Below are 72,089 nucleotides of genomic sequence, written 5' to 3'. Positions count from 1 at the left end.
GAACATGGCCTGTGGGGCAACCGAGGGAGGAGAAGGGAACGGCGGGACAAAGGGGTAAAAATCATTGCGCGGTCCAGCCTCGAGGCTGATCGATGGTTGCTGCACTCACCCCTGCATCTCTACTGCCCTCGCCCCCTTTTGCCCGCGCTCGACAACTGCCCCCGCGCGCATTCACTGATCCCTGGGACTCACTGACTGGCCAGACAAAAAATGGCCGGTTCCAAGCCCATCCACCTCCGGCCAGGCTGACGTCGGGTGTTTGATGACCTCGGGGCGGCTAGAGAGGCCCGGGAGGTGAAGGGTGCAAACTATGAGGCAGGGCGCGCCGAGGGACGGCCGATGTACCGAGGGCCGACGGCCGGAAAACCAGCAACCCACCCCCCTCTTCGTTCACCACCCCCTTTACGACCTACACCCTCCTCCTCCCGGCCACCCTCCGCCCGCCGCCCCCTCGTGGTCCACCCGCAAAAGGGTGGACGACGGGAGGGAATCGATGACGGTGGATGATTTTACGTACACTCGCTCAACGGTCAGCTCTGCCCTCTTTTCGCGGATTCGGCAGCCTCGCGATTGGTAGACGCCAAACGTACGCGGCATTGCCGGCACTGCCGCCCGGTTTTCTTTCTTTTCTTTTTTTTTTAACCTTTTTTTTTTCGTCTTTTCGCCACGTGCCTTGAGAAGAATCGTGCCGACGTAAACGGTAGTTTGCAAATCGACGTTGGAAAACAGAGCCCCAATGTTGTAGGTAAAAGTTTTAGCCTTTGTCATTTTGCACCTTTTTTCCTTATTTTCTATATTTGTATTACACACTTTTTAAGGAGGAAATGTCGTTCGGTGTGAAATCTCTGACTTTCGGAACGTCCGTGATTCAGGGGCAATTAAAATAACGCGGCGATAATGTGTAAACATCGGGTAATGTGGTATCGCGTATAGACAAAACGTTTATAATGTCACGTGCGTTAAACCCGAAATAAATACAAATAATTGGTCAGTTTTAATACGCTACGAGAAGCGTGCGAAATAATTTTATTTAACAAAGCGCGTAATGTAGATTATGTAAATAATTTTGTTGACCAGTCATGTTTTGTTTCGTTTCGTATAAAACGTGTGCATGTAAATTGTTTATCGCGCGGAAATTCCGCTTTTATCTGTAATAAAACGCAATATGCACCGATGATGCATTACCATTAAATCCGCGATAATATCGCAACTCTTTAACTCTCAACTACTTTCATATCTCGTACTTACTACTTTAATCACTTGCCTAGATTATTATTATATAATTACAGTTGCAGACAGTTTCGTAATTAATATCTTCATAAAATTTTTATATTTTATATATATTTATATATTATTACAATTATCACTTTTTCAGTAATCAATATTCAGTAATGTTAATTCTTAAAGTAAAGATATTAAATCTTTTTAACAAAAACCATATACGCGTGCATGTATGTATATACTGGAACATTTTAATTAATAGCATTTTATCACTTCAATACGATTTTTTAAATCTTTTTGCGTGAGAGTCAATTATAAACGTTATCTTAGATTCGCTGATTCTACGAGTTAAGTCAGTTAAGATATTCTAAATCACGTTTAGAGATATGAAAGAGCTTGACTGATAGGCGCGAATCTCAAAGTCGACCCAAGCATACGAGGTTGGTCCCATCGGGATTCCTCTTCGCACCCTCCTTCCTCATCCGAAGTTTTCCTCATGCGAGCCGGAGAAGTTCAACGCCAATGACACGCCGTCACGGTCGTTAATGATGCCCCCGTTCGCGCTTTTCCTCGTGCGATCCTTAGCTTCTGCACCCCCCCGGGAGACAAAACGCTCTCCCCTGCACGGAGGCGTTCTAAACGGATGTGTGTACGATAGAATTTCTTCCGTCATTAAGAAAGCCTTACAATGTGTATATACGAGTATCTAAGCGCGGGCGGACAAGTGTCGTCGCGGTGTCGACGTCGACGACGTCGCCGAGTCGCGACAAAACTTCTGCCGCGTCGGTGGCACAGCGAAATTTCAGCCCTACGTCGAGTCGCGCCAAACCCCCTCGGCGGTGGTATATACTCGTCGTTGTCTATTGAAGTAACGGAAAGCGCGACTCGTGGAAACTCTTCGCGCTCCAGATACCCCGGGGTTTCTTGTGTTACCTATCTACTCGACTGCTCCGTCTTGTCCCTCGCGGCCGCCGTTCTACTTCTTCTTCCGGACCGAGCTTCTTCCACAAACATGTCTCTTTCCCACGTGATATACGACGATATGGGTCATATCGTCGAGAAAAATGGATGATCTAAGATCTTCTTATTACGTGCATTCTCTTGCTCGAATGAACACTTCTCCCGACGAAGGCTCCGCGAATCCATCTCTTAAATAACTTCCAGTTGAATAATCACACTTGACACCAAAATACTCAATCGCATTTATAACGCAATTTAACCCTAGACAGACTCACTGGGGTCTACGGGACCCCACGCGAAATTCAAATGGAGTCCCTGCTTTAGGAAGGTTAGTTTTCATACCGAGACCCTAACCATAATTCAGTTTAGTCATCCGGCAATCGACCTCTGTGATTCAGCGAGTGCGTTAGATCCGTGCAGCAGCTGTGACCGAAAAAGAAAATCGTTTGGGGTCTCGTAGACCCCAGTGAGTCATTTACGCTTGACATTTACCACAGTAAAGTATATTTCAGATTTTTTGTAAAAATCGATAACAAAAAATTATACACTTTATAGCACTCCCCGGAAAATTCTACCCCTGTTTCATATATAATTGTTTAAAATTCGGTCAATTATTTCATTTTTGCTGTTCTTGCACAGCAACTGATTAAAACTTTGTAAAGTTTTTGTGGAGTTAATTTTACTGTTTCCATATACTTTTATAACTTTTGACTACCTTTCAAATAAATAATAATCGACAGAATCTGTTTTACTTTCCATTTCTTGCGATTTTTCCCATCCGATAGTTTTTCGTCATTTCCTCTACTTCAGACGTTCAAAGAAATATGTTTTTTTTAAGAAACGAAAAAGTCGTTTACATGCCCTTGAAGGTTGTCTATTCGTCTTTCAAAATCCGTTGGAAATTTTAAAATCGGTGAATTTTATGAAAAATTACAGCATTTTTAATAAAAATAGTCATTTCAGCCCAATTTTTGGTTCTTTTTCTTGTTTTTCGAAATTTTTTTATTGTTCCTTTTTTACTACCACAAATTGATGACTACTATCGTCTTCCCTATTAAACAACAAACAAAATTATCTATTACAAAGTTTTCTAAGAACATTCTGGAAATATTATACACGCGGTACAAGTTTGGGGTTTTTAAGACCCCAGTGAGTCATTCACGTATGAGAAAAATAAGTGAGTCTGTCTAGGGTTAATACGATCATGATAACTAATGTAAAACTACGTACACAAATATGAAGAGAAAAAAAAGGATATCGGTTACGAGGATGGTTAAGGCGAAGAAAAAGGCCGATATAACAGGTGAGAGGAGGAGGTTGCGAGCGAGTGAGTTTTAACCCGGCCTAACCTACCCCAATCGAGGGTCTACGCTTGAAAGTTTGCACGGCAGCGTAGCAATGCACGTACTGGCCGGAGAAATCATCGAAAAGCTCCAGCGCTATGCCAATCCGTGCACGGTGAACAAGCTACTGATGCGCGCGGTCATTGAATGGGTCGAAAGGGGAGCAAAATCATTGTGGATGGACGTTAGCGGAGTGCATCATCGAATGATCAGAGTCACCCTTGGCTTCTGCCAGTTGCCCCTGGGCTTTCATGATTTCTACTGGAAATTAGCCAGCTGGCTAACGACCAAATAGCAGCATCTCCTCTTCTCCCTCAGCTCCCGCGTCCAATTCTTTCGTTTATCTCCCTCTCGTTAGCCATTCTCCGTTCTTAAACTTTTTTCCTTCATACATTTCAGAAAAAGAATTCTGACAATTGACTACTCGAAACGACGAGAAATAAAATAAGAACGTTCCTATTTTCGATTCTTTGCATTGGAAAATGATTGCATAAAATATTCGGACAGATATAACTGACAATGAATTATTTCGGTTGCGATTGTATACTTGTGTTTGTTACGTATAATGTATAACTATAGAAAACGGACACGTTGAAGATACGGACACACAGTGATATGCAATACGTCATTTACGAAAACAAAAGACTGAAAAGACACGAGATTTCGCACGGGTCGATCACGGCGAAACGCAGCTAATTATAGCTCGTGGTTTCTCGCACGGCAAGAATATATCTCGGTCGAAGGAAATATCGGATGATACGGGCCAATCCACGCAAGGTGGAAGGCGGTAGGTGGGACGAGACACGGGAACAAAAGTTTCGCGGTTCGTGATAGAATGATAGACGTTTGTTCGGGAAAGAAAAATGCAAGATTCGCTGCAGTCACGAAATGGCAAATTGGAGTTGAAACTTCCCTCGTACGGATTTGGGGTAGGTTGGGTTAAGGCGTGACGGCGGCGCAGGCAGGGAGGACGGTTCTCCCACGGAAAACACTATCTGAGGGCGAGAGAGAGAGAGAGAGAGAGAGAGAGGAGAGAATTATCATTAATCGGGTTCCATCTTTACGAGAATTACGAATCTATGCATGTATGCTTACAACCAATTGCCGAGATATCTTAAAATCTATGTCATACAATTTTTTTAATCAATCAAGTCACATTTTTAATGTCTTAATAAAATTCAAATAAAATTAATAAAGGGATTAATGTGAAGTAATAACATTCATTGCGAGAACGTACCATCGCTATAAGGTTCGAAAGTATTCACAAAAGGAAAAACGTTATTCCGGAAGTGTGACGAGTACGGTGGGTAACGTGCACGAAGCCTTTCGAGTAGATGTGCCAAATCACCGCGCGATATAGCTTCTCGTGTAACCTTAAAAAATCTTAATGCGGCTTTTGGCTTGGCAGGGGCAAAGTTTAAATTGAACCGAGGAGCAGGACGGACATAGCCAAGGGCGGAGGAGAAGGGGAGAGATAGAGAAGGAGAGAAGGCGAGGGCTTCGGAAGATATACCAACCGACGGGCTCACGTGGGTCGAAAGGGGTGAGCGCCGTGCGTGCGAATCCCCGAACAGAACACATGCAAGCTTTGATAAGCTTTCGGAACACATGTACATGGTGATGAGCCATTCGAACCTCGTGCTTCACAATTCGCACAATATTACATAATGTACCATTCACCGGTACGCTTGCAACTATTATTTACATTATCTATACATAGGGTCTAACAATCATTATAAAAATAAAAACTAATTTGTAATAATTAACGTAACGAACAGTTTTGGTCTTCGTAATGTCGCATAAAGTATCGATACTTGTTTAAACAAGGCGTATCTGCTTTCATACGACGAAAAGGAAGCACTAACAAATGCTGGGAATGAAGGCATGCGGTCAGAAACACACGTGACAGGGAACAGTCGGTGGAGTAGAATTTCAGAATTCGAAGAAACAAAAAAATTAATATTTCTAGAACTAATATCACGTATAATCTTCTCGCTTGTGCTCTTACAATTATACGTCGTACGTTGAATGCAGAAATAACTGGTACATGTAGAAAAAATATCTTATTTCGGTAGAATTTTTTAAAACATTAATAATGCAATATATTTTATATACTGGTTTTAGAAGAAAAATTTAAAGAAAAGTGCATGGCACAATTTAGATCCCTAAGAAGTAAAGCTATTTTCTCGAGCCTTTTTATTTGCCTCCCGTTAAAATCTTAGCGTCGCCGCGCTCCTCGGCGAAATATTATAGAGTTGGTTTCCGTCGAAACGAGGGTTGTTGCATCGAGCACGTAAGAGGGCAGAAAACCACCCCAACCGAGTCTAATGCCTACACCCTCCAGTGAAAGCTTGCTCCAAGGATTGTCCCCGCTGCTTATTTATTTCTTCATTTGAATTTTATTATCTTGTTCCGTCGTTACGGAGACTGGTCCGCTTCCTTGCGACATCACATGAAAGTACGAATTGCCTTTTGCAGAATGTAGCCTCCTCGGAGACAGAGAGGCGTATTAGCTGCTGATAAATTCTTTAACGCGTTCGTGTTACGTTTACTGTATCGCGAACGTCGAAAGAAATATATAAACTACCGTATAGGAATAAGTTTTAAAGGTCCTCGAAACCCCAATGTCGGTGCGCGGATCAGCTTTGCTAAATTGCTACGTAGGAAAAGTTCTGTTTCATGAACGGCTTGCCCATTTCCACCCACCAAAGGGTTGTTAGCAGCAACCTGTGCTCCCGCGAAACGCAGGAAATGTATGTGCTAACACAATACGTTTGGTCTACCGAATGTTAGCTTAAACGGGGGGTGCACGTGCACAACAGTTTTGTCGAATCCCCTGACCTTTCGTCGCTCATGGAGTTAACTTTATCGATCGGTGATGCGGTTTCACTTATCGCGGACGTGCTTCGATACTTGAGTCGACAGAATTCGAGAAATCGAAAAAGAATTTCCTACATGCCGAGAAAACCTGTGTAGATACCGTTATGGAAATCCAATTTTGTTTAATATGTGTCAACAGAATGTGTGTTAAATTATAATATTAATAAGACAATTAATCGGAGAAATATCACTAATAATAAAATACTTTCACAATAAATTTGCACGGATATTTAAGTGCGCGGAAACTCGATTGCTCTCTTCATGTTTCGAAATTGCTACAATCGCGCCAACGATTTATCCAGGTTCGTGACATTTACAAATAGCAGGTCAATGCCTTCGCGCTGGGTTTTACATCTCATTTATAAAGTTCGCCGGACGACGCTCTTAATTGTGACTTTTTCATTCGCCCGTACTTCGTTTCATCCTACTTACCTCCGTCGTTCGTTTCGCTCGGTTTCAAACAGAAGTTGAAGGTTTTTCGCTCCTTTTTCATCTCTTTCGACCGCATCCTTCCGACATCCTCTAGTGCCCTTCTTGCGAACACGACTTAAAACTCGCCGTCCTTCGGTCGAATGGGGTTTCGATGGGGTGTGTATTCGACGATTCGTTCACCGACAACTTGCACAGAGCCTCTAACTTCGTTCTCGAGGCTCCGCGCGTTTTCAGCTCGTTAAATTGCCGGATTTATCGAGCCGCTTGAATATTTTAAAATATTTATTGATCGCGCGCGATGGATATATCGGTTATTACAAACGTTTGCTGAAAGTCGTCGTTGTTTGTCATATGATTTAGCATTACAGGCTCCGGCATAATTATGACGCGATACAGATATAGACGATGTAGATATAAATATCTTTGTATTATACGTATGCAATAGTCGTATACACAAGTGGCATTATAAAAGGCTGATCTCATGTTGCATTAACCGATAAATATTAAAATTTTTCAAAACATCTTATTCGTAAAAAGCAGAAGAACTTGAGAACGTCGCCTATGTGTAGCATTACAGGTGCTTCCATCCGATAATCTAGCAAGGTATTAAACGGTTTTACGACGCGGAATCTTCTTAATAGCGAAAACGAGCTTTGATTCGAAGCAAGTCGAACCCCCAATGCGTGATAGACGAAGAGAGATAGCGACGAGAGAACAGGAAGGAGAAATGGGCCGAGTGGAGGAGCGGAGTAAGACAGAGAGCGAGAAAAAGAGAGAAAGAGAGAGGGAGAGAGAGAAATGAAAGGGTCTGAGGAGTCGGCCACCGACTTCGACGACCTCCACCGGCAATGAGAATTCACGTCAGGGGAAAAGAGAAGGAAAGAGTTAAGAGTCGACTTGATGACGAGCGCGGCGTAACGGAGGAGGTTGCGGGTGGCGATGCCGGGAGGAGGTAGAGTAGACTGGATGGAGGAGCCCACGTTGCAATGATATCGATTCCAATGCTTCTTACTAGACGCGGTTGCTTAGGGTGGGCAACCCCTTACTTTTTATCCCTTTTCGCCCGCCTCGCTTCCCTGCATGCTCCCCGACCCGCGATTCCCATCCTCCAGTTCTCTCCATCAGATCTCTCCGTCGCGTTTTTCTCTCGCGATATTTTATTCAGTTATTTTTGCCAGTACTCTCCTTTCGCATCTTGCATTCTCCATCGTTCCTTCCTACAGAAATATCTCTCAAGTGCCAGGTATGCAAAATTTTTCTCACCAATTGTTCGATGGTGATCAACATAGATTCTTTATTAACGAGCGTCATGTTTAATAGGGAAGATTGTTGAAAAATTAAAAAAATCGTACATGAAAAATGAGCATCTATACACTTTAGCGCGAATGTATTTTAAATTTATTCCGTAAATTTATAAGACCGTTCTTTCATTAGTAACTCGAAACATTTTTATTTCCAATATATATTTCTGTGCGTTATTTTTTTCTTTAACGTTCGTTTCTGCAGATATACGAGGAATATTGTACGATAACAATTTTGTATCTTGCTGTTCGCTTCGATATTTTTGTATTATTATTACTCTTCTTTGTTGCATTAGAGTTTTGTGTTTTTTTTCTGTCAAATGTATACTTGATGAATTTTTTTTATAAAAGAAGAATGTAAATGGTTATAGATGACGACGAAGGAAGAAGTAGGAGCGAAGTGGGCGACGAAATAGATGAGGAGAAAGAAAGGAAGGAGTTGGAAGGAAAATATATATATGTATATCTAGAGATCCCCTGATTACTGCAAGTTCCGTCTTTCGCCGTCTGTCTTTTCGTCTTTCCCCGCTTCATCCACTTGACAGAGTCTGCTCGGTGGTCCACCCCAACCCCATCTCGCTTTCTCTCTTTCTTTAACCCCTTCCGCCCTCTTTAGCCCGGCTATCTCCCTCCACACGACGAGCTTCTCTCCGTTTAATTGATTTCTTAAGGCCCGATGGCGTTCGCGGATGTGATTCGAACGCGGATGCAGTTTTTCCCTCCTCTCACCCCTCGCTCCTGTTCGACCCTAGATTCCGTCGTGATCTCTCACCACTACCATCTTTCCTATTACCGCGTCGACAGTCATCTCGAATTTTCTTCTTCTTCTTTCCTCTTTCGAGAACCGCAACGACAACGACGACGACGAGAACGAAGTAAACGGTGGCGATGGATGGAACGAGTGGCAGCGGAGAGCGGAGTACGGGAAGGGGGGGCGAGAAAACGGTGGTGGCAGAGGGGCCTAGGAGGACGGAGGGGGCGGATAGACCCCGAGGGAAGGGAATGCAAGATATTGCAGCCCCGCGAGACACACGGGGACGTAATCTCCACGACGGAGCCGGAGACGTATTACAATTCTCACAATCCTCCAACCACGAAGTCACTCGGTTTCCATGTATGAATGGCCCATTCTCCTTGGTTTGTCCCTAGGAAAGTCTATCTATTCCGATTACCGCACCTCCTCGCGCACCTCTCGCGTCCCCGCGGCTGACTCGCGACGGGCATCAGCCCGACTTTTGCCCACCCTCTTCCACCTACCGACCCACACGGATTCATGGAACAAAGATTTTCATTTTTCACTAGCGCTCGGAGAATCAAGATGGTAGGCTCCGAAGCTGAGCGGCGGAGGAAACGGAAAGAAATCTTCCTGCGTTGCAGATTTCTTTCATTATGACTTTAATCGTCCACTACGCTGATTCCACCGTTCCGAGCCTAGCTTTCCGACATAATGAAACGCGAAGGACATTGAGAAATCGGGGCTGCAGATAAATTTAAAAGATTTCTGTGAGTAATAAATATTCTTCTGAATGCTTTTCGTAATCAAAATAAACGACAGATAAACACATCGATGAAGATACAGTAATTAGAAATATAAATCTACAATATAATATAATAATGCAGTATGATAATAAATTATAGAAAAAGCGTTTGCCGGAAATGTATGATGATTTCAAAAGTATTCACCAATACAAGTTCGATACTTCGGCGCGGAGAAAATAATGATTCGCTTCTTGAGTCGACCTTCCTTAAAATATCCCCTAACTTCTGAGTGCAGACTGCAGTAGCCCCCTTCGTCCTCGAGATTTCGTACTGTCCTTGTCCCTCTCTCTAGCCCCTTCCTGTCTTACTCCTTTTCTTCCGCATTCTCTCCATATCTCCATCTCCTCCTTTTTCTCTCCATCAACAGTCGATCCTACGCGGCACTACGCGAATATACGGAGGGGTGCGAAATCGTACGAGCGTACACACGAAGCAGGAATTGAAGGAAGATGAGGGCTAGAACGAAGGGGTTTATGCAGAACAAAGAATGCAAGTATAAGGTGGACGGGGTTGACTCTCTGAGGAGGATGGCGATGGGTGGGTGATGCATATAAGATGGACGCCGTACAATGCACGCACCCTCGGCGCACTCGAGGCTCCTCAAGCAATATCCGTGAAGGGATAAAGGGTACGAAGGGAAGATTCCGAAAAACTCGCCTGTTCAATACGTGCGCACCCATGAGCTCGCCCTCGCTATATTTCCTTTCCTTTGGTTCCTTCGTTCATTTTATACGCTGTCTTTCTTTCCGCATTTCCCAATGTGGCCTCTCGTTGCCTCTCTCCCTCCTCCTCCATTCCTCCCTTTCCTTTTCCGGTTTACTCTGCTTCTGCACTAACGGTTGCGTCGCTGCCGGCAGGCCCGATCGAACATCGTTAGAGACGACACGTAATTACGTTTAATGGGACTAGAAAGGAGCAACGCGCTGCAGAGACGAAACTTGCTCGTGCACGTCGACGTTCCATTTTCCTTTGCCGGGCTAGCTTACTGGCCATCACGAAAAAAAAATTCCAGTAATTACGTTCACGTCGGAATGTTGCGTCTCACAAAATGTCCATCTTGGTACTGGCGAAAATAACGCGATATTCACAGAATCTCAATTTTTTATGCAATTTCAGTCGTCCATGCAACGACGTATCTTCGTTATATTAATTTACGTCCTTCTTCAATATTCTTCAATCTTCTCTCTGAAACGAATATTTCTTCCAACCTGAGCGCTCTCCGTAAGATGGATACCGCCGTCGACACTCCAACGTTTCTTTCTACGACGGGGGCAATTGAAGTTCAAGTGGAGTCATCATTTGCGAGTGTGCTTGCCGGCCTAACGCCATCCACATCGCAGCACTCTTTCTTCAGCTCTTCCTTCGTTCTCTTTTTCGAGAAGAGGAAGTCTTGGCGGCGACGCCAGCAGCGAAACGACGATGAAAACTTTATTCTTACGCCACTCTATCACATGATGTTAGTCACAGAAGGGTGTACTTTCGTCGACCTGCGTATGCAAGTCGAGATAATAATTCTCTTAGCCGCTAACGCTAACGAGCTTTCGAGAGCTTGATCCCACTCTTCTTCAGCCAACATTCCGTTCCCTTATGTCTCATCTTATGGCTTTCTCCCGTCTTCTCCCTCCCCATGTACCGACCTCTTCATACGTGTACGTCGCTCCTAAGCGACGTCTTCGATCGACCGCATTTCCTTCCTGCCGAGTGAATATCAAAACTTGACGATCTCTTTGATAGAAACTTACCGTATGATAAAATTTCACGTGTCTCCGACCTAGTTCGCCGCGATTATTTCCACTAAATTAGAGACGGTGCGAAGGCGAGAAACATTTTCAAACTATACCAGGTCATACGATTCGCGCAGACATTTCGTTTAATTAACGAAATACAATATTAACTTTACGGTAAAGTAACTGCAACATTAAATTAATTGCTTATTTATCAATTAAATAACTTGTGATGTAGAAAATACAATAAGTAAGGCGTTTGAAGCAGGATTTTTCGCGATAATTGGCGCGGGTGTTTGTAAATCGAGCCATCATCGATCTCTTTACCTTCGTGTAGTTTTATCTGTTATATGCTGCGTATCTTATAAATTAATTAATTCACACATTCCTTTCCTTTGTCACCGCACAACAAAAGCCCCTCGTTAATATCCATTCCATAATCGTAATCCGAGAAATCACGGAAGAATACACGCGCGCTCTCGATGGAGCCAAGCTCCGTTAAGTCCGCGCAAAGCACAAGATGTCGACGAAGTCAGGAAGTTGCGAACTCGTTTCCGACAACGAGCCTCGTCTTTTCCGCCTCTCGACGCGGAAAAGAAGCCTCCGCCGAATGGACGATACAAAGAAGTCAGTCTATTCTCCCGTGCCGCCTCTCCATCGGGCGGAGTGCTACTTACAGAAATCACAGTGCAGCGTGCTACTTACGTCATAAATGGAGAGGACGACGATACAAGAAGCGCGCACGGTGGGAGGAGGGGCGCAAGCCTGTTGGAAGCCCCCAACTCCCGCGGTAATGCCGAGAGCACGCTTGCTTGTCATCGGAAGAGCTTTTCTTGTTCTTGGTGCGCGCGTTGGACAATGGCGAGAAAACACTCTCGTACTAACCGTCCTGCCTTCTCCCCCCTTCAGCCCCCTCTCTCTCTCTCTCTCTCCTTTCGTTCCGCAACTTGTGCACTGCCTGGCGAATATTCTACGTGTACGAGCGTTGCTCTTCATGAAGCTGCGAGAAGCGCGACGAGAGTGAGAAGACAGTATCTTCTCAATCTTTTTCTCCTATCCGCTTTTCTTCCCGGATCGCGGCACTGCACCGTTCTCGTTCTTCGTTACCTGGGTAGAAAAGAGCGAGGAGGGACTCGAAGGTGCGGAGACAGGCGAATAAAAGTAGCGCTGGTGCAGCCGACGCGCTGTGCAGAGAACTTCTCACCCCCGCTCGCGCATTCACCGCGGATCGAGGAAAAACGTGGGCGGGGGGGGGGGGGTTGGAGATGGAATTCAAGAAAGAGCGGACGCCGCTGAATGCATCGAGGAGGCCATGCTTTTTACCACCTCTCTCTGATTCAGAGTCTTTTCTTCGCGCTTGGGGCCCGAGCGACGGCGCCCGCGAGCTGAAGGAAAAGGAAACGGGTGAGAGAACGCGAAGGAAAGCGTGAACGCGCTCGAGTAGCGCGAAGCGAGGATTGTCCCTTTTCTCGCGATGTCGTACCATCTGCAACGCCATTCCAATAGCTTTATTAGCCACCGCGCATTCTCTAAAAACTCTTTGCTATTCAGAAAACGAGATGCACGCACGTGCAGTTCTAAAACGACGATAATACCTTATTTCTGCAACAGCGCGAACCGTTCGCATTTGCTAATAACGCAATTAGCTCGTCTTTGATTCTCTTCAATTTCCAGCAGCGATAAATTGTGAAATGGATGGAAACGATTAATGAAATACGTTGTTGTCGTCAGCGAGCCATAATTAATTGCGTTTGAGAATTAAGAACGCCGAGAACAGTCGGATCGTTGTTGGTCATCTCCACACTCACAACCTCCAACACTTATATGTTTCTTGATACGTCATCTAGGTGTGTCACAATATAAATGTAAATGACCGAGCGACAATATAATTTTCTGCGGTGCGCGAGGTACTCGAAGCGCGACAAATAGGGACAGGAAGTGCGTGTCCACTGGACCAAGTATCCTTAGTGGAAGCTTCCACTTTCACGGAGGAAATGGGCTCTCGCTTCTTCCGTTCTCGAGAGGAAAACGCGATGACCGATGGCCGACCGATGATACACCTAACGATCCGTGCAACAAAACCCCGTTTATTAGCGTAATTTGGTTTTTTTTTATCATGCTTCATTATATCATATTTCTTCGACGTAGTGGATATAGCGACAGGTGATCGACTTTAAAATAACACACATGCCTATCGTGTTTCAAAAGTATACATTCCGAGTATTCGGCAGGAAAAAAAACAATGTAATGTTTATACTACCCTCTGTGCCGACATGGAAGTGACGAAAAGTGATATTGAAAATCGAAGAGAACGCGGAGGAAAATGTGCACGTAAAAATGTTTCGATATGGCTCCGGCGTGTAACTGTTCCGCAAAAGTACATGTGATGAAGTATAGATGATGTACTCGTATGAAAAATTACATATTATTCGTCGTATTGTTATCACTTCTCTGCGATCGAGTAATTCTAGAAAACTGATATACGTAAGATTGACGTATTTTTTGATAATGTTCAAATCAAACATTATTATAAATTACTATTTTAATTAATAATATATTCCCTTGAGCTTCTAAACATTGAGTTTGCTAAAAAATAGATGATTTTTACGCAAACTATGATATAGCAGGAAAATTTAGCCTTCAGAGTTAATTGAAACGACGAAATATCCCTTTCATTTTTATTCATTTATACCTAGTCTCGATAATGACATAAGATAAATCACATTTGAAAGACTCCCGCATAATTGTTTTGCGAAACGCAACCGGAAGCGCGTGTATGCTGGACCAGCCAGTCTCGCCTGGAAGCTTCCAATTTTTTTCAGAGAAAGTGGGGGCTCATTCCGTTCTCTCGCCGGGATAGAAGGAGAAAGAGTCGGAAGGAAAAAGAGAAGCGACGAGAGATCCGATCGGCGACTGGTAAAAGCACCGCGTGGCGTTGGTGGGAGAAATCGGGGAAGTGCCGGGAGTGCGAGAGAGATATGCGTAGAGGGAGAAAAAGAGCCAGGGGGAGAGAGAGAGAGAGAGAGAGAGAGTGTGTGTGTGAGAGAGGAGTGCCCGTGCTAAGGGGGACGGTGGAGCGATACCTGTGCGACTGTCTGTCGTCCGGACGTCCGCTGTTTTGTTACAATCACGTATCTGTGCGTTTACGCGGGCACGTATATCGGCACGTCGCGCGCTGTGACGGACCAACACCGGGAACACCGATCCAGGATGTGAACCTCGTAACCAGGGTTGGGCTCGAGTGGAGGCGCAGAAGCGCGGCGGCACCGAAAGGTGCGGACGCGTGTTCCGGCCTTGGCTAGCCGTATCATTGTACCCGCAACGGAAATGATGTCTTAATTGATCCGCCGCTCTTCTGCCAGCCTGGGAGATTGCCCGACGGAGCGAGGCTCGCGACGTCCGCGAGAGTTTCCGGCCCGCGTGCATACGATATTTCGCGATCAACGTGGCGAATACGGGCGAATTAGATAATCGAGTAGCATTTCGAGGGTTGCGACCTAAGGACAGGAAATTCGCGGTTGCTCTCCTTAATTTTCCACGTAAACCTCTCGCTTTCGTTCGCGAAGTACGGTTTTACGGCCCCCAGGAAGCGTCGCCGAATATTTTTACGAGTAAACGGAAGAGCAACTCAATAAGAGTGAGGGAATATACAATATCGACACCCGGTGCGTTTCGTCGTCGTCACCGGAGTCGCGGGCTGTAAACCAGCCAGAACGAACTTAAGGCAGTAAAGAGAGGTCGTAATACACGCGGGACGGCATAACGAGCCGCACGGCTACATAACAAAGTATTATAAAAGCATTTTATTGTTCGCGAGAAAGCGCGGAGGCATCGCGTGTTTATGCCTTTCTTTCCAACGTGACAGCCGCGTTCTATCGACGAGGAAGCACTTTGGACACTATTGCTGTTATATTTGATCCAATCGCACTTAAGTTTTAACACTTCCAGCGCAACGTACTTCCACGATATATCCGAGATGCAGAAATATTCTTGGCGACAATTAATTTTAGTTCGAAAATTTTACGTCTTCTGTTTCGCATTATGTAAAAATAACAACTTGCCACAAAATATATTAGATTAAACACGTTTAAAAGATGGATAGATATTATCTCTAAATAACATTTCTCGAATTTTATGTCAATTTAAATTAATTTTCTCTTCTTCTTCTCTCTCTCTCTTTAAAATAATTAATTAATTAATTAATATCGGCCTAGGAAAATTTTAAGTATTTGTAAGAAACCACATTGCTTGCATTTTATAAGAGCATAAATACATATGCAGTTTTGATATGCCGAAGACTCGGGTACTTAGCGCAGTTCTCTGTGTATACACACAGATACTCCCTAAAGGGTAAAAGGAGTCGTATCCGCCACGGAAACGCACAATGGGTCCAGACGCATACGTTTACGCATTGCCGTACCCGCGCAATTACGCCCCGTACACGGAGCTGCATCTCACACACACACACATCTACACATGTATGTGCGTTGACGACCGCGGCTCGTGTATATGTACGCACGTTCCACACGCGCGTCGAGTCTTTCTCTCGTCGCGAATTCGCAACAAGTTCGCGAGCGATGCGATAATGGCGCGTGCACGTCGTATATAGGAGTGCGCAAGTAGAAAACAATTATTTCTACAACGGCGTTGGTAATTAAAGCCACTTATTCATTTATCATAAATAAGCTGACTCGAGAGTGTGGAATCAAATGAATTTTGGCCACTAAAACAATTATAAAAAGATTATCAACATTGTCGATAAGATAATAATAAGATAATAATAAGATAATAATAAGATAATAATAAGATAATAATATGCGTTTATTAAGATTTTATTTTAATTTATAAATTTAATTTGGAAAACAAACGTTATTCTTCTCTTTCTTGGAATTTATTAAATCATTTCACATAATGAAGTAGAGATGAAAGGATCTTTATCATTGAGCAGAGCATTCGCAATTTATTAATACGAGTCATAAATTTTATTTTAACAATATATATGTAAATTTATATTTAGTAATTATGAGAGCGCATTGATTTAAATAATTGTAGGAATTACATTAATCTTAACAATATAATATTTAATCCTTGAAAAAACTCGTTGAAAGATTGTTAAGTAAAGTTTCAAGCTAACCGCAGGCGGAGCAAAAAATCGTTTACTCATAAGATCGACCTGTAAATAACACCGTGACGCTGCTCCCCGGAAAGGCAAGTGTTCTCGGGGCGAGTAAGGGAAGAAAAGCCGAAGGAGAAAAGAATCCGACAAGTAGATCCCCCTTCGAGAGAGAGAAAGCGAGATGGGGATGGGAGAGGGATTCGCGCGTCCCAGAACGAGAGAGCGAATCGGGGAGACGAAAAGGGAAGGAGGGATTATGGTCGTGAGTTTGTCGAGGAACGATGGCCAGGGACGAAGAGGGGTAACTCAAGACGGGTCTAAGTGAGTCTTCCGGCCGGCAGGCAATGATAGCCCTGAGAACTGACCCGACCCCCGGATATGTGTTGCGCATATATGTGGGGACACAGACACGAGCGAGTGTCCAATGTGTCATAACATCACGCGTCTCCGTTCGACCGGCCGGGATCTATGATGATGGCTTATTTCATAAATCGGAGATCCGCGCGACGAGCTGACGTACGGGCGTAACGTAACGTTGGCGAGGCGATTGTGCGCCTTGCTCGAACAATTACGCGTTCTGCACGACGATATTAGTTAGCCCTGTAATGTAATTACAGTTCGCTCTTAATTTATATTCAGAATTAAATAAAAAATATTTTCGTGCGTGACAGATTATTAATTACTTAATTATTTACGCGATCTTATGCCACGTCTTGTCCCGGAACAAACGAGTTCGTCAGAACAAATTACTCGTTATTAACTGATTAGCTCGAGTTTGCTGGAAGATTCGGGGAAAATCCCATCGGATGTATGATGCACGCCAACTGCGCAAGATCTGCGAAATGACAAAAGGATGACATAATGTCAATTACGCCCACTCCTGACCTTGCTGCTGTTAGATAATTGCCTTAGCATGCGAGCTGTCCGCGTAAGAGAATGTACGCAAATCGTGCACCACAATGGACGTTATACAATTCTATTTGTCGTAATCTGCAATATAAAATCAATTTGCATTTCGAATTGTTGAATGTCATATTTTTAAGATTATAATACGTATAATACATTAGCAATCTGATAAGAGGGCAATCGCATTGGTAGCGATAATAGAAAAAACAGTAATTCTGATAATTAGGTATGCATCGTTATATATGGAATTGACATTTGCCATAACCAAAAGAATATCAATATAATATTTCAGAGTAACAAGACATTTTCCGATGGTAACTTAGAATAAAACGAAATATCGTTTATTTTTATATTTGCACAATCATTTCAATCTTAACTACAAATAAAAACCAAACGTTAATTAAACTCAAATTGATATTGTTGTAAGTTATTTTAAAGTTCATTTTAAAGATAAAGATTAAGTAAAATAAGATAAAGATAAAATAATATGTAAAGATTCAACCTCTTTTTATTTTCGTGATATTTTTGTTTATTGGCACATTATTACCTGACGATAATTTATTACATCTTACGTACGATTTAAATGTTAATGAGTATTATACGGGAAGTTTTACTCATAATCAGAGAGAGAGAGAGAGAGAGAGAGAGAGAGAGAGAGAGAGAGAGAGGATGAGAGAAGCACCGGCTGAGCTTGTAGAACGATCGATGGTTTCGAACGCGACTAAAGCACTCATTTGTCTTCGTAACCACTTCGCTTGTCAAATCAGCCGCCCTATTATCGCGCGGGTGTCATTAGACTCCTGAGATTTAAACGACCGTTTTGAGCCAATATCCTGACGACAAAGATAACTTTCGAAAGATGGTTAAGTGGCTCGCGGATAATACTACCACACAACGTCGCTTCTTGAAAAGGCGATGAAACTTACATGCGCGTTAATAACAAGGCACCGCGTCCGTCGCAATTACTGCTAAACTGTCGTGTACTGTCTCACGTGCTTCTATAGACTTAAATGTAATGTTAATGAGCGTATGTGTGTACGCAATAACGTGCTGATCGTAGTTACATTCGTTGCAGACAACATAAATCTAAATCGATTATGCGTTTCTTATCCGCGCTAATTGCTTGAAAAAAAAAAGATGTCGGAAAGCATTTTATTTTATTCGGGGGCATTAAATGGAATAATTACTCATTTACGCATCGCCAGTTCGAATAATCGAACAATTCTGTTCTTTTCCATATTACGGTGAACTTCGCGTCGCACGAACTCCGGAAAGAGGATTTTTACGACGGCGGTCGCGCCTCTGCGGAAAGAGGCGGTTGCGACACGCTTCCGCGTCCGACATCGCGTCTCTTATTTACCAATTCGGAAGTAATGTAAATAATCGCGCCATCACGAACGCAATCGCGGCACGAATGGCCGGGGGAGGCCGGTCTCTTTCTTTCTCTCTCTCTCTCTTTCAGGAGACGAGGTCCACTGACCACGTGAGACGCGCGAGAAAGTTTAGTCATAGTCGCGCGCCGTCCGGTTATAGCTGGCGATGGGTCAATACTTGCACGCTCCTCGCGACCGTCCAGGTGTATCGCCTTCCGCACCATTGTCAACAAGTTCCGGATCTGAGACACCCACCCATCTATCGCGGCATTTTTGTTCGGTCTCCGCTGATCGCGACCGCGATCAAGTCTTTCTTCCCTTTTTTTTTTTATTTCATCGCGAGTACGACCGCGTGACTCATTCCGTCTCTTAATAAGATCTATTGTCTCTCTACCCCTCTCTAGCCCCTCTTAAGCTTGCCCGCTAGAGTTGTCGCGACCATTCTATTTCCCCCGCGTTTCTTTTTCAACACTTTTAGAACGCGGGATACGTGGGAAACAGCATGTTCTACGTACACATTATCCACATCTAGGCGCGCATTGTCGTCATGATACGCGTGCGAAAATTAATTGAGCACAAACATTAGAACTTTTTGTTTTATTTTAATACGTTCTCCACTTTAAAATCGTTAATTATTTTATTTAGATAATGATAACGTTTAACATTTTTCAAGATCGCGTATAGTAATAGATTTTATGCGACGCGCGTCTATTACTTCTCCAACGTGTTGCCTTGGTCTCCTTTCACGAGCCGTTACGAGGCTCCGATATACAACCACGTAAATCCTGTTTAATTAACGTGTAGATTGAAAGAGGAGGAATCTCCGATGTATCCGACGCGTCGCGCCGGTGCATAGGGCATCTCACAACGGTGATTATGCGTTCGTGATAGAGGTGGTCGAGACGATGACGTACGTGGAGGTCGATTTGTAGAGGCTGCAGCAGGCAGAGGCGAAACGTTGATAGCGATCGTGGCGGCGGTGGTAGTAGTGTTGGTGGGTACTTGAGGGAGCTCGCCGTTTCCCTTATTCCTTCAATCAACGTCAGCTGGGGAGGAGAGTCTAGTATGTACCCTGGGCAAATACTCGCATGCCCCGCACTAGAGCAGCATAGAGCTCAATGACTACATCATCGTCGAGACGGCGGGCGGTTAGGCTAGACGCGTCTTCGTTCTCTCTCGACAGACAATCATCGGCATCGATCCTTTTTCGATGACGTAAGCGACCGCTTGCTAAACAGCTATCGTAGAGAATCGCGATCTTAATTCCGTTCGATAATTTAATTTTAATTCGAACAACTGAGTTAGTATCTCAATAAATTATACTGAATTAATTGAACATATTTATAGAAGAAATACGCGAGAGCATCATTGAGTATTTTGTGAGCGAAAAGCGTGAAGATAAAAACATTTCCGTATAAATTCAGAACATACTCCGGTCGATACTCCGACGATATCGCTAGCAGAAATAACGCTAAATTGAGAGGAAATTTAGTTAAGGAAAATCTAAAATGAACTAACTCACTTGCGAGTCTTCATTATTTGTAGCAAACTAAATCGTGAGAGAATCGCATAGAAGTACATTTTTGTAAGAAAATGGCATTATTTTTACAGTGACAACCGTGTAATTGACAAAATTTTATATGTGAAGTACAATTTCTGATACGGTTTGTAAAAAATCAAAGTAAATACTATCAACGAAAATTGTGGCATGAGAATTGGAGTAATGAAAAATCAATATTGACCGATTAATGAGAACTAGAATAATACCCGCAAATCAGCTCAATTAATCAACGATCGCTAATCAATCTCCTTATCTCAATCTACTTATCTCAATCTACTTATCTCAATCTACTTATCGGAGACAAGCATAGAAAGATCTTATCGATCGATAAAAAGAAAGAGAGCCGGATACGTGCTTACGAACGCATTACGGGATATCTAAACAAGCTGTTTAGACGACTTTAAGTTAACCCAAATTGACTCAATTGGATTAACCGAGCCACAGCTCAGCGCACATATCCCATTCGGCATACTTGGGAACCGGCCCGTACCCGGTGTCATCGTATATCCGCGAGGCGAGCCAGTCTTTCGCTTCTCATGCAAATAACACATCGCGTTATTTCCAGCACTTTAGCCCGTCGCGTCGTCCCGCTTCTCCGGCGATCCCTTTTTCTCACACACGCCTCGGGGTTCCTCCCTCCTTCGCTTCGCGTTCGCGAATTTAGCTGGTTAGCTGAATTGACGGCGTTTGGGAAAATTGGCTCGTATCCTCCATCGGGCGCGCAGCGTCACCCGATGGCTCGCTCCGCAGGAGACCCTCCCCCGCCGCCCTGCCCCACGTCCCGTTCGCTCTTACGCGCATAATGTGCGCGTACACGACGACCGAGACACGCGCACGGCCAATCGTGCCGAGTGTCTTTCGAGCGGTGCACGACGAGCGAGAGCGCGCTATATCCTCCCCTACCGCGCCGTCGTAGTTCACGAAGAGCCTTCCGCTCCTCGAGCGAGGTTCGTAGCATATACGCGTGACCCGCTGACGCACGTCGTTTCCCCCTTCCTCGTGTCCTGTCTCTCATGTCAATTTACACCGGGGGCCGCGGAAGGAAGAGACGAGAGATAGGAACAAGCGGTATAGCGGAGGAGAGAGCCTGTACGAGGCTTTACGGTATATGAATGTAGAATCGGAAGGGATGTTGTGGATTGGAGTGTCCGCTTCTTGGCCGACCCTCTCGACCCTCGTCGCGGCGTCGGGAGTTCCTCCTCTATCAGCCTCGATGTGTACCCCTCTTTCGTCCCCCCTCGTCTCCCTTGCCCTCGTCTCTTCGACGGCTCTCCATCTTCGTCATCGGTGCATTCCGGCGCTTTTGCTCTGTCTTTCTCCCGCGGCCGCTCTCCGCGGTACATGGATCGTCGGAAGTCACCTTCCTCATTATCATACCAACAGGCCGCTCGCTCACTCGGACACAGCCTTCATCCTGTGCCCTAGTCACTTACGGCAACGCTGGTGACCAACCCAAGAGCGAGCTGCTGTCCACGGCCGGCCGTTCGAAAGGGCCGGCTGCAGATCGTACGAGTTGGCTCGAGAGCCACTGGCCTGGGGGACAAGACGCAAGTCCATTATACTCAATCACGGCGTGATTGGCTCAAACGATCAGACCACCACTCGCCGCACTCGCTTCGCTCCGCGGAGATTCGCGCGGACGTGCCACGTCGCATCTGTCTATGTCAAGAAGGGAAGACTCTGCTTTCCCGTCAATGCGTTTCCTCGCCTCCGAGGATTTTATTGGCAAATTATATCAATAGCCAAATTAATTTCAGCAAATTGCCTATAACAAATTTACTTGGCGGACGACTTGCTTTAAAAAAAAAGTCGAGACGCAATATTATCAGAATGGAAAACTGCCTGAGAAACACTAAATGTCAAATCGTTTAAGAAGGGACATTTGTACGATCCTTAATATCTCACGCGTTTGCCTTGTGCCCTGTTGATTACCAATAAACATCAGATCTGTCACTGAGGGGATATGCGATCGATAGTTGACGGGCAACCAGATGTTTCCAGCCTTAAGGGTGGTGATCAAAGGTGCGTCGATTCTGTTTGCGGGACCCCGAATGTAGATCAAGGTCCAGCTGCAGTAGAAACCACGATACCTCGTACGACGTGAGGCCCACATTCGTATCTATTTATTCTCGTATCTATTCTCTTAGATCTTGGGAGCGAGGATGACTTTCGATCTCCCGCTGAGTTCTATTTAGGACGCGTTCGTTTTATCTTACACTTTATAATCCCGGGTGTGTCGTTAGCAAGATAGACGAGTTAAATTTTTATAGACTTTCCGTAACGTTCGTATGGATTGCACTGTATTTTTACGTCGAATAGGTAAAAACACAATACGCTCGACAATACGCGATTTACTAGTTTCTCTAGAAAACGACGACGCGACCCCCGTTCGTTCCGGGATACTTTCAAAAATGGCAGCTCCCAGACGCTTCCGTGGAGATACTGCGGCCGTTATACGCCGCACAAACATACGAAACTTTGGCAATTGAATATAATTAAGTAATCCTCGGTACCCGATAATGTCCGCGGCATGATTGCCGTCGTCGCAAAAGCATAGAAAACACGTTGGCCGACTGCCATAAGAAGACCGCGCCTCGAAATGATGACGACAATAACGCCAGTAATCCTGGATGTTCTTGGTTGCCAATATGCCGCGAATGTATCTCCATAATTGCCTCGAGGAGTAGCCTAAATCCGCTTCTTCTCTTCGGCGATACGTCCATTCACTTGTACTCTTTATTATATCGCATCTCGCTAATAAACAAAAAATTCGAGGGGAGATATTCTCGTAAAGAATTTATATTGAGAGAAAGAAAAGAGAGAGAGAATAAGTTGAAGAAAGAATCAATATAGAACATTCAACTCTAAAAACGTGACAGTACAAATATTGTGGATTTTTCTTTTTTTTCTACGTTTTTATTTATTATTTATTTCATTCTATTTTTCACGTTTGAGAAATTACTGGCGTATGTAGAAGTGAATGGATAATTATGTAACGTCGGAGCAAGCGGAAACCGTTACTCCTCCCCCGGCACGAGCCAGCTTGTTCGCTTGTTCCTCAAGACGTTAGAAAGGCGAGGTCCGTTCAGCCCCAAGACGTTAGGGGAACCTCAGTGGGGTATAACAATGACAACAAGAAGCCGAAACGTCGGTTATGCCTCGAAACGGCAGCTGGCACGCGCTCTTTCCGTATCGTAAGGAGGCATTCTTACCTTCTTCGCCCTTCTCCTTCGTCTTTCCTCCTCGACAGGGCGAGAGCGCCCAAGGGGGAACCGAGTCTCGAGAAGTTACCTCGATCGGGTATACAATCAGGGGATACCTGGACATTTAAATCGGGGACGCCACCCGGCGAACCACCTGAATTCTACCGAGGGGGCCTCCTTGATCTTGCAGTGTCGTCGGTAACAGGGGAATTTCTTGGCTCTTTGAACGTTTCAAGGTTATACATTTCGCTGGTATTTTCCTACATAAAAGTTATCTTATTTTTCGTGTAACTCACAGTTACGCGGTCGTATAATTTGTTTGTATACTCTGTGAAAAATTTGATTTGATACAGTTAAAACGAGATAATTTGCTTATTTGTAAAACGCTATTAGATAATTGTTGTTTTATTGTTTTTCAAGTTAAATCAGATACGGTATTACTGTAAACGATACATTTTTAACGATGTCTGCATTACTGAACTGTATTAATGAAATACAACTGATAAGCTTTAACAAGCTCCATTGATTTTACTTTTATACGATATACTCGTAGATAAATATAAATATAAATACACAGATCAAATTGACCAGCGTAATTAATTTTATAAACCGTTAAATTAATATAATAAATCATTAAACAAACGTGCGACTGTTCTCACTGCAACAAAGTTTACCGAGTTTGATGCCGCAACTTCGCGTCCACGCCATTGAGGGCAAAGACCGTTGTTCCTACTTCCTTTCCTGAGAGAGGACGAAGGGCGTCGCAGGAGTTTTTGTAGCCTTTAATATCAGACGTTAGCGTTTCCCACCGCGCGAGAAGTCATGGGAACGTATTGGAGGAAGGAACGCATAAACGTCTCGTGAAAAGTCTCCGAGATTTGCGATCGCACCTCGGGAAATTCCCTGACGACCGTCGATTTCATATGAAGGAAACATCATTGAATTGTTCACTTCTCTCCATTTCGTTAGGATATAAATCTGCGCGTCTATGTATTTATCGAAAATACATAGATGTGCCAAAACTTACAATTAGCTATACAAAACGGGCATATAAACGGTCCTCTGTTTTCCTACCGTTAGTAAAACGGACAGTTACAAATGACGAAACTTATTGTTAGCTCTCGTCTTAAATTATACTCTTATAGAATTTCGTCGTTCGCCCCGCTGCAAATGCAGTGCAAAGGGCAGCCTGGATTGCCGCGCAACGTCAAAACTTTCGAAAAACGCCGGCGCTCATTATCGCGTGCTATCTGCAACGGCATGAATGGGAAACCGAAATCGAAATGAAAACGGCGAGAAGGTCATGCTCACGTGTCAGGAATAACACAAGCGTGGCGTTGACCCACATTGTTTTTGAAACGCGATTAAACTCATTGAAAACGACCGAAGGTAGATTAATGGCGTCGGGGCGCGTAACCGCGAAAAGCGGGGCAAAAAGCGAAACAAATTTAACGAGCTGTGAATTATGAAAATCGGTGACAGGCCGCCGCTTTTAAATGCTCTCTCGCGCTCTCTCCGGCTCGCGCCCTGCCGGGTCGGCTCTCGCTCTCGCACGCTCTCTTTCTCTTTCTCTCACCAGTTTGGTTTGGGCGCGTGCCAGTGTGTGTTGAATCGAAACGATTCGAATGCAAAATAATAATAAAACAGTGGGGCTCGTTGAAGGCGGGCGCGGTGGGCGTCGGGGGTGGGAGAGCGGGTAGACGACAGAGAGGCGGGGTCGACAGCGCATTAACGCAATTAACCTCCAATTAATAACACATCAATTGACACCCGGTCAACTTGTTGCATCAGAGCAGGCCGATAATATGCTGAACGCGTGTGAACCGTGTGTGTACATACACGATGGGCCGCCGCGCCGTGTGCGCCCGCCGACGCGTGTGAGTACCCCGGCGCGTACGTTTCGCTTGCGCGCGTGTGCGCGTGTCTACACGTTTGCGCTTAGGCAAGACCACGGACGATGGTCGTGTTTGTGCGGTTGCGGATGCGTGTTACGGCTACGAGCTATGCCTATTCTCCCCTGCAATATCGTCGTAGGCATAATGACGAAACGAATGTTGCAATAATTTTATATACCGGGAGGGTTGAAGAGTCGGCTACGTGCCTAAGCGTCGTGCGTGCGTATATATACGGCGATGGACATGGACTGATGACCACAGTCGAGTTCCCATGCAACCCCCTGCGAACACTCACCACATGACACCTACAGGGGGTGGAATTCCGATGCACATGCCACCGCTATGTTACCTCGACAACGCCATGTGGGGTAGGCGCACCATGTGATGCTCACGTAGGAACTATCTTCCTTCATTTCTTCGGTTGTTTCGTAGGGGGAACTAAAAATTGTTCGCACGCACGAGAATATAGCGGAAGTACAAGGGTTCGTAAAAATTTTCTCGTGGAAGAGTTGCATCGTTCTCGAATCATTATTAAACTCGCGCGACTTTTCACGCGTCGTCATCTACTTAAAAAAAGAAGTGATCACTTGTAATATTATTGACTATCACCTTGAAGTTCCATCGAGGGCTCCCCATGCATTAACTATCCTACGTATTACTTGCGGACCCTATCACTGTGCACTATAATCACGCTTTGAAATCTACCCACCTGCTTAAATGGTAAATATCGTATGACGTACAGGAAATGATCATTGGTGACTTGCCGATGTGTGTTTTTGTTGCACTTTAATAGTCGCTAATACTATAAACAAAAATGACTTACGCTTAATATATATGCTTAACTTCCGTATATTTTACTTCCGCAGTTTTTTTTTCAATTCCTTCGCAATAACAGCGGTGCAATTTCTTTTCGTATATTGTAAGATAAAAATTTTCACGTTGTAAGAAAAAAATTTGCATTTTAAAACGAGAAGAAAAAAAAGGTATCCATTTATTTTTAGAGTAGTTATTAAAAATTTGTTATCGAATACTAGTAGCGGTAAGACCCTTTCTCCCGCGCTCACCTTGGCGAACACACTCCTCGCGTGTAATTAGCTCGTCGCGTCTACTTCCGAATCGACGCAACAGTGGGAGAGTTCCTGAAGCCATTTCCGGTGCAGGGCACCGGCACCTTTTTGTTTTCCCCTTTTCGTCCCACGCATGACGGCACACGGGGAAGTACCGATCAAAAACGGGAAAGACTGAAGTCTGACCCCCCTCGAAGCGTCACTCCTATCCAGGTACAATCGTCGTCCCGTAGACCTTATCGAGGTCGACACCATATGTCACTTCTGGAGTAACGAGGGCCGCAACAAGCGCTGCGCCCCTCTAAAGTAATTGCCAACGGAACTGCCTAGTAATTTCTCAGAATGAATCGCTCCTCTTCGAGGAAACGCCCGAGAACGCGCGCTAACTTGCTGTAATTGAACGTTTATGTAATAGTGATTCAAGTGCGCAATGAGGACGTCGATGATACTTCAAGTACGCACGCGTATTTCAACAATCTGCCTTCCTGTTACGCAACTTGCAATTTTTGATCTACAACAAAGAAAAATATATTATCTTTACGACGGTTGCCGCAACCTCGTTCAATACGCTTTATTTCTTATCACGTCATGCATTCTTACAACATCTGTTTGTAAAAATTATAATGTTAATTACATTTATAAAGAGTTTGATCTCTCAGTAAAGTAAAATAAAAGAATAAAATGTTACTTTTATTCACGGAATACAATTTTCATTAAACTTCCTTTGCCTCGCGACACCTCACGCATTGTTCTCTGCAAACTCTTTTGACTTCTTGATACGTATTGGAACGAATATCGGGGTGTCCTCGTACGCAGGGGGTTTACGCGTAGGCGAACTATGGAATATTGTCGGCTTATTGAGCGCAGGTGCTTTAAACTGCTCAGCTGTTGCTTCGAATCTCGCGTACGTGTGCACAAACGCGTGTGCTCATCCACACTGTATTAGTACGTATTCAAGCTCTATACCGTAACGCATACGTGCGACTACACAAACGTCTCACTTACGCACTTATACGCAGCGTCAATTGAACTGCATGACGATCGAAGCTTCTAACAGGCCGTATACCATTGACGAATGAAGAGCGATTATTTGCGCGTGTGGAGACTGCAACAAAAACGGATACTATTAAAAAAATTTTGTGCCGAGTAAATAATTGTAACGACAATAACGATATACTGTTACCTCATTGGCTTTATAATAAAATCGGTATTAGCGAGCGGCAAATTTATGAACAAAAATGAAAACGTGAAGATCGGCTGTATGAATATATATAATATAAAGACGCACAGAGGAGCTCGATTCTATTTTTTTTATCCGAGCAAGCCAGATGGGCCTGGTCTATGATCGAGCGAGCAATGAGTGGACTATCAATTACTTTTTGTGTCCCCCTTTTCTTTCACCGAGTATATCGACCGACGACGGTATGCATCCCCCGGCGAAGAGACCACTCTAGGCGGAACTGCTTACGTATCGAATAAGATATTCAACGCAAGTAATTTTCTTATGGTCGCTTCTGAGGCGAACCACCCCCTTCTTCGCCTAACCCCCTCGTAACTCACTATACTTTGAGTTTTTGCTCCCATCGGCCGCAGGGTGTTCGGACGGAGGGTGAAACATATTGCTTGCAACTGTCACCCGCGGTCTGCTCTTCTTCTTTGTCGCCGTCGTCGTCGTCGTCGCCCTCGCCGTGGTCGATCATTGTATTTTTAACCGATAACACTTCGCACTCCTTTCTCGTGTTCTATCGTGTCGTGACGTCATGCGTCATCTTGCATATTAATGTATTTTTTCTCGAATCGTATGTCCATATCTCTCGGAAAGTAAGAAATATTTTTTACAGAATTCCTTAATTTCTAAGAATTTTTATCGCGATATATCTATATGTGTGTCTAAATATGAAACGATAGAATATTAAAACAGAATATTAGTAAAATAAAAATGTACGCACATATTTGTATCTTCCATAGAAAAAACTTGCAAAGAGCACATTATGATTATGAGGATTAACGATGCATCTATAATAGTCCGCTTTAAACATTCTTGCGGTTCGTATTGCGGTTAAAATAAGATAAGCTAATAATAAGATGAAATGACAAGTGTACACACCATCGAGTACTTCCTATCTACGGAAACGATGTTTCTTTCAATGCAACGGTCTATATACAGGGCTTAAAATACTCAACTCTATGCTATTATCGTTCCTTTGAATCGATTCTCTTATTATATACATATAGAGACAAGCGATATATACGTTTAGCCGGCACAGATCGCTAAGATGAACCGTCGTCTTTTTTCATTACAGACGTATCGGAGAATTGCGGCCACGAAAATCGAGACGAGGGAGCGAGGGGCACTTAGCCCTTTGGCGAGCTCGAAGGATGCAGCTCCCAGGCGGGAGCACGAGGATTCCGCACGCGAGCATACCGGCTTCCCTTCTGGTTATCATCAACGGCAACAACATCGCAACAATCACCGGGAGTAAACGCATCGGTAGCAACAGCGGCGGTCCCGGTTATAACAATTACCGTAGCAGAGGTAGTAAGAAGCACGACAGCAGCGGATACAGACCCGATAACGAATCGAATCTTCCGAAGAAGACCCGCCATCCCGAGACGAAGGCGGACGTCCGACACCAAGTCACCGAGCAGCAGCCTCAGCCGTTGGCGTCAGCTCTACGGCGGAAGGTGCGGGGCGAGGAATAGTGAAAAGAAAGCACAGAAAAAGCGAGGAACGACGGAAGAAGAAGAAGAGGAAGCGCGAGAGAAGGAGAAGAAGGAGAAGAGGCGGAAGCAGGAGTTCGTCGGGTAAGAGGAGGGTGCCGGCGTCGTCGTCAGCGGCGGCGGCGGCGGAGAAAGCAGAGGAGGCGGCAGAGGAGGAGGAGGAGGAGGAGGCGGTGGCGGCGAAGAAGACGGAAAAGGAAGAGGAGGAGAAGAAGACCGAGAAGGAGACGGCGAAGGCAAAGGAAGTGGAGAGGCGGTGGTGGTCGGTGGCGAACAAGGTGGGGAGCATTAGCTAGAAGGAAAAGGCGCGGAGAAAAGGCAGCTGTAGTAGGGGTACCGGAGAGACTACACAGTGCAGAAGCCGAGGCAGCGCACTGAGCCACGAGGGGCTATTCGAGCGAGGGGAGGGTGACAAGAAGCCCTGGCGGGGAGGGGACGCGGAGGCCTTCGGGGGGCCGACCAACCAGACGGCCGATGATGTCATCGGAGGAGGAGACCGAGTGTTTCGCCCTCTACGGAGCAACCACGGAAAGCAAGCAACAGCAACTCCTGAAGAAGCAGAAGCGCACCAGACAGCGCGTGGACGCCGGCGAGCCGCGCAACAGCTACTCGAGTATACCGAACTTTAGCTCCCGGCCATCCTTTCTCGGTGGTGGTCTATACGGCTCGATCTTCAGTGGTAGTGGACCGCCGTCACATCAACAGCAACAGCAGCCAGGGCAACAACAGCCACAGCAACATCACCAGTCGCAATCGCAGCAACAACAGCAACAACAACTCCAGCAACAGGCTGGAGCGACTGGCAGTCAAAGTCATTTAGGTACAGCTACGACGGGTCCTACAACCCAGCAGCATTCCGCCCACGCGGCCTTCGGCTTCTTCGGGGCTCCGGGCTTCGGCCCCGCCAAGATGCTGAACGAGTTATTAGGAAGGCAGGTCAAACAGGCCAGTGACGCTGGCGGATCCCCGCCAGAGGGCGGCCACGGGATGACCGGTGCCGGCATGGATCCCGCCTCGAATTTGCAACCGGGCGCCGTGGTTAATTGTGATGATCCCGCCACGGCTGATCTCACGCAGCACATGTTACGCGACATGCTTCTGCAGGGGCGTAAACTCTCCGCTCTCGGCGTGCAGGAGCAGCCGAACAATAACAACAGTATACACAGTAATAACAATAACAATACTACCGCGGAATTACTTAAATCACAGCATCAGCAGAGTCCCCAACAGCATCAACAAAATAGTGATAGTGCGCGTAGTGGAACAGTGCAGAGTGGCGGGGAAGAGAGTGGTGATGGTAATAACGTCGTGAATAACGCGAATCACAGTGACCGCGATACCGTGATGCCGGGCGATGCTGAGGACAGCGCTGAGGATGCTGCCTCTGCGGCACGCGCGATGGAGGAGGCCTTTGCCGAGGCCGGTATGGAACCGGGGGCAAACTTGGACGGATCGGATTGCGAGCAGAGCCTGCCTCCTAGCCCAACGGCACCAAGATCGGGCTCGGTCTCCGTCAAGGAAGAGATGCAGGAGTCGATGAATATCAAACGTAGCCCCAGTCACTCTCCTTGTCCGATCGTGCCGAAGACCGAGACGAGCTCTCCAACGACGGAGATTAAACGCGCCCGCGTGGAGAACATCGTCAGCACGATGCGCAGTAGCCCAGCGCTTCAGCCAGCAACGGTGAACGGTTGCAAGAAGCGCAAGCTCTATCAACCTCAGCAACAGACAGTGCATCACGTTCTCCAGCATAGTGTCAACGATACCATGATGGACGACGAAGACGAGAGCGAGGAGGAGGAGGACCCTGCGACGATCAGGCAGAAACGGGAGGAAAAAGATAATTTGAAAATACAATTGAAAATGCTGCACGAGCAATTGGCGGAGATGCAACAAAAGTACATGGAGCTCTCCAGTAGAATGGAGCCAGATACAAGTGAGAGCGGTGATGCGCCACCCAGTCCTCAGCATCAACCGCAACCACCACCGAGGCCGCCACGACCTCATCCACCGCCGTACAACGGTCTCCCGGCCCTCCCACCTGATCATCACCCCCACGCAGCGGCTGCCGCTATGTATCACATGGGGCATAAACTCTACTTTGAACAACAGCATGCTGCCCTCGAGAGAATGAAACAACATCAAGAAGCGGCTGTGCGGCAACAGCAACAGCAGCAGCAACAGCAGCAACAGCGGCAGCAGGAGCAGCAGCAGCAACAACAGCAACAGCAGCAGCAGCAACATCAACGACAGAGTTCGCCACCGCCACCAAGCCAATCTCAGCAACAGAGCCAGAATAACACTGGCCCTTCGACGCCGCAGACGCCGCAAATGCAATCAGCCAGTACGCCCATTCAACATAAAGACTTCCAAGAAAGGTTAAACGTCTTCAGAGGTGCCGCCGCAGCAGCCAGTTCGTCCGGTCCTCATATTACCGGAGCCGATTTGGAAGGCCTGGCGGATATCTTGAAGACGGAAATAACTTCTTCTTTAACGAATCTGATTGACAGCATAGTATCGAGGTTCGTGCAACAGAGGAGGTTTCTCGGTAAACAAACCGAGGCAGCGCAGGCTGCTGCCGAGCAGCTCAATAAGGACCTCCTTTTGGCGAGCCAAATGCTCGAAAGAAAATCGCCCAGGACGAAAGTGGTCGACAGAGGAGCTCCGCAACCACCCGGTGGCCCAAACGGGCCACGGGGGCCCCTCAACGGTGGGCCCCCTCCTCCACAGCCCACGGGGTTTTCACAAATCGGATCCATAGGTGGTGTGCCCCATGGCCCTCATGCTGGCCCCACGGAAAACAATCTTAATCAGATGAATCAGCTGCCCTCGCACGGAAGGCCGAGCGTTGGAATGTTTCAGACCCCAAAACCGCCGACGATATACGCCATGCAGGCCTCCATGCAGGCGCAGCAACAACAGCAACACCAACAGCAACAGCAGCAACGCGAGCAGCAACAAAGGGAGCAACAACGCGACCAATACTGCAATATGAGAGGTGACGAGAGAGAAAACAGGGACTCTGAACAAAATGAGGCCCTGTCACTTGTCATGACGCCGAAGAAAAAACGTCATAAGGTAAGCATTGCAATTTGTTATCACATTTATATAAATTAAATATAAAATTTGTAATAATATTTATATAATATGTATATTGATATAAGTTGATATGTTGTTGACATAAATGTATACGTAAATTATAGAATTTTTTACATGTATATAAAAAGAATATTAACTTCAAGTCATTCATAATTTTCGAATAACACTACGTAAATTAAAGTCAATGAAATCACAGCGAAAGTATTATATCTCTTGATTTTTATTATTATTTTTATTTAAGATGTTATAATATATAAAAGATTATAAAAATTAGTCATAAATTATATTAAGTTATATTAAGTATGAGAAATTAATAAATCTGACTAAAAAAAAAATACTAATTAGTACGCTTTACAGGTGACGGATACAAGAATTACTCCCAGAACGGTGTCCAGAATCCTAGCGCAAGAGGGAAACGGATCTCAAGGAGGTAGTGATAGTCCCCCGCCTCCTCCACCACCGAGACCCTACCACGCGCCACCACCGATGCTGCCGGTGTCCCTGCCAACCAGCGTAGCGATACCAAATCCAAGCCTCCACGAGAGTCAAGTGTTCTCGCCCTATTCGCCGTTTTTCAATCCACACGCGAGTCATCCTGGTCAAGTACCACCGCCGGGGCCACATCATTTACCCGCGAGTCCTCCGGGTGGAGGTGTAGAACTCAGGGATTCCCCTCCACTGCCCCATCCGCCGGCGATGTTGCATCCAGCCTTGCTGGCGGCAGCCCAGCACGGTAGTCCGGACTACGGACACCTCAGGATGGACAGCAACGACCGAGCTAGCGACTGCAATTCCGGCGACATCAGCTACGATGGAATTCAGCCTACAATATCCTTTTCTAATACCCATATGCTGAAGAGCGCAATTGGTAATAATGCTCTGCAATTTTATGAAATTTTCTTCAGATAACATTTTAAAATCATAATATACATTTTATAATAATTAAAACGTTTGGAAAAATTGATATTAATCGTTCGTCTATAGATAATAAAGAATTAATTAAAATTAAAATGAAAAATACTGTAAATATGTAAATATGTTATCTGAAGATTAATTCTGGCGTCAAAAAGAATGTAGAAATACTAGAGAAAACGATTAAGATACTCAGGGATATTTTTTGAGATAGAAGAGAAGCGAAACGCGCGAAAAGTTTAGGATGTAGCGGCGAGTTTTTTGAGAGAGAGAGAAAAAGCCGGGCAAAATGGCTCGTTTCACTCGCTCGCTTGGAAGGCGGCTGGAGCGAGGAAGCTCGGACGAATGTTAGATTAGTTTGCCACGGAGTTAGGCTAATGTTGGCTGCACCTACGAGTAGAGTTTGTCCGGCAACAACGCACCGAGCCAAAAGTTCTTTACCTACCTCGGCCCACCCTCGGCTTGCAGTCTCACCCAACTTCGCAAGCCAATAATCTGTCCCGCAATTTCGCAATTCAGCCTGAGCGTTTCGCGAACTTCACATTTCGAGCGTCTCCTCGGCTTATCCTAAGCTACTTTCGCTGATCTCGGTGATACGAGCCTTCGTAAGGCAAAATTTCTGAATATCGAATTTTGTCTGCAAATATTTATCTCATTTTCCGACACGCGCAAGAAAGATGCTGTTTCATTCGTTACATTTACATTGGTCACCTATTTTGGTAAAGTCCGAAAAGTTCTGATAAAGAACCGTATATGATAGAATGCAAATTTTATTAGAACTAAATTTAATTGAGTTTATTAGAAATTAATTTGCGTTGTCTGACAAATCATATTTTTCAGTAATTTATTACACATTTTTAAGTATGCATAAATAATAATAAATATTTAAAATAATATGTTTAATATATACGATAACAATTAATATTAAAAATTTATAGATTAACATGGTAAAGGAAAAAAAAATTCTAATTTTGCCGAACGATTTGAGTTACATTATATATCAATTTAAGGAATCGCATATTAATAAAAGATTATGTCCAGTAGTTTTATTTTAAAAATATTGTTGACCTTTCTCAAAATGATTAAAATAGCCGCGATTGCATCGCGATTAAGATGCACTTTTGGGATCGTCAGAAAACGAATGGTTCAGCAGCTCGATTATCGTGCATGATCCACTCCACCGCGGCTTGCTTCTGAGTTACCGAAAGAGCGTGCAGAGATCCGGTGGCTCGCGAATCGGGGAGTTCGCCTCGGTGCAGCGAGGAAAAAAAGGCGAGTGTCGCGCGCGGGTTCGTGTGAGCGCCGATCGTCCGATGCAATGTCGGAACTGCATCGGCGTGTTGGACCGGATTGCTCGATCGGGCTAGCGTGCCGTTCTTTGCCGCCTTTTTAGTCGGCCTTTGATGTAAAATCAATGGCGCATTTTTTTCACTCCCTCCTCTCTCTTGGGGTAGGTCGAGCGCGTTGTGCATCGCCGTGACACGATCTGCTGTTCCGCGCTCCTCCGGACGCATCATCCTATAGTCTCCATCGCGGTTCTCGCTGGCATTTGACGCATCCGAATTCATTTTGTTGCATGCCTACGCCCCTCTTTACTTTTTCTTTCTTTCGAGAGAATCTATCAGGAATTTTTTTTCAGCTTGAGATTAACGCGAGATTACGCGCCGATATATCACGTTTATGGTATCGAATACGAGCGTACGCGTTTCGGGTAAACGAAGTCGAAAGTGCTGTAGCAATACGGCCAGAGTCGCGCGAATTAATCGAATAAGATTGCGATGAAACCACATGTAGAGATCCTATTACCAATAAGGAGTCGGTAAGGCTTCTGCTGAGGATATGGCCAATCGTAGATCAACTTCGCGGTAAGAACCCTTCTATCGCCTGCCCTCGCGATAGCCGCAATTTGTACGATTTCTGATCCAATTCGATACGAAAGAAAACACGATTATGTTTGAGATACTCGGACCGAGAAACGAGTCGACGCTTCTCTCTACCGCACTTTTCTCTCTTAGCTCTTAATCCTTTTTTTTATTGGAGAATTCCTCCGCCTCTCGCATACACATTTCTATGTGTTTATATATATTTATATAGATCGCAAAATGACTATTTCCTTAACCGCGGTGAACTCGTCGACGCTGACGCCGATGCATCTGAGGAAGGCGAAGCTGATGTTCTTCTGGGTCAGGTACCCATCCTCGGCCGTCCTTAAGATGTACTTCCCCGACATCAAGTTTAATAAAAACAATACAGCGCAGCTGGTCAAGTGGTTCTCCAACTTCCGGTGAGTAATGTATAATTTTGAACTTACAGTAGTTTTGAACTTAGGTATAGCTCAGCAACGTAGCGAATAAGTCTTTTCAACTTGTACATCTACGCGAGCGACTTGTTTCTTGCGTAATATTCTACCGTTTCAACTTATACGTCTACGCGAGCGGCTTGTTTCTCGCGTATATTCTACCGTTCTCTCGCTCTAGAGTATCGTGCGCGAAAAACCAAAGATCCTAAAGATATCTCACCAAAAACATCGTTCGTATACGGAGGAAGATGTTTTTATAGGTAATTTGAATGAATGAATGTGCCTTTTAAATCTAAATTTGTTATCTATCTGGATTAAATCTTCATGTATGCAATTGATTCGCGTATTTTCGATCTCACTCAAATCGAGAATTATTTTCGGCACGGTTACCACTGCTGAATGGATAACTAAATCCAACGAGAACGAGCAGACGGTCATGTAGAAAATCTCAAGGATACGGCGGACAGCCGTGTCGCCACTCCCCTACGTAATCTCGGACATTTTCGACATCTCGTGCGGTGGTTCCCTTTAAAGAATGGAATCGTAGAAGACGTTTCTCTGATAACAGAGGCGCGTTTCGTGTATGCAAACGAGAACGAGGTTTTCGAGGGATCGACCACTCCCTTTGCAGAAGCGGTCAGAGCCCAAGAGACGAGAGTCACGATGGGTGTGTCCGAATCTTAATTACCCTCTCTCGTAGAGCAGCTGGGGGATAAGTAACGCTACCTACATAGCGCCAGGTATAGAAGCGTAGGAGGCCGGTAGGTACCGACGCATACTGTCCGGCAGGCATTAGCCTGATTATAATTAGGCTGAGTACAGTACAGATCCAAGATACAAGGCGGTCGAAGGTGGATCGCTCGCGCGCGCGTGCCCTCATCGTTACATTATTACCGCTTTCTTATCGCGAGATGTCCACTCTCGTGAAAATCGTAAGTCCCTCGCGCGCGCCGACATCGCGCTCTCTCACAATTACGGCGTGCGGAGACCACGTGCTTGAGATATACTGTTCTAAATAAAAAATGCATACGTACGACGATAAATAAAACGTTAACGAGCGGGCGCTTAGTTGTTCTGAGTGGTCGAGTTAATTACAATATCTTATATTGTATATTGCTGGGCCGACTCGTCGTTGAAGCGTTCCGCCAGGCATCTTTTTTAACGTCGTTCGGTTGTAGACCAAGATAATCGAGCGGAATGGAACGTCATACGCGTAAAATTGCGAAAAAAAAATAAAAGGATTCTGTCCGTTTTGACAGCGACGCGAACATCGCTGTTAATTATCAATCTATTGTTCTGTGTAACTTTATTCATCGGGGCCTATCCAAAAGAGTGGAATCGTAGATAAAAGAGCAAGCACGTGGTTTGTTTGCGAAACTTCCAAACGTCCGGCGAAATTGCACGCTCGTATTTCACGGTATACGCACAAAGCTAATTACCGCTTCAACATATTTCGGTACATTTGACCCGAGGGTTTTTTCGCCTCCTCGCCATTCCACCTACCCTCCCCGAAATCTTCCTTAATGAGATTTATTGTGAATTGTTTCTCGCATTTTCGAACTCGCTATAAATTGAAATTTTCTTAAGTAAACCGAACAGTTGCTTCCTCATTAATTCGAAAATCAAATCTAAAATCCAAAGAATCAAACGCTTCGTGTGGTATGCCGTGGTATTGCGCTATGTGACTCGCTTGCATCGATATATCCGATTATAACCGTGAACGTGCTTTCTAAATGTAGAACATGTTAGTCACGGTATATACCATGATATAATCAAAAGTTTCCATTTATTTTTCTTATATACGAGATACATCTGGTAGTATATATATTAATATGAAAGTATATATATCAATAATTTAGAGTGATATTCTCTTTCTCTTGCTTTTATATCTGAAATAGGATTTTAATTTATTATTTTCCTAATGAAAATTTTAATTGTAAGACAAAATTCAGGAGAGTTCTTTACAATTCGCTATTATTCGCTTCTAATCGAAAAATGGTATGAAACTTACATGCCTGAAGATTTTCTTGAGAAAAGTTAATTAAAGGAAACGTTAAAGATGTCTATTCTTTGTCTCTGCATGAAACTCTTTCTTTTCCCCCTAATCACGTAAAGGTTTGCCCCGCAACTTTTTCTTCCTTTTCCTCTACCATGCCGTTGTCGCGCGTGCTCGATCTGATAGCCTAATGCACGGCTTCCTATGCGGAAATGCCTCGCTACATTATTCTACGCTCCTACGTGCGCGCGGCCGACCCTTCTCCACCTCTTTTCCCTCCCTAGATCATCGTTGTACTTTTGTCACGAGAATGGGCCGAGACCGCCGTCGCTGCCACCTGCTATGCTCGATTATTATATCGTCGTCTCGTTCCCCGCATAAAATATACAGACCGTCGATCAGAAGCCTAAGCGCGTTCTTAGTGATTGATCCTCCAATGAATCTCCAACTATCGATTCATTGATATCAAAGGATCGACGCATGCACCGTAACAAAGGGAAAAAAGAGTGCAAAAATTCTATTTTTTTTTTCCCCCGCGCGCCGATAATGTAACACGAATATGTACTTTTCCCCTAGTTACAATATTTATGGATATTCCTCACGTACGGTTGTTGGCAAAGTTGTTATAAAAGGAGGCAACGAAATTAGTTATTATCGCCGTCCTGGTATTTAACTAAAAATACAAGGGGCATACTTATCAGAAAACGCTGAGAATACCCGACGTAATATAGCGAATGTAATTTTTATAAATAGGGTCATACATTAATGACAACGCATACAAGTACAATTTCCGTAATCGTAACATTTTCCTCGATGACGTCATTTATCATTGCATCCCCCGGCGCAGCAGATGGCGGAGAAAATCGGAGAAGAGACGGATAAAAAGAAAGAGAGCGAGGGAGAGAGGAGCGAAGGAGGATAGAGCGAGAAGTAGAGTGATAGAAAAAGAGCGGCGAACGAGAGACGGCGGCCGTGCACAAAGCGATCGTTCGCACCCTATTTTCTCACGCTCACGCTCGCGTCGAATCGAAAGCACGTCCGATATCTTACAGAGACTCGTTGACGTCGCGCGTACATCATCGGACCTGCTTATACCAACGATATTGACAGCCTTCGTTCGATGAAGCACGCCGTGGGGGATGATTGGGGTCGTCTACGATCCGAGGTACAATGTGTGCGCGCGTGTTCACGTCTGTGCGGTGTGTGTATGCGCGCGTACCCGTCTCTATCACCTCGCATCTCTCCCCCGTCCGTCCGTCCGTCCGTCCATCCGTCCGTCTGTCTGTCGGTCGACCGATCGGTCGGTTCAACCCCCTCCCTCCACCCCCGCGAGCGCGAAAAAGAGAGAGAGAGAGAGATAGCGTATGAGAAAGAGAGATGTGCGGGCGAACTCGGGTTCGTTCGTTATCAGATCCCACGGTAGGACACGCGACTGAGGTAGCAGATCCTATCTGCTGGGACGGAAGAAATTTTATGTCGTATAATGGACAACGGACAACGCGCGCACGACACGGCCCTAACCGGACGGTGAATCCACCTCGCCACGAAAAACCTAGGTCGCCTCGGAACGAGTACGAGAATCGGACAATGATTTTCCGCTTTCAGCGAACAAAATTTCTTTTTGACACACATTTATTCGTTTCTGCAAGTTTCACGCTTGACACTCAATTGGGAATTCTTATTCACTTGCATAACAATCATAACATTGGTATAAAAATGTATCTTTTCGTAAATAATTGCTTCAAAAAAATTGATTAATTTTTATTATGACTACAAACATCTCGCTCGTCCGCCAAGCATCTCCCAACGAGTTCGTTTGAAATACTGAAACATTGTTTATGGATTATGGATTGAAAGAAGAGATTTATAAACGGGATTTTTAATCTATATAAATGGCATCTTCGGGCAAAGCAAAGAGCACAACGATGTCTTCGATAAAGAGGCCTCCAAGTGGCGGTTGATGAGAAAACGCGAGCTAATGGCTCGGCCACGGATAGAATAACATAGAGGAGTACAAAGAGGAGTACAGCGCGAGAAGGAGAAGGTATACGATATAAATGAAGAATCGAAAGCTCTTGAGTTGTCGAATAATGAAGTCCACGATGAATTTACCCAGTCACGCTTTCGAGGGGTCGCTTATCGCCGCGAAATACTCGATAATTCTTCCCGAAGGGAGGGCACGGCCGGCTCCACGCGTTCTCTTTCTAATTTCTTCTTCGACTCATTCTTATCACGCCGACGATCGTTTCGTGGGCGGACATTACCGTGTCGCTGCTCGTCCGTACGCCACCGCGGCATTCATTGGTCGGGGTAATGACGTGGTAATTTTCTAAACACAAATTTCCTTTTTCAACCCTTATCTTGCTCGTCGGACACGTGACCGGTCGTTAGCGTTCGCTTTCCTCCTTCGTGCGGTCTGTCCGCGCGTTCTTAGTAACTACCGGCTGCCTCGACACGCACCTCTCCCACGCTTCCAAGTAAAACGCACCTTGCTTATATCGAGCATGATCTTCTCACCTAGTAACATGCTATTATCGAGAGACCGCCGCAGAGTGAGAGTTTCTGGTACCTATACTTATACGCAGCATGTATGTCAACAATTAGAATAATTACAAATGACAAAATAAGAATGATAAATTTCAAGTCGAGAATAAATGTATTCACACCTATCAAATTCTATTTCTTTTTAATACATGAGATTAATACACAAAAACGGTCTTAATTGCTCTAAATATTTGATCGCATTTCGCTATCTTATACATTTAAACACATATCAAGTATCACACATATCGCGAAGAAAGCATATATTTGTTTAAAAACGAAAAGATTAGTAGTTTACCGAAATTTTGCTACAAACAAAAAAAAAGTCGATCGACAGTCTGTAAATAAGAGAAAACGGTGGCTTGCGTTTTAACCCTGCGAGATCGTGCGCAACTGAAAGAACGGTACCGTGGATGACGTATTCAAGGACGCACCCTCACACAAACAGTTGCTTGCCGGAGAATTGGCACGTGCGTGTGTGGCCGGTTGGCATGCTATTTAGCAAGAAAACCCGGGATCTTACACGCGTAACCACGCGTATGCTCGACGTTGACGACGACGTGTCACGAGCACGGATTTTCTCTTATTTGCGAGCAACAAGCCAACCGCGATTACGAGTTAAGGGAAAGAACGGGTGCAGAAAATCCGTACCTCGAGGTAGACACAGGAGTACAACGTACCTTACGTGGCGGATAGAGGCAAGGGGGAGGTTCTCAGCATCTTCCCGTGAGCCATTTGCTCCAGTTTAACATATATAGTAACGAAGAAACACTCCCACGCGATTATCGTCATCTCTTTACAGTCAGTTTCTTTACATCCTTTTCATCGAATCTCTCAATATAGAAGATTAACGTTCGGAATTTTGTTACGGCAGCTACATTTCCGTTTGAGATATCATGCCACGTTGAATGGTGATTTCGTGACAGATACGTGAGTTCCCGATTCTCGACAGCAGCTAAATAATTCCAGTAATACGCGCATCTCGCAATCGTTCGAGAAGGAAAGGAAAAGAGCTAATCGAGCGAGAGCGCAGCAGAAAATAAGAGATTCCGAGAAAAATGAGCAAGTAAAAATCCTTTGAGACAAAAGTTGCCGCGAGGTGGTAGGATCAGAAGGAACGCATCGAAATGAAGAAGGCGGTCGAGGAGGGTTGATTTAGAGAAAGGGGATAGACAGCGGGCTGTATCTTGGCCGTTTCTACCCCGTTAATGAACAGAAGGAAACTTTGGTCTTTGACTTCCGGGCAGCAGCCTTGTCGAGAGCGCTGCAGCCAGACCCTCGAAGGAAAAGAAGTGCCGAGAAAGAAGACTAAATGCTGCATCTCGGTACTTACAAAAGGAATATCCGCGAGGGAATATACAAAGAATACGTGTGTGCGTGTTCTTTACATGCAACTAGATTGCCTGTATGAATAAAATCAAGTATATATAAACCTGCTCGTGGTAGGGTACACAGAATACATTAAGAAAATATGTCTGGAAATTATTGGAAATTCACAGCAGTTTCTTGATTAAAGTTTCACGTTACGTGGAATAATAGCTCCTTGCTCTGCTTACCTTTGCTCGTCTCTGATTCTTTGCGCGTAGCTATTCACAATACCCGACGTGTTACGTACAGCTAGTGGTAGATTCACTTCCTTTCGTTTTATACAAGCAACCTTATTCTCGTTTAAATTACGAGCAATTTGTTATCGCAATCTTGTCTTTGTGAAAATTATATTAAAATCATACACGTATAGATAGACGTCTTTAGATGTGTCACATTATTGAATGTTTATGTTTCAAAATACTTTAGCGAACTGTTATCATATCCGGGATGCCGTCCCTCTGTGAAAGAAAGGCTAGACGCCGCGGTAACATTACCGGTGAAAACTGAAGATAACGAGTATCCTCTGCGAGTCGCGATGGTAATAAGACTCCACAAGTATATGCCCGCCTAGTTCTTATCGTCCGATTATATCATCGGTGAGAGCGTTGGTCGGGGCTTTTGACATATTTATAGAAGTCTCTTTAAATTCTCAGGATAATAATTAAAATAAAAAAAAAAAAATTCTCAGCATATATGACATTATGTTATATTTTAAAGATAAGCTTTCACCAGCGTAACAATGCGTATCTTGCACGCTGGAAATATGTAGAAAAAAATTATATATCGTTAAATCGTGAATGATATATATTATTAGTTTAAAAAAATTGTTTAGGATTTTTATTTTAATATATTAATTTTATAGGTATTTATAATTTCCGTGTACAACAAAGAATAATATAAATATATATATAAAGATTTCAAAAAAAAAAAAAAATTTACGAAGCTTTATATCATTATTATTTAATAATTGTCATTCAATAATTACCGTAATAATTTCTAGTGTTAAGTTAAGATATTAAAAAATTCTTGAGATTGTCGAAATTTTTTCTTAAATTATTGCTGCGCTATATTATTATAATAATATTATACAACAGTTGTTAATTGATACTTCACAATTTTGAGTGAGAGAATGAATTTTTTCCGAAAAATAGTAATCCAGTTTATTACTGTAGAAATAGATGAAGCATCTTGCATCGGGCAAAGCTATCCCATACGCGGTGGTTGTGCGTGTAAACGGTAGTCACTTAATTAAAAATTACTTAATTACGATCTTGGCACTAATTAGGTACGCTTGGTTCTCTCTTATCCGTGCACCACGTCTACCTCGCTACCGCAGCTACTTCTTTCTTTCCCGCTCTCTCTCTCACTCTCTTCTCTCCATCCCGCTCTCCTACCCCTCCATCTCCATCACCCTTTAGCTGCCTCCTCCACCATCTCTTAACACCCTCTTCCGTCTCTACACTCCGTTCATATCTACTCGTCAACGGGGTCTCTGTCTTGGTTGCAGTTTTCAATCTCTTTTTCCGTCACTCCTTTCTCGGAGCGGCTTCTCTCTCTCTCCTCCAGCCTCCTCTCTCTTTTAGACGAATATCGAATCAGCGACGAGCTAACTTCCCGGCGGCGCGTGCATACCGTAAAATCCCGAGTAACATTGGACCGCTTCTTAAACCACCGCGGTAGATTCATCAACAACTTTTCAAATGCCGCCAAGCGTCGCCAACCGAACCAACCTTCATCGTCGACCATTCTCGCGACTCAACCTTGCGGATACTCGCGCTTTATTCGCGGGCGGATTGGTAACGTCTCCGAATATTTAACTGGAACGTATCAATTAATACACGGGATCTAATATTTGCAAATCGTTAAATCATAACGCGTCACAATTACGCTCTCATTTCTTCGTTCCGGCAAACGCAGGATAGTTGGTAATAACTGACTGAAATGTTTCGTATCGAACGTTCACATATGATTTAACGCGCGAACGATCAGGAAGAATAAAAGTTCTGATCAGCACGGATGAACGCGGAGAAACGGGGCTTATACGAGGCCCACCCTCGTAAAATGTCGTGTATCGCAACATAAGGGGTTCCTGCTGGCGTTGCAGCAAGGCAACCGATGGCGCAGTGTCGGGTTCTTCTTGAATTTTTTGATAATGAACGCAAGTACGAGAAATACGACCAGTATTGGCTGGAGCGGCAGACAATACTGTGGCCGCAGGGCTATCGCGGGAGGAACAACGATGGTGGCGGGGGAGAGTAGGCTGCCGGAGGTTTCACGGGGGGGGGAGGCGACAGGGAGATTGAGGTGACATGCGGGGAGGGAAAAAGGAGCAGGAGCTGAGAGCGGGGGAGGGGGAGGGAGATGGCAACGGAGGCTTTATAGGGGATGTAAGCATCGCTACTGCAAGGCTAATCCGCCGCTATGAGCTGCTACTTGCAGCATGAGTACGGTACACTCTCTGCCAAAGATTTCTCCAAAGCAAATCTCTTTTCCGGTGATTGTTGCCGGACAATTAAAAGAGTTCGTTGAACCTCGCGCGAGGTCTAAATGTGTTCTCAAAATCGCGAATTACAATGTCTATTTTCATGTTTTCGACGAAATGCAAACTGCAATCTTACTGAAATTGTAAAGAATAACGACGGAGAGAAATAGAAGGTATATTAAAAATGTGTTAGAAAAATAATAAAATTGTTACATAATTTATTAAAATTATTACATTGAATATTATTATTATTATTACGTTAAATATAATTTGCATTTCCTTACTAAGAATAGACCTAAAATGTATTTAGTACAATTTTTATATATTTATCGAATACACTTAAGTTCTTAGCTTTTAGCATCACACATTAATCATATCATTAATATATAGGATACTAATTATTTCGAATACCTGCAATATTGACGAAGTTCTTTTGTACGCTTACAATAGATGTCACAGATTTTTATTTCTGTTGTTCGCGGAATTGGAATCCTTCGTGCTAAATTACACCGAAATATCTCTTGGACGACGCTATACGATTTTAGCTTCTCTAAGAAATATCGGAACTACAGTTTCGTAATACCACAAGGAACTACTTGGCACGATGCCTGCTTTCCTTTCGACAGTCTGATTTGAGCGCGCTACTAGGGATACATTACTTGGGCAGTGAAGTTAGTATTCAAACACAGAAATACAAATACGTAAACATAAACGTTCAGGCGAATAAATCTATCAATGCTTTTATCATAATTCTATTCTAATGAGGACTCTTAATAATATATACGCGCGATAAAGGACGCCGACAATGCCAATCGCGCGCGTAATGCGAAATTAATTCCATCGAGATCCGAATTTCGTTATTCCTGCAAATTTTAGCAGTCGCGATGACCAGTCGAAACAAATCATCGTGGGTAAGAATTTAAAAAAATGAGTTACCCAGGAAACTGCAACCGGTAATCCATTACGTCACGTCCATCGCCAATGCCACCCATTTGCTGCACCCTGTCTACCCCCTCGCAGTCAGCGACGACCCCACGCCAGTCATCTAGACGGCCGCCACCGTTTTTCATCCCTGCGATTCGGAAGATCTCCGCGCGTGGGCGTGTGTGCGACACGCGCAGCAACACATACATCCGCGCGTGAGATCCTAGACACGCGCGAGCGAGCGCGCGCGCACGCGCCGCACGAATCTCCGCGAAAAATGCGATATGATAATGTTCCCAGCGTTTCGCTCTAATCGGCTTTGTATCCGCCTGTGACGGCTCTCGTGGACGAAGGGGTTGCGGAGGATATCGGAAGTACTAAACGGACGGCTGGCGCGGTGGAACGAAGCGCGGGGGATATACGGTCGGGATCCTAGGGGCAGTCAAGAGAGGCGAGTCTGTGCCAGCCTCCATGAAGGATTTAATTTACATCCACCGGCGAAAAACGCGGAAAACAGTTTATCAAAAAAGTTACCGCGCAGACTCGAGCTGTAGAGTGAACGAGCGAGAGAGGAAATGAGAGAACAGGAGTGAGAGAGAGTGAGAGAGAGAGAGAGAGAGGGAGAGAAACGCAGGACGCGAGGGAACGGAAGAAAGAGGGTTACACGACGGCAGAAATGAAATTGTCCGTGCATGGATTACCGCCGACTTCGTTATGCCCTCGCATTAGTGCTCTTCCCCTACCAATCCTCCTTTCCTTTCTCGCTCCCTCTCTCCGTTTCGCCTATGTATCTATTCTTCTATATTCGAAGCCCGGATGCAGCGTTTATTCGATATCTCTAAAGCGGTACTTAAGTGTAACCAGTTACGAAGAAAAAAAAACCTATCTTAGATAGGTTTCCTAGATAGATCTTTCCTAGTAGACTTGTGTCTGCTAATTACATTAGCGACGCTGAAACACCCGCGTCTGTTACAACTCGAGCAAATAAAGATCAAATTAATCGCGACTGCTTGTTATGCGAATTCTTTCAATTATGCCGCTCCTGGAAACGGCTAATAATGCTAATGTCGTTTAGATTGCGAAATGCAGCGCGCATGCAATCAATCGAGTGTTTTTATTAATTGCAACGACATAGTTCTAATTTTGGAAAGAGAGCGTCCAGGAGTAGAGGCGTAAACAACCGTACTCGGCGCCGAGATTTTATCATCGGGCTGATGGGAAGACGACTTCATAAAATATCCAACTGATCGAGAGATGCGGGCTTCGGCAATTGTACACGGTGGTTATGAAACACGCATGAATTTCGCCGGATAGTAGCCCCGATATCGGGCCGTGACGTTTCGCAGCGGCAGCGGCGGGCTCGCGATCACCGGGGACCGGGCGTAAAATTACTGTTTCGGCCAACATTTACCCCGGCAGCCGCGAGGGTAACGTTCGACTGGACAGCGACTCCGAATTGATTTCGTTTGAAATCCCTACCCCTCGCCCGAGCCCCGCTTGCCTCCTCCGCGTCTCTACGGCTCGTTCCCTACTCCATCGATGCGCCGTTCACCACCCCCGGCTTTCTCCTCTTTCACGCGCTTTCGTCCTTCTCCTCTGCCTCCGACGCTTCGTCCTTCAACCCTCATCCTCGCTCCTTCTCTCTACTCCTCTCCTGTTCCCGCCATGGTTCACCGTCTCCGTCTCTTTTTGAATCTCATCCGGGACCACGGCGCCTCGCTGCAGACTGCGCCAAATGTATTTCCCCCTTCGCCATTTTTTTTTTATCGTCCGCTTGCGAACGTTCGAAAAATTAATTGCCGGCCGGTTCGATCGGAAATGCGCGAAAGGAGAACGCGTCATGTGGGCGGACGAATGAAACGAAAGCTCGGGAGGGTGTCGATTTTATATAAAAAGCGATTTACGTGTTGAGCGATATGCTGACGATAATTCTATAAAACGATTACGCTGTAAAAATTGGTATTTGTGTGTTTCTCTCTTTTGTTTTTAGCGTCATCTTTGTTTGGGTTACGAAAAAATACAGATATTAAAAAAAGAGTTTATTTTATTTTATTTATTTTAGTAAATAATTTATAATGCGATAAAATACTTAAAAATTATTTTATAAATTATTTACTACATTCGTGAATTATTCAAATCCGAATAAAAAATGGAATCAACATACATATAACGAAATAATATACTTACATTCGGAAATACACTTATCGTGGAGAGCAAGAGAGTTGACGGAGAATACGAATGGAAAACGCGAAAACATTGCTGAATGCGCGTTTATGGCAAATTCATAAAAAAAGGAATCGCGGAATTAATGGAAAAGTCTTGCGCGCGCAAAAAAAGGAGATTCAAAAAAATTTCGTTTGGATCGACCGATAATATCCGTCGCGATCTCGAAGACGGGGGAAAGGGTCGGTGTCATGGTTCCCGGCGCCACGTCATTCGATATTTTTGTCAGTAAAACGATATCAGGCAAATTGCATCTGTCCTTTACACCGTGGCGCCGAGCCAGATCAAACAGTATTCGGCCCTGGATATTACTCTTCCCTTGATATTGTCGGTTCCCGGCACCACTCTCTCGTTTCTATCTACCAGTCGGCGACGATCGAGTACTTTCTAAATCGAAAGAGGGTACGCACGAGAGAACGCGATAACATCGGACGCGCGCGCAAAAAAAAAATTCAGTCTTTCGCTATCTACAATCATCATTTATTTATCCGATTTAATTCACGTCGCGATCATTCATTTATCTATATATTTCGAAGGCCTCCAGCCTCTTGCGGATAGAAAACTGAAAACGTAATGTCGGTGACGCGTCTTGAATCGTAAATGACATGAATTCGTCGGTGACGGCGAGATCGATACGGGCCGGACACGCGTTTTCGAAGAATTCGTGCGACCGTATCAAACAATATGCGCCGCAAACAAAACGGTACTCTCTTACTGGCATCGTATGCAAATCGCCCATATACCCAAGTCACCTTCTGAGTGCGCGGGAAGCATGCGGGCGAACGACGTAAGCAAGCACCGACTATCTTAGTGGCGCGACACATACGGGTGGCAAATAGGCCGTCGAAATACACAACGTCGTCGTGCTAAAGGAGAGGCGACCCCGATTAGAACGAGGAAAAAACGCAGGCCACTTTCGATTATCGACGTGCGCGTGTGCGTTTATCGGTATCTTTCTCTGCGGGGAAACCACAGATGAAGGTACGCGTGAAACTTCACGTATGACACATATCTGCGCGCACGAGATATAATTAAAACGCAAAGGCAATTTATACGAATATATGTATATAATTTTTTTTATAGCAATGCCGAGATAACACGGATGTACAACATTAATTATTGATTACGCGCGTACTTTCGGCACACGCGCGCCCTTTTGTAAAGTAGTCCGAAGGGATTGCGCTTACATTTACCTGAACTCGACAGACCGGGATCGTTTAAGAGCCATAAACGTAATCCTACGGAATATTTACAGTAGCCTCTCTCCCCGCGGTGGTCGACAGTTGTCTAGCAAATCCTATTTACTGTTACCCAACGTACTATACATACTAGAGATGCTGGGAGGGTGACTATCGCCCCTAGCTAACCTACTGCCCTACTGCCATGAGTCTCACCCCTAAAAGCGTCGCGTCTGTCTTTCTCCCTCCGTCGTATTTCAGCTCTTACCCTCTGCCTTACCTAATTCTCCTCTCCCCCGTTCCGCCGCGTCAACTACCAGGCTCGTAACGGTCTCCTTCGTAGAATCGAATCGCGCGATGATCTCGCGGAATACCTCGTTCCTTGCCGCGATCGTGGAAGGGCGAACATTTTTACGAGGGTGAATGATAGAAGTGTCGGTCCTATTTCACATAGTACAACACACGTAACGCTCCTTCGCTCCATTCTTCGATCTCTCTCCGCGATCATTTCCAACGCGTCGGCAACAAATAAGAAGTATCGATCCCCTTTTTTCCCGTAGGTCATATGCAAGCGCCATGCTAATTTGTTCACCGCACCGCCGACGTTCTTTTTTCCCTTTGTTCTCCCCGAGTTTATAAAGTCCACGCATACAGGTATAAATAGCGCTTAAGTACGACCAGACTCGTGATTTTCTGGAAAGGGGGTGAACGATTTTCCGACGCTATACGATGACGAGTATCGGGCACAGAACGCAACCGTTCGTCATCAACCGTACAATTTAATAATCACGAGAGCGTTAGGAAACTCACCAGTAAATTTTGTGGAGTGGTCGAGTGTAGCAGAAACAATATTACAAAGATACAATAACGTGGAGCAATGATAGCAATAATTAAATTTATCCTTTTCTTTCAATTTTTTGCGCTTTATCAAAATCACTGTCAAATTCATATTACTATCGGTATTTCATTTTTCTCCGAAAAAATCCCTTCGTCTTCTCGCTCGCGCCCTTTCCGGAGTCGCGCTGCACTCGTAATGTAGTTTAGCATGGTATGACAGGAGATAAACTTGGCAACAAAGAATTATTGATTTTTTCTCAGCGGGTTGAACGAGTTGCTGGGCGGTTGAGCGGTCCCGGTAGGGTATTCGACAAAGGATGTTTTCCGAGTCCCTAACCTAGGCAACCCTTCTCCTACGCTCGACGTCCCGTATGTGTCCGCCGTGTGTTGCCTCTGTTCCGTGGGTGTATCCCCCCGGTCTCTGTATGTGTACGCGCGTATGTGCAAGGGGTCCGTCCTAACTTTGCCTCCCTCTTTCGCTTTCTCTCGCGGTCCTTCCTCGCGCCCCCCCCTTCTCGCGTCTCGCTGTTCGTGTGCCGTGTGTACTCAGCCGATGCGGTGAGGACTTAACTGCCTCATTGTCATCCCAGCAGGAATCGGAGCTTCGGGACAGATGTGCAAAATTTAAGGCTAGAACACTGGAGAAGTCATTCGTTGACGTACGATCTTGGACCCCTTGCACGCGTCGCTCCAGCTACCGCATTTACTTTTCCAATGATTACTGATCGATAAACGATATTTTATTGTAAATAACATGTATTGAATGCACATCGAGCGATTTCTGTAACGTTTTTCTACGAAGCTATTTTTTATTTATCGGGTTTGGCGAGAATCTAGAATCTCCTAGGGCGTCCAGGCGAGCAACTGAGATAAAATTTAACACACGAGCTTGGTCACGAGGTGCCCAACGTTGTTTCCCATTACATTGGAACATGTTAGACCACGGCACGTTAGAGCTCAGCCTCTTTGGGCTATCATGGTACCCAAATAGTCTCGTGCAGTCGAGTCGAGTCGAGTCCAGTCCAGTCCAGGCCTTCGCACCTTATGCACGCGAGGATGCACATGCATAGTGCAGCAAATGGGTAGTGCAGCGCTGGCACGGCCGCCGGCAGGGAGAATCGATCGAATAAAAAAATGCTTGGCCGATGCCGAAGTGCGACGAGGACGCGAATCGCGGGCGATGAACGGACGAGGCGAAGAAGGGGGACAGGGGTGCACGGCACGGTAGCAGAAGGAGGGATAGTCCGGGACCATTGAAGAGTGAAACCGCTCAAAGCAGCTGCCCCCGCCCCCTCGTCCAAGCTACCGCTCTCCACCATGCCCCTCGTCCTCGTCCGCTTCGGCCTGTGCGCCGACCCTAGGAGCTCGTCTCTCTCTTACTCTCCTCGTAGCTTTGAAAAACCATCCCTACCTCAGCCCGGTCGGACGGTACACCCCTGCAAAGCTACCCCGCTATAGCTCCTACTCTTTCTCTTCTTCTTTGTTTCTCTTTCACTTTGAAGGGGGCGGTCGGCCTAAACCCCGCGGCCAAGGGGTTCGCTCGTTGCCATAAGTGCAAGAAATGTGGTTACGTTCCTCTTATTTTGTCCGCCGCGTGGAATCTTCTTCGTTGAGAAGTACCGCGCGGTATTTCGCACAGATTGAGCGCGCGTTGCGATTCGCCATTCCAATTTACTCTAAACTTTTCATTTTTTTTAATTAAAATTGACGACAGAGTATATAGTTTACTCTTTCAGATTTTTATCGGCTCTTGCTCTTCTATTATTCGTGAAATACAATATATTCGTTTCATCCGCGCGAAACTGCACCCTACGACAGATTGTGATCCTTCTTATTATTCGCGGTCTTTGCATAATGAATTTAGTCCTGTATGTATCGTGCGATACGGATTTACGTCCAGAAGTGCGCGCGTAGCTGACAAAATTATCTGTCTGCCGATGCTCCGCACCCCTCCCGAGGGGTAAGGAAAAAGAACGCGGACCAGCTGGGAAGGAGAAAGACAGAAGTTGTGCCGGGGATGAAATAGGGAACGAGTCTAAGGCAAGCCAGATGCAAGGGGAGAAGAGACGAGAAGGGGCCGGGGCAGTCGAAAAGCAAGGGGCACACGAGAAGTGTGCATTGTAAGATCGGCGCGTGCGGCACGCGGAACCTTCGATACCGTCGTGCCTCGCAGTCGTAGACCCCCCCTTCCCCCCTAAACCCGTGCTCGTTCCCGCCTGTCCCCTCTCGTGCCCCTTCTCGTGCCGCGCCGTTCTTCGAGTTCCCTCTTTTATGAAGGGCGAGGGCCCAGAAGCTCATTGTCAGGGGCACATCTGCCGCGCGATCGCCGGCCGATTGTCTCGCAGGCTTAGGAAACTTGCTCGTGAAAAAAAGGCGGCTTAGCCACGACAGGGCGACGACGCACGTGGTGCGGGACGTGGACACGCGTGTCCGCCGGAGAGAATGGGGGGAGAGAGAGATCTTTCCCAAGTAGTGGCGCCACTCTTGGTCGCGCGCGATATCGCGGAGTAACATTGAAATCGCGTATACCGATGAGAACAAACAATGTACCCCAAAGCGTCGAGGATGTTTATTTGTTAACCCGTTCGCTGTAGAACGTATAAAATCAAGGCGAGATTCTAGAAATAATATAATATGTGAAACAACGACACGAAATCGCAGTACTGACGAAATGATCCACCTTTGCGGGTAATTTTACAAAGCAATTTTACTGCTCGTTTGATCATCATCAAATAAACATGTTGTTTGAAAAACGACGCGGCACTCCGGATGGCCTCGCGCGCCCTTCGGGCGCAGCGATCGATGTACTTGACGATCCTTAGAACTCCGCGTGTCGCGTTCGTGGAGGAAGCGGCGCGTGTGTAGGCAGTAATCACTTGTCGACTTGCGTTTTAGCCGCATAATTTTCCGCGGTGCCCTCCCCTCCCCCTGACATCGGCGAGGACTTTAAAGTCGAGGTCGGCGCGGCGCCGGGTCTGAGTGCAGACAGCATTAAAGTGTTAATTACTAATTAAGAAGGGTGCACGCGCGCGGCGCAACATCAAGACCCTGCGCGACACCTTTTTGAACGCGCCCTCTGAATGGACGCTTACGCCCGAGCGGGCAAACGCGCCGTATAGTCGCTCATCCATCCGCGCCGCGCTCATCGACGCACGAGCGAGAAGACGCGACACGCATCTACCACGCGCGGCCACCCGCGCACGGACGCGCTCGCGCGCGAATTCTAACGCGCGGACGCTTAATATGCTCTCTCGTTACACGCACTTTCACGCCTCGTGACCTCCTGTCTCCTGTCTCGCGTCGCGCGACGATAAAGTAGAGCGTGAGCGCCGGTAGACGACGACGGCGGCAGTTCCTCTCGAATTCTTTAATGGCTTCTTCCGCCACTCGTAACCCGGCGATGCGGTTACGGCCGACGATTACTTTATCAGCTGACAACATTGCGGTTTATACGCGCAAAATGATCGTATGACGAATACCGACGCGTCGACTAGACGCGTTTATTAATTATTATTTCATGTAACTGCTGAGAACTTTGGCGGATATACATTATTGCGGTATAAATTATATGGATCGTCACGTTGAGAATTGTATGAAGAAAGGTCTCCTAGGGTCTTTCCTTTGCGGATTTTTGCCAATGGCCTCGAAGGTCTCTTCTAGCGTCTGTAAGGGGGAACGCCGTGGGAAAGTTTCGCCAAGAAAACCGTGATGGTTAGGGATTCAAACGTTCAGCGCGTCAAGTCGCGTCTTCGAGGGCTGCGGCGTTCGCTATTGTCGGATCGTCTACCGACTTGGTGTAACCGTTAAAGGGGGCTTGGCTGGCTGGTTCGGTGGCTTAAGAAGCACGTTCCTTGAATAGAGATCGAAAGGAGGGAGATTGTAAGGCGAGAAGACGCGCGCCGCAATGTGTATATTGGCAAACCGGCAGAAGGCGTACACGACTTCTCGCCACCGTCCGTGCCCGCCCTATTTCTTAAAGTCGCGATGCAAATCTTGTTCTCGCTTCGAATAAAATATGTCTCTTATTTCCATCCCTTTTTACATCTTTTACATTTAGATGGAAGATTTAAAAGATCGAGTTTTGATTTCCAAATTTCTCGTACGATATTCGGAGAGTCGGTCTCTTGTAAAAAAAAAAAAAAAGAAAATAGCATCTTCTCGTTGCAATAAAATATGATTTATCGCTACATAGAGTCTGCATTATACATTTCTAACAAGCTTCTCGCTCAACCTATGACAAATACAATGTTCAATTCATTGATTCTTCTTGTCCGAAAAGAAGCTAAATTTCGCGTATCGCGATATTTTCTAAAATACCGTGAAAATTATCGATTATTGTTTCCAATTTAATTTCCTCTCATCAGTACGTCGACCCGCATGCACTGTTTATCACGAATAGAATGATTACCGGGATGACGCGGTTGTAAAAAACACACTTCCGAGTGCTCGGGAGTTCCCTTTTTAATTGGTGCTTTCGCATATGCGGCGAGCAACGCATCATAAAAGCGGCGAGTTGAAAAAGCGACTGACAACGATGGAGATCGCGGTTGAAGGAGGCAAACGCGTCGACAAACGCCGTTAACCATTAACTGCTTCAATATGCGACACCTCCGTGTCCGTTTTGTCTAGCGCCCCTTCTGTTTCTCTCTCACGTTTAAGATAAAGTCATTTAAAAGAGTGAACCGTAATTCGTCCAATTAAATATCACATCTTTTAGATAAAATGCCTTAACCAAATTTACAAATATAAACATATAATAAGAAAGTCGAATGTGAATACAATTCGCTTTAAATTATCTTAATGAATGAGAAAATGAAACGAGAGATCAAATAGAAACGTTTGTTTCGAAAAATCTGCCACGTCGCGATCTCCACATGTTCTTCATTATCTTTTTGGCCGACGAAGCACATTGCAATTAAATACTAATAATAATTAGCGCCCTTGCAGAGATTCACGCCTTTCTCCCTTCTGCCTCTCCTTATCGATATTTCCTTTCCCGCTTTTTTCTCCTTTCTCTTTCTCTCTTTCTTTCCGCGCTTGAGAATCGTCCCGTTGCAACGGAGCGCAAGGAAACCCTGAAGAGAGCTTATTATTATCCTAATTATACAATACTATAATGAATGATCCCGTGGCTCACCCTCCAGCACACGCTCTCGCTCACTCACATTCGCTCGCTCGCTCTCGCCCTCACCCATCATCCACACTATCCATCTCTCCGTGTCTTTCCCTCTCGCCGACGCGACGGTTTCTCTCGCTCACCGTTGCTCTTATCCTCTGCACTTGGTGGTCGAAGAGTGGCAATTCTAGCACTCGGGCTTTTTGTCAAACAGACTACGGAACTAACGCCGTCTCCCTCGCGCCCTCGCGCACCCCATTATGCGTCCAGTCTCTCGTCCTCTCGTCCCGCTCTCTCTCTCTATGTCTCCGCGGGTGTCTGTTTTAATTAGGCACTTCGTAGATACGTGCATACGTGTGTCGCACGTATATGTATACGTACAAGCATCGCGTGTGCGCCAGGATGTACGACGTTAACGTAGGTACGTAAGCGACGCAGTCTACCACTACCTCCGCCACATTCCGCCTATACTCGGCGATCCGACGAGCTTGAATGCGGTCGATGGGTGGTTGAGTAAGGATTATAGGCGCAGGTAACACATGTATAGGGCGAAGTCGGCGGGGGGAGGGAGGGCGGCTCGCCGATGGGTGATGTCGGTGATGGTTCGAGGAGATGAAGAGGGACGGGATATGCGCGAAGGGATGATGGAGGAACTCCTCTTTCGATTCTTCTCGCGTGCATAACTTTCTCCGACTGACTGCTGATAAGAGCACGCGAAATTATCTTAATTGGCAGTAAAACCAATTCGGAATGATCGAACGAAGAGATTTCACCTCTCTCGTCTCCGCGCTCTCGTCTACTTGCCGTTTCTTTCTTTCCAGCGGTTTTGAATAGGGTGAACGTTGCGGAAGAACGCGTTGTTTTCTTCGGCAAGAGAAAAGTTTCCTGACCTTTCCCAATCTCCAAGCGTGATGGATAAAAACAATGTCTACCATGCTATGAAAAACGAACTAGTCAGGAGCTTCGTAAGCAAGAATTGGGAATTTATTTGAATGGCTTAACATTCTCGTTGAAAAATGTCTTACCAACTTAGATCGCTAAACATCCTATTGTCTATTTCCCGTTTTCTCTAGTAAATGAGATTCCAATCCGCCAGGCGGAAGCAATTTAAAAAATTGCTCTCAACGGAGCAGCTGCTTTGTCAAATATTCAGCGATGATGACTTGTACAAATTGCGCTCTCTTGTTGAAATCATTCTACTTCTGCATCCCTGGGGGATCCAGCTGACTATATTCTGCGTTACTTATTCTATGAAGACCGATGGTTTATCGAGATATATGTAAATATGGATATATATAATTTAAATTTTTTACTGACTATGAATCGTACAGCTTAATCTTTTCTTTTATTCCAACACTAATTCTAAAGAAAGGACAGCACATGCAGAAGTAAATGGTATTACAGACTGGAGATTTCACAAAAAAGCGTTTCAGAAGCTTGTAAACGGAATATTCGCAAGGACGCCAAATAACTGCGAAAAAAAATACGAAATCTGAACTTGGTATTAATAATTTCCCTCGGTGCACGCAGTGCATTCGTACTTTTCATATTTTTTCTTCTCCTTCCACGCACGTCATTTGCAAAGAGGGCTACCCTTCGCGTCTGCTTCCTCGTTCGAAAACTCGGATCGCCGTTCCTATATCAATTATACATCAATTAACGAGGCACGTTTGTTTTTCCGCATTAATTAATGAACGTAAAGGTAGGTAACTTGGGAACGATGGGATTTTTCCTGCCGCGGACCGAATATAGAAGGGGATTGCGTAATTTTGCGTTGATTATACGTCACTAGCTAGACCTGCGAAAGCATCGTGTCTTTAGTGTGGCCGATAGGTTTTTCATCGTCTCTTTGCGTCTGTCCGCTTAACGTCGAGGAGAGCTTCGCATAGGGCTCTCCATGTGCGTCGTCCCCTTCCTCCTTTTTTTTCATCTCCTTCCGCTTACGTCAGACCACTGTTAGCATCGATCTTTAATTAATTATCGATGACGCATTAGCGTTGTCGCTGTCTGTCGCGGAGAAGCCAGGCGAGACAAGAATCAGCCGCGATGACGTAGAAAGATTTATTATTAATTGTCACCTCGACGTATGCACATCGAACAGTATGCTTTATATATAAAGCTCATATTAATCCATCAAATCGTATTATATATACATATTCATATTGTATTGAATACACACCGCAGATTGATGAATTGTCTAACCACTGTGCACTTTTCTGTCTCGTTTCAGGGAGTTCTACTACATCCAAATGGAGAAATACGCGAGACAAGCAGTTTCGGAGGGCGTGAAGAACGCCGAGGATCTCCGAGTCGGTGGCGACTCCGAAATCTATCGGGTTCTCAACCTTCACTACAACCGTAATAACCACATTGAGGTATGGGGTCCCCAGGTGCGCAACACGAACACGCACACGCTGCATTTTATTTTATTTTCCGACCGATATTGTTTCGCGATTCGAGAAAAAGACGAGCATGTATATCTTCGCCAATATAGAGTGACGCCGGATCGTCGATCGATCGATTCGAAATTATAAGCTTTCGGTGTTAGTATCTATCGTACGTTTATATAAAATATTTCACGTGCGTCTTTGTGGTTCACTGTAACTATATAATTGTGTTTGCACGTTTTACTATAAAAAGTATATATGCGTGAGATATTTATTGCCTGTTTGAGTACCGAAATAAAATTCTACTTATAACATTGTTAATTGAAGGTGCACATGCCAGATAATTTATAATCCACCCTTTTAACAAAATAAACATATCAATCTCAACATTGGGAAAAATAAATTTACATTAGATTTCTCAATTTCTTAAATTGTAGACATTTCTGTTGCGGCCCTTCAATTAATAATTAATCAATAGTGCAATTAATAGTTGATTTAGCATTACTTTAATAAATTATGCAATATCATGCTTTTTTCGTATCATATAAAAATAGATAATTTTGAGTAAATGGAATTAAATATAAAAAGTACATATTGAGAACTTGCGAAAAGTTGTGAACTACATTTTTCATAAATTTCATCATCATTCGGAATGCCGCATGTCGTGACATTCAACGATGACGTTTCTTGTTGTAAAACTACCGTAAAGCCAATCTGTATTTCGCTAATAACGCACTTCGTACTGTATAATTGCGACGACTGCTAACGGTGGCGCGAAACTTTCAGGTACCCAGCAACTTCAGGTACGTTGTGGAGCAGACGCTGAAAGAATTTTTCAAAGCGATCCAAGGCGGCAAGGACTCCGAGCAAAGCTGGAAGAAGTCCATCTACAAGGTGATCTCGAGGTTGGACGACCCGGTGCCGGAGTACTTCAAGAGCCCGAACTTCCTGGAGCAGCTCGAATGAATCAGGAGGTCGCGTGGCTCTTGCTCTTCGTGGTGCGCGGGCTCGCCCGCGCTCGTCGGCTCCCGATAAATCAGGAAACGACCAACGAGGGAGGATCGCATCCGCCAGGAAGGTACACGTCCTTCGCGTAGTGCGTGTTCAGGTATCCTTAAATAACATATCGCAAAAACGAACGAGGGCTAGGAAGGGAGAGGAGACACGGACAAACCCAAAAGGAATAGAGGCACCATCGACGTCCTAGACGGGCGACGTCAAGATGCCAACGAAGGATCAGGCTGTGACCGAATCACGAATCAAACAGAAAAGACAGAAGAAACATATACGCGTACACATGTGCACACCAACACACACATACAGACATACGTCCATAAAAGAGAAAAAAAATACTGCGAATCTACGGCTGACGAAATTCGACAGTCACAAAGTGTCGAACGCTCATCGACGTTCCTCTTGTTTCAACTGAACGAGCACGAGAAGGTGATTCCTGGGACGAGACGAAGAAAGCACGACGAATGCGTGGTCAACGAACGGCGAGAAATAGCTTTTAGCGTCGATTTTGTCCGATCTGTTTGTAACGTAGAGTAATTACTTCGTTACCGCCTAATTTTACATCAGACGATAAGAATAGGGATTTTAAAGACGATAAACACTGCTGGGGTTGTACTCACGGAGAAAGATGAAGACTTTTCGGAACGTTTGCGAGCATATCCAAAGATTGATTAAGTCTGAACATCGCGCACGGCGATTCCCCTTCCGATTCGAACGAGACCCGGAAGTGGAATCCTCGTCAACTCGGGAAACGATGCAGGACGAGCGACTTTCTCGTCCTACACCGTTTCTGTAAAAAGGAAAGGAAAAACACTTGTGGATGAGGAGAAAACCTTGCGCGCTAAGTCTACTTCGGATAATCCTATACTTTGAACTCTGCAAGCAGCTTCGGTTTTTGCGAAGATCGATGCTCCCTGATAAAATTCTGAAAAACTTCTTATCGCAGAATGAATACCGCAAATGGCAATTCATACTTCGATAAAAAGGCACTCTTGCTGCAATCTGTAGCATGGCTTCTCTTCTTTCTTTCAGGAAAAGTAAAATCTCCAATGTATTAGTTAAAAGTATCGAGGTTCACCTCGATGCTTTCTCCATCACCAAGATTCAATATTTCCCTATAGAGATTGTACATAATTTCATTTCATTTCCGCATAATAACTGATCAACGAGGATTTGAGATCGACGTGAAAATGCTTGGCTATGAAATTACACTGCGCGTGAGAATCGGGAATAAGAAGCAGCGCGAGAGAAAAAAACGATCGTGCGCACATCGATACCAAAGAATCGACTTCGCGAGAATCAGATGCGTAACGTCGCAATGAGTAACCGCTCTTAGCGATTTCCGCACAAACAATCTGTTCCTATCTGCCGAGGAAGAGATTCCTCCGTTTTTTTTTTCGTTCTCCCGTATATATATTTTTTTCTTTTTTCCTTTCGCTCGCTGAGCATTACTTGTCGGGCCGATAAAAGAGTACGTTTGTCAAGAGTGCATAACGTTGGGAGGATCGGTGCACGGGTCAATATACATAGCTGTTTTTATTAATGGTTGATTGTATAAAACGAGATTAGGCTAGTCGTAGTGACGAGATTAGGAGTAGTACGGGCGACGAAGATGCAGGTCGGATGCAGCGTCTGTGCGAGGATCGTGCGCCGGCCGTATTCTAATTGTGTAGCGTTGCAAACCAAAAAAAGAGAAAAAGAAAAGAAAGAGAAAAGAGCGAAATGCTATATAATCGTGCGTCGACGCGATAATTATATAAATATTAGACTTCTAAAGCGAAAAAAGAGACGGATGCTGGCGTGATTAAAGTAGCGTAAAAAAAAGACGTGCGCCAGAGAGGGTTGCACAATCGCGCTTCCTTTTCTCCGTTTACATTAACCCCCCTCTCCCCCGACCCATCCTACGTACACGGACACACGCGACACGCATATAGCAGTCACTTACAAGTATTAACCCCTGCACCACGCGATTACGCGCGCGCGAATGTACGAGAAATTAGAGACAACGCCCCTATACTCTTACTTGTGACCTTTCTTTTCGCTAGAAATTTCTGTAGATACTTTACGAGATGGTATAAAAATATTAGGGATAATTTGAGTGGTAGCGGATGCACATAATTTAACTCTTATTTTTTCACCATTACTCTCGCTACTACGTGCACTATTATTATTATTACCATTATTATTATTATATTGCTATTATTATTGTATTATTATTATTATTATATTATTAATATATTATTATATTATTATTATTAGACTCACTATTATCTATATCAATATGACAATTTTAGCCTGAAATAATTATAATTATTAATATTATTATTGTCATCGTTGAAATTGTCATTTACGGAGAGAATTTAGTTAATTTAAAATTAACCCTATATAGCCTTTCTCCATATGCAATTTCCATGCCGCTCTTTCACGCTACCAATTTTTATCCTCTGATTTTCACAAGATCCTTTCCCGCCGACTACTTTGCCGTTCCCAATTTTGTCAAGCTTATTTATATCCCGTGCTTGACTACGCTCTATTTTTAGTTATTATGTATATTTAGTTATTATGATAATAATTATATTAAAATTATGCCCTCAGTAGTTTGTACCGGGCCATATACAAAAAAACACACACACATACACACACATCTTTTTGCAAGCGGTGAGTCTTAACCTAGTCACGAGTCACTATTTTTTAATTGATTAATGGTCGATTTATTGATTATTATTTTATTTATTAATTTACGACAATAAAAAGAGAGAAAATAAATTGAAATTTCATTTGCGTCTGATTTTGCGTAAATGTCATTTCACTTTTATTTCTGCATTGATTGTTCTACGATACCCTTTCCTTCATCGAGAGAAAATTCGAAAATCATTATATACGGTAAAAGGCAAAAAAGAAAGTCTTGATTTGGCATATTCAGAACGCTCTCGACTGCCTGCCAGATCTGTTTTTTTTCTTTTTTCTTCTTTTTTCGTAGGAAGACGTGAAACGACTCGAATGTACCACTCGTGAATTCGCGATCGGCGAGTTCAACGAGGATGGAAGCGAGTATCCTCTTTCGTCCGAACTAGAACACGCGTTGTAGAATGATAGAAGCGAGAACGAAATTTCGAAAATTTCAACTTTTTATTACGTAATGCACACTAGACTTTGGCCTAAAATTAGTAGCAACTCCTTCGGCACTGGCCTAAGATTTTGGTCTAAACGTTTATAACGTGAGACGAGAATAGGATGGCGGGCAAATAAAGAAGTGACATGGAAGGTATTTGGATGTTGTAAAAGAGGATTGTAGGGGATACGCGTTATCTCACCTCGCTGACTCGCTTGTCGCAATCCTGGAGTGGCTTGACATTCGTGTCAAGGCAATGGACGCAGGTAAAAAGTTATTCTTAGGCAATTTGTTATTAATATTATTATTATTACATTTAAGTAGAATTCTTTTTAACGCAATTTGTATTTTAAAAAATCGCGTATTTTCGGAAAGCAAACCTATAATATATTCAATAATCACTGATAAAACTTATTACGTTTTTTATTTGCTTTTATAATCAACTTGATTGTGGTTGCATTATTGAGATTATTTTAGTCAGATACATCCCATCCCTTTTGTCACCACGTATGATGATACATTAAAACGTCATTAAGAGGCTTTTGATTTAATAATACGCGAAAAATTGCAAAAGGTAATACTCGGAATTTAATTATAATAATAATATTTCGCATAATGATTGGTTTTTCACTAACAGAAAACAAATCAAGATATAATACATTCGAGTTTAATATTAAACGCAAAGATAACACTTAAAAAATTTAATTTAACGTTCCCTTCTCTATGAATCTTTAATGTACTTCGTGCATCATATAAGCTCCTTGATCCTACGAGCTTTGCGCTTTCACGTCGATACGCGTCAATAGCTTCTCAATTACCATTACTGATAACAATATACCACGTGATTTTTTTACGACAAATCTCTGCATTAAATACAATCTTGCTACATAGAGAATATACGCTACTTCAATATTAACGCCATCGATGAGACATAATTCGATATTAACTATCGTTCTCATTCTCTTTTCTTCGATCGCGCTGAATTTACGAGAATATAATTTTCGTAATTTCAGCGACGATCATACATCGGTGAAACATGCCTACGATCGTTTCCATTATCCTGAACAATGATCATTCCGCTCTTTTAAACATTATTCGCACTCAGAAAAAAAATAACTATCGCTGCAACATTAAATCGACGTTCTCTAAATCGCAACCGTGCTACAAGAAAATAGAAAAATTCAGAACTACGACAGGATTTTGATCTTCCTTGCTTTCGACAATTTAAAAAAAAAAACCGTAAATCACATATGTACGTATCACAATATGGATTAAATCAATTATTTCGATTCCGCACATTCTTCGCCACTGGAGTATGACCACAAGCTTTGGAAAGCGGTAAACAAAAAGAAAATAGCGTAATAATCTTCAAGGGCAAGCCGATTTTAAATCCCCCAGTCTCATCTTTATCAGCGGATAAGCTGATGAAACATCAGAGGAATTTTCGTATGGTCGGTTATTCGCAAACAGAAATCTGGGAATCAAAAACTATTACGACACATAAAATAACTCTCGCGTGATCCTTCGAGGTCATCTACGAATTTCAAAAAGTATAAGAATGAGAGTCCGCTTCTTTCATTTCTCCGTCGACCGAGAATCGAAGCTCCTAGCGCGAAGGACAAATCGTTCTAGATCTTACATAGCAGACGTACTCGAGCCACGAAGAAAGACTCGAGAAACTTCAGGAGAAAAAGTATCTGAACAATGGTAAAAATAAAACGAATAGCAGCCGGTGGTTCACCGCGTTCGCCAAAATTTCTCTCATCGATGGGAGAGAATCAGTCGCGTTCCTTACCTCCCGATCGATGGCTAACCGGTCCCGATCTATCCACGCGACATCGGGTCGCGGAACGGAAACTGGCGACGAGCGCAAAGAAAGGGACGAATTCGCAACGATTATACGGATGCGCGTACGTAATGAGAATGGAACGAAAACGTAAGAAGGGCAGACGGCGAGATCGACAAGATTGCAGGAGAAGGAGATGTGACGAAGAGACACCACATTCCCGAAGGACGAAGGCGAAGGATTAAACGAGTCGTTCACCTAACGAAACGAAGTAAATATTATAGGAAGTCTAATCGACTCGCCGTTTATATATTACATTTTATGCAGCGGGGCCGACGCACGGAGAAACGAGTACACGGGACAGAACGAAATTTAAAACGAGAACGAAAATACGAGAGAGAATGGAAGAAATAATAAGCATACGTACATACCTAAACGCGTAAGTTTTAAGGAACACGTAAACAGAAGTAAGTAATAGTATTTAACGTTAACACTTGCAAGCTATTAATTATTATATAAACGATTAACTAAAGATAAAAGACGAGCGGAAGGTCGTATCACGCTGCAGAGGAAAAGGATACCTACTTTAAAAAAAAACACACACACTAATAAACTAATTATTATTATATGATTATATTATTATTATTACGATCATTACTATCGAGTTTGAGATTAAGCCGTGATAACAAGAGAAATCAGTGAGAATGGGAGAGAGCGAAAGAGGTAAACCAGAGAGAAAGCGAAGGAGGCAGAGTGCGAATTCAAAGCGAATTCATTGAGAATAATAATTCCTCAAACTATTAGGAACATAATTAGGGTATATTTATTATGGCGAGTGCGCGATTACGATAGTGGCGCGGTAGTATACAGAGAGAAAGGTGGGAGATAAAATGGGGGGACTGAAAAAAAAAAAAATACGTTATCTCCCCCATGACGTTTCAGCGAGGCGGAAATCGCGTCTTTCGAATTTTCGCGCGCGCGATAGGAACGAAGTGGAGGAGCGAACCCGGGAGAACGACCGAATGTGAGAATGAGAGGGAGAGAATGGGGAAAGAGAGTGAGAGAGAGAGAAAGAGAGTTAGAATCTGTAAACTGAGAGCATGGAATTTAGAGCGTAAAAAAACTATGTTTCTATATGTGAGATCGCGTGCGTAAGCCAAAAGAAGAGAAAAAAGAAAAAAGAAACTGATTGTTGACACCGAGTGAGCAAACTTTGTGTGATAATCTCGTAGTACACGTAGCATGTTAAGTCTACACAATACGTTTGGTAGGGGATTAAAAAGGTGAGAGAGCGACTTTCGAAAAGTCGGGCAGGAGAAACGGGGGAGTAAAATCCGACCGAGGGAATCCGAGAGGTCTTCCGAGTCTCTACCTCCCAAAATGAATGTTTCTAAAATCGGTCGGGGGCCAATAAGTGGCCGCCTCCGGCGATCGACATATCACCGCGCGTATATGGATCGTTAATTCGTAATTCTAAGTTACAGGGTGCTCGAGACGTCGTCGACTACTCCGGCGTCTCGGTTTAACGTAGATGTACATTACGTTTCCTCGCTGAGCTTGCGAAAGCTTTACATTGTCTTTTAATCGATAATTTCGTGCAATCCCCCCCGACATTACGGTGCAAGACGAGAAACCGTCAACCGCTACGATTTTTTATTTACAGAACTACCGCGAGGACAGTCGATACTCCTGTCTCGCAACCGTTCTTAACTTTTTACGGCCCTCGTTATTTAAGCAAACGTTAAATCTTTGTGTCGAACTTTATTGAATAAATTATTAATTTTCAATTAATTATCAATTAATTAATTCAATAAATTTTCAATTAATTTTTAGTTAATTAATTCGATAAAAATTCGTTTTACGTTATATTACTCTTCTAAATATTTCATCAACGCATATTTCAGATTTAAAATTTTAAAATCATTAATAAAATCTTTCTGCTTCAACTTCAAACTCTCACGTTAGTTCATGGACCGTGAAAAGTTAACATCTTAATGATAACTCTGAACATTAATTTACAAAGCAGACGTCGGGAGGCTGTGCATACTCCAGCTCCCGCCTTAGCAGCAATTTAAATAACGCAACGAACAATTTACGTTTCTCGTCTTGAATCGAACGTCGATCGTCAGAAGTTTACGTCGCAATAATCTCGCTCAAGATTCAAGAGCGTCAAAAGAGAGCACCTCTCGGAAAATCCGTAACAGTCGGGCGTTTAGGGGGTGGGTGGGCGACGAGGGATGGAAGGGATGGCGGTTCATGGGAGAGAGATGGAAACCGACGAAATTGTGGATGGTGTAGAAGCGTGTAGGGAGCCAAGTGTCCTTGATGCGACCGTCGTTGAAGCCACGAAATCTCGCGATCTCAACAGGTGATCTTTTTTGTTCGGACGAGTTGAACCATGCAGGGGGAGATAAAAGCGGATCGAAGATAATAAGAGATAGAGAGAGAGAGAGAGACGCATATGAAATAACATGCACGAGGAAAAAAGTCACGACTGAGAGAAGAAATCTATGCGAATTGCGATTTCGGACTGAGTTCGGAGCCACGGGCAACAGACGTTCGGCGCAAACCGATCCTAGCTGAGAGAGAGATGACGAGCGAAAGGGCATGAAAGAGTGAGCGAATGCGAGACGGCGTGACAGAGGACAACGAGCGAAAGGGACGGAGTGAAACGGAGTCGAGAGGCGAGGCGTGAATGTGCTAAAAAAAAATTGCTAAAAAAAGTGAAGAAATTATACAGAGAGAGCCGACCTCCTTGCCTACCGGGAGGTCCGCATATATGTATTGTAAAGTCAAGACTAGTAAATGATAAAATTAGGAAAAAGCGAGTTTTAAGAGGAGAAATTATTAGGCCAGTTTGTAAATGTAAGTTATTACGGAATTTTCTCCCCTCCCCACCCTTTCGTGCACGATACTTTTGGCAAATCTTTCGCGAGCGTGAATGCGGAGAGGTAAGCGCGAATGTGAGAGAGGACAGAGAAATATTTATACATGTGCGTGAGAATCTGAAGTTACGTGTGACACGTGTGACGAGAGGACGGAGAGATCGAGGCAGGTAGAGAGAGAGAAGGAAAAAATGCCATCGGACAGATGGTCCAGCACGGTCCGACGTTCGACTCAGAGATACAGGAGAGAAAGAGAGAGAGAGAAAGAGAGAAAAAGAATCGAGTAGCAGGCAAAACGCGCACAACCATCGAGAATGGCAGATATCACAAATGTCATTATCCATCCAACCCTTCGGCCACCGAGAGTATGAGGAACAAGGAGTGTAGGACAATGAATCTTGACCAAATCCTGCTTGACAGAAAATTGGGTTATTCTGGTCTGCCTTCGCTTCCACACGCCATATATTATTTTTCATATATATACGGCTTCGTCTTATATATATATATATATTATATATATATTACCCAATCGCTCGCAAACATGCTCGCAGTATCCCCATGCTCATTTCGTATCTATCATCTAACGGTTTTCCGCTAACGCGTGAAGCTCCTTCGACCTGAAACGAGCATCATACGTTCCGTATTTAATGGGAATATTTCTTCTTATCGTCTGCAATTCTTATTGCGACCCTGCGTCGCGCGTGAATCGAGAGAGTGAAAGATAGCGAGAGCGAGAGAGAGAGAGAGAGAGAGAGAGAGTGGCGAAAAAGAATGAGAATGTGAATTGTATGCACGCGTGTACCAAGAGAAGCACACACGAAATGAGAATGAGAACATGTAATGCCTGTGTATTCCTGGAGTATATTACTTGCGCATACGTCTCAACCAGCAGTCGTGTTAGATTATACGTATTATCGTGTAGGGAATCGTAGGTGTATTAAGACAAAAAAAAGAATAACTTATTTAATAATGAAGAAGCAAAGTGAAAGAGAGAGAGAGAGAGCGAGAGAGAGAGAGAGGACTAGCAGCAAGCAACAAACAACAGTAAACCTACGTTGATGTGTGAGGATGTGAGCTAGATCGCCGCGTTGAGTCTAATGAACTCCTCGGAGATATATATACAACGCAGACCCTCCAGAATGAGGTGAAAAGGCGCACGACTGTCAGCCTTGTCGGCCATCTTCGTCACTTCGTCTAGATCGGGACGATCAAAAAAAACGTCGAACGTTCGCGTCAATTAATTCTGTAGATAGCAGCAACGAAAAACTCTTCCTCTACATTAAAGTAGCACGGGCGAAAGGTTCGAAGGACGATTAAATAATGTCTCCTACGAGCGACTTGAGCCGACGTAACGGGGCACAAAGTGGAATGACGAAGTTGGCGACTTGCTCGGTCGGCCGGAATGTCTTGTAAGATATTGTGGGAATTGTTTTTCTGCGCCCCGCTGCGAGTCCGTTTTTTCGGTCCAAGACGGGGCACCATTCACACAAGCCAGTACATTTTAGGCCGGAAGTTCTGTCTTTACCCGAGCTTGCGCCGAGTGCGATTCCGAGTGTATTTGAAATCCTTGTTTCACAGTCTACAGAGAGGCTCGCCACGTGGCCGATACCAACAGTTTTACATACAACAAGTATTCATTTACGCGAAAGTCACGTGATAGAAGAAGCTTAAATTGCCGCTTAGTACCGTCTAGATAATGAAACTTCTCTTGGGACTGCTAAAACGCACCAAGAGGTACTAAATAAATGTTTAAAAAGGGCATATTTGAGGAAAAAAAAAGAGTATATAAGCAGACTGTTGAACGCACAAATTATTGCAAAGAGCAATCATATTTTTGTCTCGATACATTTTGCATTAGCTACTTCGTTCGCGTGACTCTTAAAACCGGGTTCAGTTGCAATAGTTGAGCAAAATCGGGACTCCGCCAGGTCTTCACCAGGCGGATACGATCATCGCCGCATCATTACATTCGGATCCACTCCAGGAGAGACAGAGCTTCGGGCGAAAGAAAAACCTGACTACTTTCATACATGCATTACGATGTTTGATGACTATATATATATACCACTTTCGACGCGAGAATTCCTTTCTTACCTTTTACCGGCGTTTTTACTGGGTTCATTTTTGGCGAGAAAACAATTCTGTTCGTTGATTGCTAATCTTCGGTTGCGCACAAGACGACACACAGAGAGTAGAGCAAGAAGGTGTATGTGCGTGTACGCGTGTACCACGTCGCGCGATCGCGCGAGTCTTTTTCGGACGTCGAGTTTTTCTGAAACCCTTTCACGCGGTGCGCGCGTACGACGCCTACCTATGCCTTATTGCGGCGAAGAGTGAAAAATTCCGTTTTTTGGCAGACACCAAAAAAAAAGCAGCTCCTAAAAATGCAAGCGACGCGCGAGAGGACGCGCGGCGTGTGACGCGCGTATTCTCGCGCGCGCGCTCAAAATCACACAACAGATAGTGCTCAGCAAGGCGATGGAACATCGATCGCGATGCAGCACACCCACACATACGCGTACATCCACACACATACACGTACACGAACGCACACGTACACGAAACGCCGCACACACACACACAATGGGACATACACGTATACAATGAACATGCACACGGGCACACGCAGTTTCGGCCAGAATCTAAAAGACACATCAAGGAAAAAAGTACAAGTTTATCACGTTGCGCCTTAACGTTAAAATTAAAAGTTGATCAAAAGAGATGAAAAAAGTGAAGCGTATTCTTAACCAAAATCGGCCTTAGTATATACTTTTCCAGGGCACGTGGAAAGCTAAGGGACGGGCGACCTTCCTCTCGACCTACTTCCACAATCCTCACTCTTTAGATTAATATAAAAAAAAAATGATATAAATATATAATATATATAATATATATACACGATATATTATATTCCGCCGGCGGTGGGAAGTTTCGAAACCTCGCAGCTAACTCAGCAAACCACCGAACCATCGAAAGAAAAAAAAATTAATAGATCTCTCTGTTCCCGCCGCGTCAGGTCGGATTCGAAATTTTTGCGGTTCGTGTCCACGTCGACGAATGGAAAAAAAAGCGTGCGTCGTGGACGCGTAACCCGTTCTCCAAGTCCCTACCTCCCAAAAAAAGAAACCCGGGAAGTCGCCCGTCCCCATTTGCACGTCCCGCTGTACCCCACGCTCCCCGCAAGGTGTTCCCCTCCAAATGAGATAAAGAAAAAAAAGAAAAGAGAGAAGTAAAAGCTAAAAACGAAGCGAAAACACACCTATCCGGCGAGAAGGCGAGCCTTTCTCGCGCATATAGAAGAAAAACACTTCCTGCATGTAATTAAAGCGACGACGCGAGTGGACGGGTCACCCGGGATTAGTGTAAGGACGCTCGTTGCTAAGTAAAGCAAAGACGATGACGTGGAATGGAAGAGAGGAAGAAGCGGAGAAACAACTTTTTCTTGATGCGGAAGATGGACGACTGTCGACTCGCCGTTTCCCCGCGTACCGTAGGGGCGATGGTAGAAAATTCGCAGAAAATCCGAGAGATTCGAAGAAAGCGATGCACGCGAATAACCCACGCATACGCGCTAAGGGAGGGATCGGTCGCGTATCATTATCTCGTCGCGTAGATCCGCGGTATTCCTTGCCATCCGTAATCTCTTTTCACGAGCGTATATCTTCGTGAGACTCGACTGTGACGACTGAGGAAGAGAGAGAGAGAGCTAAGAATGTGGAACGCGATCATTAATTGATCTATATTTGTACGCCGTATATACCGGAGAAAAGTCTAAGCGCAAAACGACGCATTCGACGAGGCTATGCATACGACGCCGACGCGCGCAAACGAAATACTATCGCAGTGTTGCAGGAACATTTCACGTGGAAAATAAACCGCTTTGAAACACTCCGAACAAATGAAGCCGTATTATAAAAAAAAATAATAATAATTTAAAAGCGATAGATTCATCGCCTGAATAACAAAAGGATTAAATGAAGCGCAAGTACTTCAAATTGATATTTATTTCGAATCTTTCGCAAGGACATCCGCGTTATTCGTTCTTTGCACGCGGTCATTTTAATCGTTCAGCCAAAGCCAAACGGATCGTTAGTTCAACATAACTAAACGCTGATGATAAAGCAAGGCTAACGCTGTGAGAACAAAATGACTGTCGTCGTTTCGACGACAGCTCTCGATGAATTATTCAATTGCCACGATAATAAGCACGACGACGTCATAATTCCCGATACTTTCCAGCACTGAGGAACGCAAGGCGGTCCGTAAGATAGTACCGTTCGAAAATTCGAAATATATAAATAGAATAATCGACAAATCAGCATTGATCACGCGAGGTAATAGACGCTTAACCGATTGACACACGCATACGGCATCGCAACGAATACGTCGAAAGGCGCTCTCGGAAAATACGATGTGCCTCGACCCGCCCGTAACGCCTCGCAAATTCGCAAGCTTTCTTCGCGCGAAGTGTGCGCCGCTGGCGACTGTCCGTTTAGATCGTATTTCGAGGCAAGTGATAATTACGGGAACTGCTACTGCACACATCCAGCTAATCAATGGATATCGTCAGATCACGGAGATTATTCCTGAGGAACAGATAATAACGACGTTCCGACGTTAATGACGGCAATAGCAATCGGATGCAAATGATCACTGCGCGTCACCGATCGGATGGACACACGGGCTTATTGTATCGATACTTCGACCGATGATCCTACTTTCACGCGCTTATTTTCACACGTTACTCCACGGTACTCCGCCACAGACAAATATGTCGAATCAATCGACACCGGTTTTCCGTTACTTATTTATTATGTATCGATGATCCCTTCGTTAGACGTCTCAGTCTCAGTTCTCCCCCGCAAGAAGCACACAGACTTTACGACGATATATAGGACAGAGTTAACGCAGCGATTATACGCGCGTCCCGCACGATATGCGATGCGTCGTGCAATAAATAAACAAATAAATAAATAAAGGACTACTTTTGCAGCGTTACACGCACCTTCTTTCAAGCGACACAAGCGAATCGATTCCTCGTTGCAGAATGCCATAGTAATGTCGATTGCAGAATAGCAACAGAACTCAATACGATACCATAGTAACGACTTAAGTTTCCAATACGTCAAAATAATACGCTGTACACGCAGTACATATCCTACGATGGACGGCGATTTTAATAGTGCGGCGGCATTACGATTACGAAGTGATGCGCATCGTACTTCCGAGGAGACGAGATACTGGGAAGGACCGGAGCAGAAAGAGAGCAGAGACGGGACGAGATCGCGCAAGCACGAAGAACGAGATGAAAAGTGCCACGCCGGGACGAGAGAAATGATCGCTGGTCCCGTCAGATGAGCGGAGCGTACCGACGCGCGACCGAACGCGTAGTACGGAAGAAGGAAAAGATTTAAAAAAAAGGAGAGAGAAAAGAGAGAGAAAAAAAGAAATAGAATAAAATTCCACACACGACCGTGTGAGCCGACGCAGGCGAAAGTTAAAAAAGAAAAAATAAAAACGCCCAAGATATTGACTTGCGAAAAAAACGAATCAGACCTTGCCACTTGCAATTCGTTGAAGACGTGACGCGTTCTAAGCAATTCGCATAACGTAGGAAAGTGAAAAAAAAAACAGAGAGCGGGTACGTAAGAAGGAGAGAAAGTACGGGAGCGAAAGAGGAGTGTATAAGGGAAAGAGAGAGAATGAGTGACACATGATAAAAGGAAAAGGAATCACTGGAGATCCGCTATTCGACTTTCCGATTTTTCGCAGATTTTCGCGCGGGACAACAGGTGCGTCCCTTCCGAGACATCAACCTGCCTCCCCGTGACAACCCGCAGGAGCCAGCTCATCCTCCCAACGCCCCTCCCGTGATCCTTCCCCACGTGAACAAGGTTTGCTTCCAATCCGTACGCGTTATCGAAACCTAATAAACTATAAACTACCTAACAATAATAATTAAACGATAAAGGGGTTAAGAGTATCGATTAATTGAATTATACCTAACGATTAATTAAATAATTAATGAGTAATGATACATAACGATAATACGATTAATGATATATAGTATAAACGGTACGAGGCAACCCGGTAACATGGTGGCTAAAAAACCATCCACCGAGACGTGCGGGACCGAGATTCTGCCTCGTCGAGCGTGAGGGGTGTATCGACCGTGCGTGGGACGCTTTTACGGCGGCTGTATCCGAACACTACCTTGGTCCGAAAAAAACGTACGGATTCGCAGCGGCAAGCCGATCGGTACACTCCGTTGAAGTCGGACCGGCAGGATCCACCGCCGTCGGAGCGATCGTTTCTTACCCATCATTTATACGCTAGCTTGTAACTTGAGACTTAAGTATAATGAGACACACACGAGGAAGAACACACACACAGCATTAATGATACCTAATGATATGATTATATTATTGATATAACTTAACGATTATGAACTATCCTAGTGGTATTATACGACGACATAGTTGATTGATCTGTTTAATATTGAATGTCTGTAGATCACGGAGCGTTTGGAACTCTATGCTATCCATCGAGAGTCCTATATACAAGTCCACCATATTCCTCGATACCCCTTTCCTCCTACCCCCATATTTATTCCCCTTAATATACCCCCCTACTCACAAACCCACCCAAGACATCACGAAACTCTTAACATAAGTGGACCCGGAAATAT

The 72,089-nt window shown here is 44.6% G+C and overlaps 1 protein-coding gene across 8 annotated transcripts; it reads left to right on the top strand.

Annotated features, from left to right (window-relative positions):
- Window positions 1-29,428: 29,428 nt before the first annotated feature.
- On the top strand, window positions 29,429-59,832 carry LOC112467867 (homeobox protein prospero-like). Of its 8 annotated transcripts, none has more exons than XM_025036750.1 (5): window positions 29,429-32,320; window positions 32,687-33,209; window positions 35,348-35,537; window positions 56,448-56,607; window positions 57,391-59,832. In XM_025036750.1, the coding sequence occupies exons 1-5, from the start codon at window positions 29,717-29,719 to the stop codon at window positions 57,568-57,570; spliced, it is 3,657 nt and encodes a 1,218-aa protein (XP_024892518.1). In that variant the 5' UTR covers window positions 29,429-29,716; the 3' UTR covers window positions 57,571-59,832. The 8 variants fall into 8 exon arrangements, with proteins under 8 accessions (XP_024892518.1, XP_024892523.1, XP_024892521.1 ...); XM_025036755.1 differs by having other exon boundaries at window positions 29,430-32,320; window positions 32,687-33,169; window positions 35,383-35,537; XM_025036753.1 differs by having other exon boundaries at window positions 29,430-32,320; window positions 56,448-56,592.
- Window positions 59,833-72,089: the final 12,257 nt, after the last annotated feature.

The sequence above is a fragment of the Temnothorax curvispinosus genome, unplaced genomic scaffold (genome assembly GCF_003070985.1).
Source record: "Temnothorax curvispinosus isolate PA1 unplaced genomic scaffold, ASM307098v1 QBEX01017838.1, whole genome shotgun sequence".
NCBI classification, from domain to species: Eukaryota; Metazoa; Arthropoda; class Insecta; order Hymenoptera; family Formicidae; genus Temnothorax; species Temnothorax curvispinosus.
Note: the sequence above shows the minus strand (reverse complement) of the source record. Positions and strands in the feature narration are given on the sequence as shown.

Coding starts and splice junctions, on each gene's coding strand:
- LOC112467867 (XM_025036750.1), top strand. CDS start 29,717: ATGATGTCATCGGAGGAGGAGACCGAGTGTTTCGCCCTCTACGGAGCA. Junction 33,210..35,347: donor TATGCTGAAGAGCGCAATTG/GTAATAATGCTC, acceptor ATATTTATATAG/ATCGCAAAATGACTATTTCC. Junction 56,608..57,390: donor TTGAGGTATGGGGTCCCCAG/GTGCGCAACACG, acceptor CGAAACTTTCAG/GTACCCAGCAACTTCAGGTA.